General features: G+C 38.1%; 3 protein-coding genes and 1 long non-coding RNA gene across 5 annotated transcripts; 3 read left to right on the top strand and 1 right to left on the bottom strand.

Annotated features, from left to right (window-relative positions):
* Positions 1 to 17,672: 17,672 nt before the first annotated feature.
* On the top strand, positions 17,673 to 22,469 carry LOC110940816 (serine/threonine-protein kinase AtPK2/AtPK19). 2 transcript variants are annotated; one of them, XM_022182389.2, is made up of 7 exons: positions 17,673 to 17,803; positions 20,118 to 20,917; positions 21,139 to 21,221; positions 21,318 to 21,438; positions 21,515 to 21,688; positions 21,820 to 21,927; positions 22,009 to 22,469. In XM_022182389.2, exons 2-7 carry the CDS (start codon positions 20,330 to 20,332, stop codon positions 22,303 to 22,305), a joined length of 1,371 nt encoding a protein of 456 aa, XP_022038081.1. In that variant the 5' UTR covers positions 17,673 to 17,803; positions 20,118 to 20,329; the 3' UTR covers positions 22,306 to 22,469. The 2 variants fall into 2 exon arrangements, with proteins under 2 accessions (XP_022038081.1, XP_022038082.1); XM_022182390.2 differs by lacking the exon at positions 17,673 to 17,803 and adding an exon at positions 19,389 to 19,516.
* Positions 22,470 to 23,015: 546 nt separating this feature from the next.
* On the bottom strand, positions 23,016 to 23,543 carry LOC118492128. The gene has a single exon (XM_035989922.1). The coding sequence runs from the start codon at positions 23,541 to 23,543 to the stop codon at positions 23,016 to 23,018; it is 528 nt and encodes a 175-aa protein (XP_035845815.1).
* Positions 23,544 to 24,396: 853 nt separating this feature from the next.
* LOC110943339 (serine protease/ABC transporter B family protein tagB-like) lies at positions 24,397 to 24,867 on the top strand. The gene has a single exon (XM_022185090.1). It carries the CDS (start codon positions 24,397 to 24,399, stop codon positions 24,865 to 24,867), a length of 471 nt encoding a protein of 156 aa, XP_022040782.1.
* A 2,716-nt stretch (positions 24,868 to 27,583) lies between these two features.
* Positions 27,584 to 28,035, top strand: LOC118492279. The gene is made up of 2 exons (XR_004892944.1): positions 27,584 to 27,893; positions 27,983 to 28,035. It is a non-coding gene; the product is annotated as an uncharacterized LOC118492279 (long non-coding RNA).
* Positions 28,036 to 72,089: the final 44,054 nt, after the last annotated feature.

Raw genomic sequence — 72,089 nt, 5'->3', positions numbered from 1 at the left:
AGTATTTTTCTTAACACCTAACTTTGTCATATTTCTCACCAAATTACAGTATCGATCAATAATTTGTTTGGTGGTTTCATTTTTCAATCCCCGAAACAAATCAAATTCCTTTTTCATAAGAGACATTTTGTTTCTTAACATGTCATCACTTCCCGTAAACTTTGCTTCCAACTCTGTCCAAATAGAATATGCAGTTCCGTTATGTTGAAGCAAGATCAGAATATCTTCTTTTATCGCCTGCTGAAGTAGACTGACCATCAATTTCTCATCTCGATATTTCTTTTTTTGTGCAGTATCCATCTCTCTAAGTGTTAGTGGAGCAGCATTCTCAACATTGTCTTTTGTGGGTTTAGTATATGGTACTTCAGTATGTTCCCACGCGTCAAGATGATAAGCTTCAACCCAATTTCCGAATCGTTCTGACCACACGTTGTAATCATCAATATCCATGAGTTTCGGTGGTTTCTGAGACGTTCCGGTTTCATTTTCAATCAAAGCACTTTGGGTAATCGAGGCCGGAGTAGCAAAAGCATTATAAAATTCCATATCCATCGGTCAAATTGTTCACAAATTCTCAACAATTCCAAATTTTATACAACTGTCCAAAAGAGCGAACTCAGTAAATCTGACCAAATACGCGATCCAACAGTTTACTAGATAAACGGACCAAATAGCTAATCTCTATGAGCGATCCGATCAAGTTACCGAATAAGCGGTTCAAACTAATCCAGATAAACGGTCCAGACAATATCCGTTCGAGCGGTTCAGACAAAGTCCGCTCGAGCGGTTCAGACACAATCCGTTCGAGCGGTTCACAAGATTTGTTCGAGCGGTTCACAATTTGTCTGTATGAGCGATTCAAAGACTAAACTTTCGAGCGATCCCACTTAAAATTGATTTTATGAGCGGTTCAAACATGCAATTTTGAGCGGTTCAAAGGCTTACGTCACCTAATGAGCGATTCTGAAATAACAAATCACCTAAAATCTATGTTTCTACTTCGATTTTAGTTCTGAAAACTTCCAGGATTTGTTAATTCATGTTTCCGAGTGCATTGTGTGATTTTGAGCTTGTTTTACCGTGAAAAATTTTGAAAAAGTGAAGAAAGAGTAGAAAAACAGAAGAATAGCAGCTACAATGGCAAGAACTCCTCCTCCTGTGCTCTGATACCACTTGTAGGATCGTTTTCTGACCTAACGAGTCGTTCAGAGAAGCTCGTATCCGAATTAAGAGGCGGAAACTAATAATTCGGTGCAATTGACGCTGTATTCACTTTAATATTGCTGTTGTATTGATTTCTTCCAAGTTTACCCGATCAGACAGCACTTCGGCAGAGTACCGGAACAATACACCTCATCCCTATGTGTGTGGATCGCCCCTTCTATATATAGAAGTTCTTGACTGCTTATACGACATGTACATAAAAGCGATCCAGCATTGTGTCGTATAAGCGATCCTAACATGTCCTAATAAGCGATCCTCACTATACTTGACACAAAAGCGACCCTAGAACAAGTACAAATAAGCGATCCTATGCAAAATATCTAGATCTAGGATTCCGTGCCGTTTCTAATCATTTCAATCTTCAAGACTTGATAGAAGACGTAGTCAGCAGATGTAAGTGCACTAACAGAAACCGAATATGAAGTTAAAACCTAAAACATTCCAGATTGATAACGGGATGTGTATTCGGTACAAATCTGGTATATATCTGATATAGAATTAGTTTTAAACTTGTTTAGGGATATATTAAAGGGTTTCCACTTTACTAAGTTGAGCTTATTACGTTACTAGTGGGAGACCCGTGTGTTGCGGCGAAGTCAATAACGCGAGACATGAACAAATCACCAACTTACCACTAGCACTTACCATCTACAATACCCTATTTTAAGAAAATAATTACCATCTACAATACCCTATTTTAAGAAAATAAAAGTTATAAAAAACAATAGATTTGTCAATTAAACAAATGCACCACTTAAAACATGATGTACAAGTTAATATAGAGCAAAGTTTGAAAAATATATGTTGAATGGACCCCTTTTTGGTAATAGGTTTAAATTTCCACCTCAACATGTTATTCGTAGTAATGAATATGCACATACCAGGTTTTTTAAGTAACAAATAGTGGGCATCATATGTTTCTATCATAAAACACAAAATGCAAACGAGAATGTAACCGAAATATCATATGTTTCTACCAACACCAGGTGACCCAACAAACCTAATTTTTTCAAATGTAGACACCAATGCTTCTCCTGTCTCAGCAAACCAGCATATTTAAAAGACAAAGTGCAAACCTCCTAATTTAAGATAAAAAATTGCTTCTCCTGTCTCACCTAATAAAAAAAATTGCTTCTCCTGTCTCACCTTACCTCATTATCAGGGGCAGATTTAAGAGGGTTGAGGAGGTGTACGGGCTACCCCTCAACTTTCTTGACGGAGTATAAAATTAGTATCGCTATATAACTTTGTTGCTTTTTTTTGTTATGACCCTCCCAAACTATTGTAGTCAGAGACACAGAGTGTGTGCGAGATGAAAAAAAGAAGAAGAGTAAAACTAAGATAGTTGGCTTTTTCCGGCGGTCGACATGGAGCGGCTGTGAAGTGGTAACAACAAAGGATGAAGAAGATGACCTAAATGTTATCTATCTAGGATGTGATGGGCCCGTTTATAAAAGTATGCAATGGCCCAGTGTTTTCACCATAGCATAAAAGGGAAAAGATCAAATAGGAAGTTAATTTTGGCTAGGAAGGATAGGAAGCCATAGGATTATGACATGTGGCAACATTTAAAATAAAGAAAAAAGGGTATTTTAGTCAATCCAACTCCTTCTTCTTCCTTTTTCAAAACCCAGTAACTTCAAAACCCACCATTTTCAAACCCACCATCTTCAACCATTTCTTCACTTTCTATCACAATAATCACTACATTATAGTGCGATTTTCATCACCAATCAATGATTCAAAACCCGATTAACGTGTTCTTCAGCTTTTTTTTTTGAAGAAAACCCAGTTTAATTTCATAAAAAATCTCGTTTTTTCCGGTGATTTTGGAGATAATCACTCGATTCGTTCGATTCGAGCGTTGATAAGTGTTTCTATCATTCAAATTTCGTCAATTGATTAAGAAATCGGCTTCGATCCATGTAAGAAATTATTTAATTTCATTTTCACGATCTGTGTTTTTTATTTAGTTATTGCGTTTTACGATCTTGGCGGGGGTCCGGGGGCGGCAGCCCCTGGTAGCGGGGTCCCAGGGGCGGCAGCCCCTGGCGGGGTCCAAGGGGCAGAGCCCCTGGCTGGGGTTGGCTGGGGTTGAGCTGGCGGGGTCCAAGGGGCAGAGCCCCTTTACTAAAAATGCATCAGAAAATTAATTTTCCAGAAATTGGCTCATTTCGAAGACAGTAATTCATAGACAATTCAGACAATTCACAGTGACAGACAGTTTTATGTGTCCATTGCGTTTTAGAAGTAAGAGAGTTTTATGTGGTTTCTGGCTATTGCGTTTTAGAAAAAAACACATTTTTAAGTGTTTTTAGTCATTGCGTTTTAGGTAAAAACACATTTTTAGGTGTTTTCAGTCCATTGCGTTTTAGAATGAGTCATTTTTAAGTGTTTTCTGGCCATTGCGTTTTACAAATAAGACATTTCTTTGTGTTTTTGGTGCATTGCGTTTTAGGTAAAACACTTTTTTATGTGTTTTCAGTCCATTGCGTTTTAGAAAACAAACATTTTAAGTGTTTTCTGGCTATTGCGTTTTACAAATAAGACATTTCTTTGTGTTTTTGGTGCATTGCGTTTTAGGTAAAACACCTTTTTATGTGTTTTTGGTGCATTGCGTTTTAGGTAAAAACACATTTTTATGTGTTTTCTGGCCATTGCGTTTTACAAATAAGACATTTCTTTGTGTTTTCTGGCCATTGCGTTTTACAAATAAGTCATTTCTTTGTGTTTTTGGTGCATTGCATTTTAGAAAAATGTCATTTTTTAGGTTTTTTTTTCATTGCGTTTTACGTAACTGGTGGTTTTTCTATTGTGTTTTACGCAACTGGGTTTTAATTTTTTTTTTTAAATATAGCAATAGTATACTCGTTTTAAAGATTAAAAAATGCTCGTTTTTTTGGTGCAATTTTTATAAAAAAAATAATGTCGTATGAAAGAGTTATTAACGTTTAAAAAATGGGGGGGGGGGAATTGGAGGAGAGAGAAACTATTGGCTTGGATTGACTAGAATGCCCTTGAACAAACTCACGCGCCTCTTTTCTTCCTTTCAATTTCCCTGATTGAATCTTAGCTCTTGATTAACTTAATGGATGGTCAAGATCACTTCCTAGCCTTCCTAGCCAAATAAACTTGCTATTGTATCTCCACCCTAGCATAAAATATTATTCAGTAACTTTAAACTAGTTTTTACCATTTATTTCTTTATTAATCTATTTTAACTTAATATAAAAGAAGTTGGCTTTTTTAATTTGTATTGTTTTTTATTAATGTGTATATCGTTTTATATAGTTTCTTTTGGTTTTCTCCAAAATATATAAATAACAATGTTCATTTTTCTAACTTTTTTTTTCAATAAAAACTAAAATAATATTTATCAAATCCTTTAACTATCAATTCAAGTAATGTTAAAAAGAAGTCGACAATAGTTCATGTGTTTATCGTAGATTAATTGTTAAAAACTTTATCCACGACGTATGAATGTGTGTACAAAAACAAATTTCATTCGAACCATCCACTTAAAACTTTCTGGGTTTCGCCACTGATTAAGAAACCCTGAGGTCCAAAAATGTTTTTTGGGATGCCCCTGAATTTTTCTTCTAGTTCCGCCATTGCTCATTATTACTTCAACAAGATTTTCAGGAGCACCCACAACTGCAAGGGCAGTTTGGAGAATTCACACTTCAAAACATCCAAACCAGCTTGCATGTTCAGAAGCCTGCAATACTAATAAAGAGATCCGACCGAATAATAAACTATAATGATTTTAAAATATTTTTTATTCAAGAATAATATACGTTCAAAAATATCCCATTCCCAGAAAATATAGCCGTCAAGACAGTGGCGGACCCATGATTTTTTTCATAGGGGTGCGGAATATTTTAAGGATTCTAGGCCCTTAGGTATATGAAAAAATTTCGGTTCATATCGGGCCGTATCGGGTCGGTTCGGGTCGGGTCATGTAAAACAAAAGAATATCAAGCTAAAATTTATATAATCATCAAAGACATGTCAAACGTCATTACAAACATATTTAAAATGTCGCCCTAGGGTTTTTATTTTTTAAATTCTATACAAACATCATTTAGAGCTACTTCTCTAGGCAAGTTTTTCTCTATATAATATATACAACTAATTTTGAACACTAAACACTTAAACAATAATCACCAGATTTTATAATTTTTAACTTTAAAATCAAGCCCTAGTTTTAATTGTTGATTCCTTGTAACTAACTATTTAAACACACTAAACTTTAACTAAAACAACAAAATCAGCCAACTAAAGTTTCAAAAAATAACAAAAGAACTAAAATTTCAAACATTTTTAACAATTTTATTTCTCCTAAAAATCCAAATAAAACAAGAAAGCAACAAAATAATCAAACCATACCCGGAAAGAGTGATGAAGATGTTGTTTTCATGAGTTTGGTGGTGTCACACCCTAACCGATGGCGGAAACATTGGAGTGAGACGAAATAGATTGCTCATTACACATAACGCTAAAATTGTGACAAGTATTTAATAATACATTTCATTTCATTGCTAAAAGGATCAAATTACATCGCTTGAAATGGAAATATAACAAGTTGAAACAATGAAGTACAATACAACAAGTAATAAAGTTTAAAATGCGTTTCTAGGCATCCTACTAAGTTCCATGCATCATCAACATCATCATAAACCTGCAACATGTTTTAAAGTATAGTTCAATACAAAAGTATTGGCGAGTATACAAGTTTGATGTACTAGCATATAAGTATAAAATGAATAAGAACAATGAACAATCCAAATGGCAAACCTAGTTATCAAGATTAGCATATAATCCGGCATGTGAATAACAAGTCAAACCAAAGTTCACGCAAATAAGCTCTTAACATAACCCAACATTCACAGGCGGTGGAAGTGGCCGCAAGCTTGGTTGGATCTCTTTCCGGTATTATTCACGCTCTCAGTTCCGAATCTTGTTCCTAGTTCCATTGATCGTTTGGTGTGGAAGGATTTGGATGGGAAAATGTGCGAGTTCCAATCGGCTCAGGTTTGGAATACTATTCGGAATAGGGAGAATCAGGTGATGTGGACTAACATGGTTTGGTTCTCTCAATGCATTCCGAGGCATTCGTTTCATTTGTGGCTGGCGTTTCGTAAAAAATTGAAAACTCAGGACCGGTTGACAGTTTGGGAAGCAGGCAGCCTCACAAATTTAAATTTGATGTGCTGTCCGTTATGTTACGCGGATCGTGAGAGTCAGGATCACTTGTTTTTCCGTTGTTCTTTTGCGGATCAAGTGTGGAGTAATGTTAAGACTTTCGTTCAGTTGGAGAGCGTGGATAACTCTTGGGATTCGTTATTACATTGGGTGGATCAACATTCCAGCTCTAAGAAAGCGGATTATGTTGTTTGTAAATTGCTGACTCCTGCGTCGTCTTACTACATTTGGCAAGAGAGGAATAACAGGATTTTTAAAAATCATAAGAGAACGGTAGATCAAGTGGTCGAGGTAATTAAAAACTCGGTTCGTTTGCGTCTGATGGGATTCAGATTTCGGGTGGCTTCAACTAAGAAAAGGATTTTCAAGTTATGGAAGATTGAAGAAAATGAAGATAATGTAGCGAAGCCAGGCTAATTTGTGTCTGTTTGTAAGGGTTTGGTTTGGTTGTTTTTGTGTTTGGTTGTCTTTGAGTGGTTGTTTTTTGGTTGTGTTGCTTGTTTTCCTAGGCTTGGGTTGTCAAGTCTAGTTGGTGTGTCGCTTTGATACACCCTTGTACTTATTTGGTTCATTTATAAAATTCATCGGGGTAACCCTTTACCCAAAAAAAAAAAAAAAAAACATTCACAGGCGGTGCGTTACTCCTATAGCGAAGTTAATGACAAGTTTATCACAAAACGAACTAACCCAGAAAATACGAATCAAGCATAACATAACAATAAGCATGTTTTGGATTATTTGTATGTATGATTGCATAAAAGTATGTTAAGTGTGTTTTTTGTATGAATAAACATGTTACACCCAAAAAGTGTGAAAACGGTAAAATGGGTCAAGTATACTCACAAAATTGCACATGCTTTCCGATTATCCGTGAGTGACGAATTTTTGGTGAATAAGGATTCAATGGTAAGGTTACATGATGTCTAGAAAGTGGTAAGATTCGGGATTTAGAATTTAAAGTATCAAAAGTATGTATATGAAGGTACTCCTGTTTGTATGTAGGACACCCCGTCCCATTGTTACTAGGACCAACCCCGTCGTTAGTGTCTGTAACTCATGCATGTTTCGTAAGTGCTTATGTTTTTTTTTTTTGTAAAAACCGGTATGTTTTGCATAAGTTTTCGTAAACCATTTGAGTTTGTGGAAATTCACAAACCATTTGTGTTAGTTAAGCATGGTTTAAGAATATGTAATTTTTGTTCATCAAAAACCTTATGTGTTTTAGCAAAACGTGAGAAAATATGTAATCTTTTATCACCAAAAACCTTGTTTGTTTTTGCAAAACGTGCATGTCTTTCCACCCCAAAAACATTTAGAAAAATGTAAGACCGTAAAAAGATGGGGTTATGAACTCACCTTGATTTCCTTGTGCAATGCTAGCTAAATAAGACTCCATGATGTCGTTTCCAAGACGCGATTCGCTAGCGTGCGTTCTATAATATCCCTAACACGGAATATCTTATAAGTTTCTAAATAAATGCGGTAACTAAACTACGTGTCACCGAGCTCTACCGAATCGTTAACCGAACGATTCAACGGTAAGTTGTTAACTTAATGGAAACGATTAAGTTATCCTTGTTTTGTTCGTTTATTGTCGCTAATAATTAATAAGTCTTAGGAAGACTTAGTTTTCAAGAGACTTAAAATATATAAATATTTGTATAAAAATATATAAATATATCGTTATAGTCGCGTTAGTCGTCTCGAGGAGTCGTACGTGTATGTAACGAATGTCTATATGAAAATAATATATAACAAACTCGTATCATATATCACATCTTGTATGATAATTATCAAAATATAGGTATATGTCGTTTAGGCGTTTGAAATAAATATAATGAGTTATATTTATTTTATAGAAGAATCATCGAGTTGTTTGATGTTTGAAATAAATGTATAAACTATATTTATTTTTATAAAATAATTAATGATGTTTGATATTTGAAATAAATATATAAACTATATTTATTTTTATAAAAGAATTGTGTTGTTTGACATTTGAAATAAATATGGTAACTATATGTATTTTTATAAATGAATTCAGGTTATCGACGTTTAAAACAATATAAATAATTATATTGATTTTGTAGATGAGTTCGCGTCATCGACGTCTTTGTAGGTTATAAAGTGTTATCGAAAATAATAAACATTTGTATTTATTTCTATAAAAGTCGCTTGATATCGATAGTTGTCGTTTTACAATAAAACACGGTTTGTTTTCGGATTTTCTCAGAAAACGGACAGAGTTTCCTCTGTTTTTGGACGCCCCCGACAACACAAGTTGTCATTGTTTTTCAAAATTCAACAATTTTCCAACAATCTATATGTAACTCAAGTTATATAAACAAGATAATATACGAAACCGCAAAATTTATAAATAACGATTTCATCATTCGGTTCGGTTTAAGCTCGTTTTCATGTGTAATAATAAGAACTAATTAACGTAAATAATAATCGCGTCCTAAATCTTTTACCGAGTCTTCGTGCCGCTTTCGTTGACTAAGTTGACCGGCTGAGTTGACCGAGTCAACCGGGTTGACTCCTGTTGACTGAGTTTGACTGACTCGACTCGGTTTGACCGAGTTGACTCGCTGTTGACCCGAGTTTGACCACCTTGATCTGTTGACCGCGACTGACCTAGACCCGAACCTGCTGTTGACTGCCCTTGACCGAACCAAATCTCAACCGAGTGAAAAGTAACACCCGAATTCCATCCGAGTCCAACCTGAAGCCTGAACCGAGACCAAAATCGTACTATTGTTGACCATTTTTGTCCACTGTTGGCCCGGATCTGAACCGGGTTGAACCGCATCTTGAACCAAATCCAAGTTGAACCTAACTGAACTAACCCGAAGCAAGACACCGATCCCGTACTAAACCGAATATGCTCCCGTACCTTGTAAATCTTAGACAAAGCGAAACCTGAACTGGAGTAAATTAACCCAAACTTGAACTAACCTTCTTCATCGATCAACACCATCTCTGTCGCTGTTGCCACCGGTGGTTCCGTTTCCGACAGCCTTTCAGTTTCCGACACCCACATCACTGCAACGATCAAGAAAAAGAGGAGAAGAGTGGAACGAAACCGTCGACTCTCAGCTGTTAGAGGTGCGTGTGGCTGGTGATCGAGGGCTTTTCAGGTGATTTTTGGGGTGAGAGAGAGGTATAAGGGAGTGGAGACTTAGGAGTGCGTGTGTGTGGTCGATCGGCCGTTAAATCGGTGCCTGAGGAATATACCCCGGTGGCCGGATGATGCGTGTCAGTGTGTATATGTTTTAGGTGTATATTTTAAGCTCGTTTTACACTTTTTAGCCAAGTTTTAAATTTATAAAACACGATATTTACTAACACTAAACACACATATGGGCAAGTGCACCCATCGTGAGCGTAGTATAGTGTTGGTAAGATACCGAGGTCGTCCAAGGACACAAGAGCTTTTAGTACTAGTTTATCCTCAACGTCTAATCAAATCAAAATGTTAGAAAAAGGTTTTTTTAACTAGAAAAATAAAACTAACTAAAATGCTAAAAATAAAATAAAAGTAAAAACAGATAGACAAGATGAATCACATGGATCCGACTCGTGTGTAGTGTAACCTTTGATTATTTTCGCACTTTTGCACTTGTTTAAGAGATTATCTTAGTTATTGTACTAGGCCCCTCTTTTGAAGGTGACGTTACCCTCAACCCAGTAGTTTGAGTCAGCAAGGATATAATCCTAAAGGGTCAGATTATTGAAAGATAATTAATTAAGTTATTAATGCATAATGTGGTAGCCCCCTCTTTTGAAGGTGACGTTACCCTCGGCTAAGTAGTCTGAGTCAGCAGGGATACAGTCCTAACTAGCCGGGTTAAAGTTTTAATAGTAGTTTAACTTATGAGGGGATCAAAGAGTTTGGACCCCGCCATCCAATACCGGTGGGTATTGAAGGAGGTCCTACTAAATTTGACACAGGTCCTTTGCAGGATCTATACACTGAACAATGGCAAGACTCTTACCAAACCGTTCCCTTAACCCCCGACCAGGTAGCCAACATACCTCCATATAGACCGTGGAGATATGAATGGTGAAAATCTTTTATTTTATATAGACAGTAAAATAATGCCAAGACACCACGGACAAACGATAAGGAAGAATCACCTTCAACATAAGAAACTAGTAATTAAAGTCATTAATACATAACCAATTAAAAAGTGCAAAAGATTAAAAATAAAAAGTATTACACTAAACACTTGTCTTCACCAAGTGATGTAAGAGACTTAGGCAAACATGGCCTTTGATTGTCAAGAACTCTTACGATCAATCTTGGATCCCGAGACGACTCGCACACTCTATGATGGACAATGGATGATGGTGGTGGATGATGGTGTTGTGATGGTGGTGGGTGGTGGGTGAAGTGTGAGAGAGGTGGTGTGCCAAGGGATGAGTTGCAAGAGCTCCAAGCACTCGTATTTATAGGCTGAACAGAAGCTCGGGCACGGCCCCGTGTCCATTGGGCACGACCCCGTGTCCATCCTCCTCTCTTTCTTCATTAAATGCAGTTTGTCTGCATTAGTTGACTACGCCCTCATGTCCGCTGAGCACGAACCCGTGTGCAGAAGCATATCTGTACTATCAAGATTTGCCTGGATTCCGCGAATCTTATAGTTGACCACGGCCCCGTGTCCGCTGAGCACATCCCCGTGGTAGGCGATGGAAGCTTCTACAAATTTGTCTTTTCTGCTGACACTTGGGCACGCCCCCGTGCTCACTGAGCACGAGGCATGTTCAGTCTTCTGTCTTCTTGTTTTGCTTAGGAAGATGCTGTCGGGAGGTCGGGCATGCCACGTTTGCTCCTTTTCTTGTATTTATGTTAGATTTAGCTGCCCTTTTGCTTCTTTTGTTTATTTGAGCTCATTTAATCCTGAAAATACAAAAGGAAGACAAAAGCACACTTTTTCCAACATTAGTACTAAAAAGGGTTAGTTTTATGCCATAATTGATGTAATTTATATGTTGCATTTTGTGCACATCACCGGATTTCAGCGAGAGGGAGAGGCATAGAAGAATGATGGTGTCTGTGTTTTTGTTTAGGAGAAGATGGAATGTTTCTCTGTGTTTGTGACTTTGTGGGTATAAGGATAAGGTGAAGGGTTTGGAAAAGATGTGGTAAAATGAAATGGGAGGGAACAAAAGTGGGTGTCGGCTAATGAATGAAGGGGGTAATAGGGTTTGTTTAGTATTTATACTTAGGTTAAATCTTGCTTTAAGTGGGTTTGGGCCCAAGGCCCACAAGCCCAATCCCCGAGTTTTAAGTGGCCCGTCAGCTCCTACGAACCCGTTTTCGCATCCGAACGTCATCTAAGATCGTAAAATGAAATGTTTGGATTAAATGTACGCGAAATAGTGTCGGTAGACGTTTGCGCGTTCGTTCGTTGATTACGGTAAAAATCGCGTAAACTTGCGTCGTTGTCTTTTTTAATCTGTTTTTCGATCTGGTTTCGACTACGAATATAAAAATTTAATTACGAAGCTAAATATATTGTAAAATTTTCATATTTTTCGATGTTGTCAGTATTTTATTCGGTTTCAATTCATTACCGTTTAATATTCCGCAGTTTTCCCGCGGATCGTCATAAGCGTGCTGTATAGTCGAATAGATGTTCATGTACACCCCAAAGGCCTAATTAAGTTAATTTATGTCTAATTACACTACTTTTAATCGTCCTAATGTTTGTTTTGCGTGTATTTAAGAGCCGTAAACTGCCGGTTGTCACATAATTTGAGGGATTGAACAACTCGAATTGCTTCAGTTGACAAAACCCCATCAGTTCGTCGTGTAGTTCTCAAGCATTTTCTCAATCCACATGTTATTGTTGTATATCTCAGTTGGGGTTTATTATTGTGATTGGAGAAGATGAGGGTGGGCATATGGTGGTGGGTTTTAGAGAAAGAGAGGAGGAAAAAAATGAGGGTGGACCACTGACGACTGTCGTCAGAGTCAATTAAAAACCTAATTAAACTACGTAGATAGCGTAAGTAGGGTATCGTATCCACGGGGAATTGGTGGTTAGTGTTTAACTAGGGAATTATTATATATTAAAGAAAAACAACTCCCACCTAGAATCCCGATTGCAAGTTTAACACAAAAACTCGTTTACCGATTCATAACACCACATAGACATGGCATTGGAATTAATGACTTTGATTAATTATTAGGGATAGTTTTTAAGATTCACCATACAACCTAATAACCTGTTTAATTATACCAATTACCCAACAATTTACCAACCCGCTAACAACGCAAGTATGTTGCCAATACGCTTGATAAACGACAAACAATTCAAATATAATAAACGTTTCACAAAATCAACACAAGTGGTCAAGATTTACCAGTTAATAAGAATCAGAAAAACAAGTTTAATGTGAAAATCTAGAAATCAATCATCCAGGGAAAGTCACATAAGATAAAGGTAAAGTCCTCCAAGTTTCAGATTCTAGGTTCACACCAAACTCAGTTTAATCATTAATTGGACACCACATAGACATGGTGCTGAAAAGTCGGTTAATTTAAGTGGTAATAAAAAACAGGTCTTCGTCATTAGATCTTTTATAATTTAATTACCCTATTTACTAATGTGAGTCAACCTACTCTATGTCATCCAACAAGCTACAAGGTCTTGTCATCAACTGAACAAGTTGTAAAGCAAGAACTCAAACACATGCAAATAGTTTAAAATAACTAACTCATTAAATTGTTTATACGACGTTGTCAATGTCAAAACAAATCCAAACATAAATAATCTGAGAAAAGTATTAAACCCTACAAACCGTTTACTTAGAGAAAGCCACCTAGACGGTCATGCCTTGAACCGTGTACAGCCGCCAAAAGGCGGCTGCCTTCCGTGCGTGCCCTCTCTTCTTGCCTTCAGCTAGGGCCGGCTAAGCCCATGTGCAGAATGGCCCTGTGCACAGGGCCCAAGAAAAACGAAAATTCTCTGTTATGTTGAAATAGGCTCCAATACAAGATATCAGTTTCACATGTAATGAATTGATAGGCCCAATACAAAATTCTATGTATATGTTGAAATAGGCCCAGACGGTTGAAAACTTGCAATGAATTGAATTTTGAAATAGGCCCAATTACAAACAATAAGGGCCATAATATGTGATCTGATATGAGGGACAAGGGAAAGTGGGAACTGGGAAACAAAAAGACGCACGCACAACACAGGAGACAAAAGGTCGACTCTCAATTCTCAGTCAGGATTTTAGTTTTTGTTCCTAATATCAAGTGATTCGGATTTCGGAATCAGAGGTATATCAGTCGCAATTATAATCAGACATTCAGACTTTCGGAATCGGTCATCGGAGGTATGTTAATATCAGTCGCTGATTGCCTGATTTCATATGTTTTTTGTCTTTTTGATTTCGTTTTTTATTGAATCAATGAATGTCTTTTTCTTTTTGATTTCATATGAATGTTTTTATTGAATGAATGTCTTTTTGATTGAAATATTGAAGGATGTTATTTGTTAATATTGAATGAATGTATATTTTTTGTTAACTGATGTCCTGTGAATGTGATTGAAATATTGAATGAATGTTTTTTTGTTAATATTTAGAAATTATGCCTCCCGGTCCTAAATACAAATACCCATCCGACCATCAAAAACGTAAGAAGAGGAAGAGAAAAGAAAGGCGGACGACGTAAAACAAAACCGAATAAACAAGTTTTGCGAATAGGACCCAAATTTTTTATTTTGAACAGGGCCAAAAAAAATTTTGTGATTTTCGGAGACGGTCCTGCCTTCAGCCGTCTGCCCCTCTGAATTCAGCTGTCTTGCCAAAAGATTTTCTCCTTTTTTTTTTCAATCTCCACCGACTTTTAGCTAACCATATGGTTCCCTAGTAGCACAGCCCAACAACTCATGAGGCCATAATCTCATTCCTTGGGCCATACGTCATTTCCTTCCAGCCCACGTGAGCTTTGATTATTTTTTGTGATGGCTCATCTTCCACATTTACATAATTGCATTTATCCTCTGAAAACACAAGACACTAAATTGAATGAACATAATAATAATAATAATAATAATAATAATAATAATAATAATAATAATAATAATAATAATAATGCTGTGTATTTAACTTCAATCTAGTTTACTCCATTTGGTGCACGTGGATTATTTTACCAATGAGCTCCTTTTTTTTATTAATTATATCCTTTAAAGCCATTAAAACTAAAACCTATAAAAAGATAGAAAGTGATTAAAGTAATAAGTTTAATCGGATGTCCCCGGTTTCTTTAAATAACTTCAGACCTATTAACCTGGTTGGTGTTTTCTTTAAATAACTTCAGACCCATTAACTTGGTTGGTGTTATGAGTAAAGTGGTCTTCAAGGTGTTAGCTAACAGGATGCAAAAGGTGATCGGTAGTGTTATTTCTGATTCGCAGTCGGCTTTTCAGAAAGGTAAGTTTATATTAGATGGGCCTTTAATAATAAACGAGGTTCTGACCTGGATCAAGAAAAAAAAAAGCAGAAAGCGGCTCTCTTTAAAATCGACTTCGAAAAAGCTTTCGACAACGTTAATTGGAAGTTTGTGGACAATATCCTCCTCCAAATGGGCTTTCCGCCTCGTTGGTGTAACTGGGTTCAAGGTATCCTTCACTCCGCTAAGTCCTCAGTTTTGGTTAATGGTTCGCCAACCTTCCAGTTTAGTTACGAGAAGGGGCTGAGACAGGGTGATCCTCTATCCCTTTTCTTATTCTTAACGGTCATGGAGGTGCTATCGTGTATGTTATCTAAGGCTAATGAAGTTGGTTCTCATAAAGGGATCGCTACTCCCCGTGAAGGTCCGGTGATCACTCACCTTCTTTATGCAGACAACTCTATTATTATTGGCGAGTGGTCGTCTGAGGAGGTAAAAATTATGCTTTGTGTTCTTCGATGTTTTCATATCAGTTCGGGTTTAAAAATCAATATAGAAAAGTCTAATCTCTATGGGATCGGAATCTGTTGGGAAGAGGTCAAAGTGGCCGCGATGGAGGTTGGGTGCAAGCCGGGTGCTCCTCCATTTAAATATCTTGGTGTTTTAGTGGGGGCCAACATGAACCGCATTAGTAACTGGTCCCCGGTTTACGAGGTGTTTCAAAGTCGCCTCTCGGTGTGGAAATCCCGTTTTTTATCTATTGGTGGGCGTGTTACGTTGATAAAATCGGTCCTCGAAAGCCTCCCTTCGTACTACTTTTCTATCTACAAAGCGTCGAAAAAGGTTATTGCCGATCTGGAGAGGATGATGAAAAGCTTCTTGTGGGGTGGTTTGTCAGAAGAAAGCAAGATGCACTGGGTTGCATAGGATCGGGTTACGAAGCACAAAAAATTGGGAGGTCTCGGCCTTAGTAATTTGCATGATATTAATGTGGCCCTTTTGTCGAAATGGGGTTGGAGGTACAAAACGGAACAAAGTAGTCTTTGGCGAAGGATAATCGAGTCCTTCCATTCTAGCAAGGTGGGATGGGAGTGTTTTCAGTTTACAAAAAAATTTCTTAACGGGATCTGGAGTAATATCGTCAAAGTTTTGTCTAAGACGGCGATCGATGGTACTCCGATTCGGCATTGCTTTAAAGGGGTTGTTGGTAAAGGGGATAGTTCTGCGTTCTGGCTCGACCCTTGGATCACTAATGAGCCTCTCAGAAGTAAGTTCACTGACCTATTTAAGATTGAAGCTAACAAAAAATGCAAGGTCTACGATCGGGTTCGTGGTACCGGTCTTGATCAGGCCCTGCAGTGGGAATGGAAGTCCCAAGTCCCAGCCACTCTCACTCACGATCTTATACAACTTAGCGGTTTGATATCGGAGGTGGGCCTCTCAGACGCCGATGATAAGTGGATTTGGATAGGCGGTGAGAGCGGGGATTTCTCGGTTAAAAGTGTTCGCAATTTTATCGGATCCGGGTCCCTCCCGAGTAATAGCTTTGTTTTGGAGTGGTGTAGGTGGGTCCCTCTCAAAGTTAACATTTTTGCTTGGCGCTGCGAGCAGGAAAGGATCCCGACGAGATCTGCCCTCCAATCTAGGAATATCGGCATCAATAATATGCAGTGTCCCTTGTGCTATTTTGGCGACGAATCGGCCGAGCATCTATTTACTAGTTGTTGGGTCGCTGCGTCCATCTGGCAACAGGTTTCTCTCTGGTGCAAGGTTCCTTTTTTCTATGCTTTTTCGTTTCGGGATCTCCTTGAGCTTCACAACGGGAATGGTATATCGGATAGTAGGCGGGACTTTGTTCATGGGCTGATCTTTATCGGTTGCTGGTGCATTTGGAAGGCGAGGAACGCTTTGGTCTTTGACTCGACTCCTCTCAAGATAGAGAATATTTTTCCCGATATAAAGGTGTTAGGTTTTTTATGGTATATGTCTAGATCTAATCAAAAGGATGTTTCTTGGGATAGTTGGTGTAAAGCTGTGAATATGTAAGCCTTGTTGCGTTTTTTTTTGTGCCGGCCCGTTTTAGGTCGGTGTTTATGTTAATGAAGTATACCTTTCAAAAAAAAGTAATAAGTTTTAGATTAATATTAATGCATTATTAATGCATTTATATCTAATTAATATTAAATAAAATATACGTAAAATGCACTGATCAACCATCTTTATTTTTTATTGTTCAAGGGTAATCTACTCATTTCGTATACATTTAACTGAGAAAATTAACATGAGTTAGTGATAAGGATCACCCGAGTGCAAAATTTACAATCACTGGGGCCAACTCTATAATTAGTAAACCACTGGGATCAAGTCTGTAATATTTGGAAACCACAGGAACCAACTAGACATTTAACTCTTATTCCAATCAAAGTGAAGATCAGTTATATATTACTTTTGTTAGTTTTGTTTCTAGATCAGTTAAAAACGCATGTTGTTCACAAAAAGAAAACAATTAAACACATAATATATAACTGAGGACACACACATTGATATACACACTTTTATTAGTTTTGTTATATATACACTATACACATATTGAGGACCTAAAAAGGTTAACAATAATAATGGCCAAAAAAGCTACTTTTTTCCAATAATCAATTATATAAGGACTGATCTTGTAATCCACTCAAATCAAATTGCTTCGCCGTGGCCAAAACGACTTCCTTTCCCACAAGCCACAAAAATAAAATAAAATATAGTTTATTTATCGATGAAGGTCACGCAAGCTGGACGTTATTCTCGTCCCACCAATGAACTCACGCCACGTCATTTATTTTCCAATTTCCAAATTAACTTTTTAAAGTCAGTTGCAAGCGGCAAATCGAAAAGATTTTTTTTTTTTATATATATGTATTCCTCAAAATAGCTTTCTTTTACAGCGAATCCCCTCCTGCGATACACCCTCAGGTATGATCCGATCGTAATTCATCTTCGTTTACCGCTGTTTTATTTTCATTATTAATTGTTTGATATGTGTGATTGCTGTTATATAATCTTTAATTTATGAGGAGGTTTGTTGATGTTAAATCTAGGGTTTTTCGATGGTGTAACCGTTCGTTGACTTAGTTTGTTATTTGAGGATTTTAACGCTTTTTTATGATGAATTGTGAGTGTTTGGCTGTTACGTTTGAAGAATGATGTGGAATTTGATGAATTTTGGTTGGGGAATTTGTGATTTATATGATTTGGGCTCAATTTAGACTCTAAAGATATATATATATGTTATGTTGATTTGAATTAGTGTTGTTAGGCATATGGATATCTCAGCTCTGTTATGATTTGCTCAATTGGCAAATTATATTTATATCTAGGATGAAGTTGTTCATGATACTGCGGCTGAAGAATCTTCGGTTTCCTGTTCTTGATTTTGGTAAAAGAAACACTGAAAGAAGTTTTACCTTTTATCTTTATTTTAGATCCTCTTAGGGAATTTATTCCTGTTTCTGTGGAATTTTTGGAAAGAAAGTCTTGGACCCCTCTTAGATGGATATCCTTAATGATATATGTTTTTTTTCTTTCTAATTTTCGTTTCCTTAAAAGATTCTTAGAGACTTGGATTAGATGATTCCCATCCGAGTCTCTATCTCCATCCATATAGTTAAACTACAAACACGTTTATCTCTAACGTTGTTGTTTTTTAAAAATCTCTCACATCCGATTCTTCATCTCTGTCTAACTCACAAACACTTGTTTTGTTGTTTTGTCTTGGTTTTATACACTCACAAAATTATATAGAGGGTCACTATAGTTTTTATCAAATTTGTCTATATTATAGAGATTCCAATGGACGGATGTTATAGGTGTTTTCTTGTATAATTATGGAGAAAGTGGCTTTTAGAGGCTCTAATGTGAGTGCTCTTAGATTACCTAAATGTTCTTGTTTGTAAATTTACGATTCTGCATCTATAGAAAATGATGACCATTTGGTTGATCTTGAATAGTGACATCAGAAAATTTAATGGAAAAAAACTCGGGCCTATGGGGATTGTTTTGATGCATGAAATTATCTGCATGCTCTATAGTAGCGGCCGTGTTAGCAAGCTTTAACAAATTTCATTACCCCTTAATCTTGGTTTTGGACTTTCATAAACATGAGATGTTAACAACAGTTTCAGAAAATATGATCTTGTATGTTTTTTTATTAATAGTGTTAATGAACCTGCTTTTAATTTAATGATTACATGAATGCATGTCTGCCCTTCTCAGTTATCTGTCCAATTTGTTAATTTCTACTTTATTTATACATGCACTTCTGAATAAAAGGACAAAAGAATGAATAAGCAAGATATGTATTTATATATTTAGCTGTTTTTAGTGTTGATTCATGGTATAATCCAAAGTTAGCTGCTTGGAGGAACACGTTGGATTCGGATGGTCTTAGATTAAGTAGAAAGAAAACAGAAGGATATTTTTCCTTATTTGACATTAGTATTACAGAAGTTGCAAGAGATTGGTGAGGATTTTAGCCTGGGTTTAAAAAAGCGAGCTTTAAGCGTGAAGCGATGAAGCGTTTGGAATAGTGCTTTTTTTGGTCTGAAGCGTCACAACACGTGAAGCGTTTCGAGGCGAGCTTTAAGCGCGAAGCGACCATGGTTTGAGGCGACACTTCAGCCCAATCAGGTCACATTTGGGCCATTTTATTAGGCCCAATAGTCTTTAAATAGGGTTTAATGAGGCCCTACTTCTTTACCCTAATAATCAGCCGCTATCTTTACTTGATTATAATGATTATTGATTTAAGACTATTTTTATGTTTATGTTTTAAGTGTGTTTCGACTTTAATTTATGTTTTAATTATGTTTTTTATGTGTTAAGTGTGTTTTTTAATCATGTTTTTGTGTTTATTATTGATTAATAAGTAGAATATGTCATATTGATGTGTACAATATTTTTTTTTTATTTTTTTTTTTATTTTGAGCGCTTCGTATACGTGAAGCTCTCGCTTCGCGCTTGAAGCTTCGCTTAAAGCTTTTGGAACCAAAACGCTTCGGAGCGCCTCGCGCTTTTTTAAACCAAGATTTTAGCTACACAGGATAGTAGCGAGTTAACTGAAATTCTGAAACTCGAACAAACTTATATGAACTCTAATTCACGTAACTAGCTAATTACAACAAGTGGCTCTTTAGGCTCAAATCTTTATTTTTGCTTATACACAGACACATATACCATCAATCAGTTGTGCTATGATATAATTCTAAAAGACTTCTTTCCTCAATTACAGTTTGACTGCATGGTTTTCATGATTTCAAGTAGCATTGCAACATCCATTGTTTCCTGTAAAGCGGGAAACAAGAACGACTTCCCTTTCTGGATTCTGATTTGCCTGTTCTCAAGATTCCTGGAGACTCCACTTTTATATCCGACTCTTCTGTTTCTTGTGACCCGGCCTTCATCAATTTAGAAATCTCAACCATTAATCTTGAACTTCGAAAAATGGTTGCTTCTCAATGTTTGCAAATGAATGGAAACGCTATTGGGAAGACTGCCCAGAACCAACTGCTTCTTCCAATGGGCCCACCTGACGTTCTTCCTGTGGATCATGTTGACTTGGAGTTTGACTTCTCTGACGTGTTTGGCGTGGCCCCACCTCAAGTACCTTCTACGCTTAATACGAATGACTTAGTGTATGATGAGCCAGAGGTAATTTGCAGCCGGTCCCATTCGTTGGTGGGTCCTACAACTTTTACCAGTCAGTCCATGAAGCTTAGCAAGCTCACTTTACATGAGACTGAATACGATCTTGTTGTTGACGCTGATGATGACACTGCTGGCGATTTACTGAACGACCAAAGTATTAGTGTGGGGCTTGAAGATTTTGAAGTTTTGAAAGTGGTTGGTCAAGGAGCATTTGCAAAAGTTTATCAAGTGAAAAAGCATGGTTCGTCGGAGATCTTTGCAATGAAGGTCATGCGCAAGGATAGGATTTTTGAGAAAGATCATGCTGAATATATGAAAGCAGAAAGAGATATTTTGACTAAAGTCAACCATCCGTTCATCGTGCAACTCAAATACTCCTTCCAGGTAAAATATGACGAGTCCTAAAGGTCCGTTTCATACAAAAGGATATTCAACTAGTATGTAAACATGCGATAAAGCAATAAAAGTATATCTTTCCAATGTCTTTAAATCACATTTTCAAAGCTGAACCACATAAATGCAGCTGTTTTTTCACAAATTTTCAAAATCTTATTTGAGGTTACTATCTGTCTAATGCCTCTTTTATCTGGTTTATATGTTTGCAGACCAAATACAGATTGTTTCTTGTTCTTGATTTTGTAAACGGTGGCCACCTTTTCTTTCAACTCTACCGACAAGGCTTGTTCAGGTACGAAAGACGACCATAAAATTAGGAATAGAAGAAAACGACGATACAAATATACAATTAAATTTATAGTATCTAACATTGTTTTTCCCTCTGTAGGGAGGAGTTGGCACGTTTCTACACTGCAGAGATTGTGTCTGCGGTTTCGCATCTTCATGCTAATGGCATAATGCACAGGGACCTGAAACCTGAAAATATTCTTCTGGATGCAGAGGGACATGTAAGACCATCTTCCTCTTTAATCAGCATTTCAATATAATATTCGTTCTTTGAGTTGCAATATATGTGTATTTCAGGTTATGTTGACTGATTTTGGTGTGGCAAAACAATTTGATGAGAGTACACGGTCAAATTCAATGTGTGGAACATTAGAGTACATGTCGCCTGAAATTGTACAAGGGCGGGGCCATGATAAGGCTGCTGATTGGTGGAGTGTTGGAATTTTAATGTATGAAATGCTTACAGGGAAGGTTGGTTTTCTTTTTCTAAATTAAATTAAATTACATTCTATATTTAGCATCGTTTTATTATTGTACTGTACAGTTAGTCGGTTATGTAATTTCAGCGTATGTTATTGATCTGTTTTTCATTGTGTTTGCAGCCCCCGTTTAGAGGTGGAAACCGGCAGAAAATTCAGCAAAAGATAGTTAAGGATAAGATTAAGCTTCCAGCCTTCTTGTCGAGTGAAGCACACTCTCTTTTGAAAGGGGTAATATACGTTTCTTATATTATAAGTAAAGAGGTTGAAACTTATTGGTTGCTAATTGTATTGTTTTGTGATTTATTTTAGTTGCTTCAGAAGGAATCAAGCAGGCGTCTAGGCAGTGGAGCAGGTGGAAGCAATGAGATAAAAAGCCACGGTTGGTTTAAGTCAATCAACTGGCAAAAGTTAGAGGGTCGAGACATAAAGCCGAGTTTCATTCCACAAGTTGCTGGTAAGCAATGCATTGCAAATTTCGAAGAGTGTTGGACCAGTTTGCCCCCGGTGCTGGATTCCCCGGCTGCCAGCCCAAAATGTAACGAGAACCCGTTCAAGGGGTTCACCTACGTAAGGCCTGCAGCTCCTTTTCTACACATGAATCAATGATTGTCGGGATTTGGTTTAAAACAGTTTGTGATAAGTTGATGTTCTAATAGGAGGATCTTTGGTTGGTATTTATGAATGTTTTTGATGACATTACAAAATCTGATTCAAATGCAATTTGGATGTGAACTAATAAATATGTTATAATAATGGTTAAATGTCTTTAATTAGTGATTTTAACTGCAACCCAGTTTGGTAAGCTTTTCAAACCGGAAATAGGATATTTAAAAAAAAAAATGCTAAATTTAGTTTTGGGTTAAAACGGGTCTCAAAAAATGTAATCGGTGGAAATTAGTAGTCTTAAATTTAGTTCATTGATATTTTTATGATGGCTAGTGGCATCGAAATAAATAGATTAATATTTTTACGATGGCTAGTGGCGACAAATAAATAGATAGGCGAAGGTTGTGAATGAGAAAAATCCTCTTGTGGGAATCGAACCCAGGACCAGTTGGTCCCAAAGCCTTATCCCACCCCAAAGATGCCACTAGGCTACAAAGCCATGGGCTAGTCTTGTGATGTACTTAACTTCTTAACTCATCACATATTGTTTTCATTTATTTGCTATAATAGTAGATAGTGTATCCAAAATGCACTAAAAAGGTACATAGAAATATGCATTAAAGAGGTACAAAGAAATATTAAAATTTTAACGGTTGAGATGACAATCACCAATTGTTTTTTTTTTCTTCTTTTTTCTTTACCAAAATTGATTATGCGTTGGCATAAAATCTGAATATGACATTGGAAAGGTAACACTCTCGTCTCCTACATGAAGTGTGATTTTCCCAAATGATCGTCTTCGCGGTACGCAAGAATGAATGTCCTAGAATGATAGGTACATTGTCGTACGCCTCCATATCTAGAATCAGGAAGTCCACGGCAAAAACGAATTTATCAACTTTCACTAACATGTTTTCTACTATTCCCTGTGGGTACTTTACAGAACGGTCAGCTAGAAATAGCGTCATGCGCGTTGGGGACAATTCTCCTAGGACCAGCTTCTCATAGATAGAATACGACATCAAATTGATGCTAGCACCTCGATCCTCCAACGCGTGGCTACGAACATCACTTCCAAACAGACACGTGATCATAAAGACTCCCGGATCTGACAGTTTCTCCGGGAGCTTATTAATCACCACCGCGGAGCACTTGCCATTAAGAACAATATTCGAGAGCTCCCCCAGCTTATCTTTGCGTTTAAGAATGTTCTTCAAAATCTTTGCATATTTGGGCATATGCTGGAGCCTGGAGAGCCTCGATGAATGGGAAGTTAACTTTCAACTGCTTAAATATATCTAGGAAATGTCCATACTCCTTATCATATTTTTTATGCTTTAATCGAGCGGGGTATGGAACACGTGAATGGTCAATCTCAGGTCTTGGCCAAACCTCTACCGGCTTCCTAAGGCTATAGGGTGTGGGGGTCATGGTTGGGTCATGATTTGCCACATAGGCCCATTATTCATGCCCTATACCACCCCCCTCATTAAATCACGGTGGTTGGCATGAATTAAACCACATCAACCACGTCTCTCTTTTTTTCCATTATTTGCGCAAACCCTAACCCCAACATCAAGAAAAACAATATGTATTTTTAATTCAAATACTTTTTCCTATGATATGTATTTTCCTTTTGATCCTAATCGCAATATTTTAATTCACAGCAGCAACTTTTTATTTTAATTCACAATCACAATCTATTTTATTGTAATCTCTGCAAATGACATGCTTGTTTACTGTGCATACAAAGTGACGATTTGAAAAAAAAAATTAATGAATAGCAGATATTTATGGTTCTTCCATTCAACCTCTAAAGATTATTTTTTTGTTTGGATTGATTGGTTTAAGTTATTGATTGGTTTAAGTTTCTTTGATTATAATCACGAAACTTAATATAAAATCAAAGAACTTCGAATATATTACGATTATATTAAGACCGAATAAATTCAAAAGCCATTAATTTAAAAGGTTATATTTGAAGTCTTTGATAATATTAGACTTTCATCATCATATTGATTGAGGTTCGTTTGTTTATGATTTATGCAATACTCTTTATGTGTGTGTCATTAAGCTATAGTTAATACAACCATGGATCCAAGCAACCCGAACAACACAAACAACCCGAACAACCCGCCACAAACCCCGTGGACGACATCCGCTGATCCGATGTGGGCGACTCCAAAATTTTCTTTTACAAGCTACAATCAAGTTCCTAATGCGTTCAACCAACTCCCTCGAACCCCGACTCCTAACTCATTCACGCAACTCTCTCAAACCCCGAATCCTAACGCGTTCACGCAACTCCCTCAAACCCCGCAACCTACTAGTTTATTTCAACTTCAACAAATCCAATTTCAACAACAATATCAGCAACAACTTAAAACGCTCCAACAAAGCCAAAGTTGGCCTATTCATACGAAAGTCCAATTGCAACCGACACCCAATACCCCTTCGTTAGACGATTTGGATGACATTGACGTTGTACCCGAAACCCAACCTCAAAGTTCTAAGAAAACATCTAAAAAAAGCGTTCAAAGAGGCCGGAACAAGATAATTTAACCACCGGTAGAGGTCAAATTTGGACATCGATCGAAGAGATGGCGTTGGCAAGGGCGTGGACCAATAGGTCTACCTGTCCGATCGTAGGTATGTTATACTTTTTTATTTATACTAAAATAATATTTTATTCAAGATAAAACAACTTTTATTTAGACCTTGATATTTTTTTTCTTAGGTAATAATCAAAAGTCTGGTAGTTTTTGGAAGGAGGTTTGCAAAAAATTTCATGCTTTGATGCAAAAAGAACCGTACCGAGAAGTGAACTCAGTGGGCTCAAAGTATCGAGAGATGAATAAGAAGATATCGGCATTTTGTGGTTATTACAACAATGCTCATTCGAATCGGCCAAGTGGGGCGAGTGATGAAACGGTTTTGGCCATAGCTATGTCAAAATACCATACGAAAGAAGTAGTGCGTTCACATACGTTGGGGCTTGGGAAATCTTTAAAAATAGTCCCAAGTGGACGCCGGTTCCTAACGAGGTGGCAAGAGCAAAGAGGTCTAAAACATTCGAGTCGATAGAACATAGTGCCGGTGATTCGGATGTGCGTTGACATATTAATATTAATGACGAACCCGAGTTTGACGATGAAGTGACGGATATTCCGGAACTGAAGCGCCCAAATGGTAGAGACAAAGCAAAAAAGGAAGTGGCGGCCAAAAAGAAAGAGGCGTCAACAAAAAATGAAACTCCTAGGTGAAACAAAGGTGGATAAGTTGATGAGCAAGCTCATCCAATTTAACGAAATACAAGCGGCGAGACTTAAGTTGAAAGAAAAATAAATGCAAGAAGCGGCCGATCGTGAAGACTTTAAGCTAATGGCGACAAGCATCGACTCACTCCCGGAAAAAGATAAAGAAGTGTTGCAAAAAATGAAGGCGAAAATTGCTAAAAATAGGGTCTTGTGATGTACTTAACTTCTCAACTCATCACATGTTTTCATTTATTTGCTATAATAGTATATAGTGTATCCAAAATGCACTAAAAAGGTACATAGAAATATGCATGAAAAAAGGTACATAGAAATATTAAAATTTTAGTAGTCGAGGTGACAATCACCAATTGTTTTTTCTTTTCCTTCTTTTTTCTTTACCAAAATTGATTATGCGTTGGTATAAAATCCGAATATGACATTGCAAAGGTAAGACTCTCCTCTCCTACATGAAGTGTGATTTTCCCTTCAAATGATCGGCTTCGTGGTACGCAAGAATGGATGTCCTAGAGTGATAGGCACATTGTCGTACGCCTTCATATCTAGAATTAGGAAGTCCACGGCAAAAACGAATTTATCAACTTTCACTAACATGTTTTCCACTATTCCCTGTGGGTACTTTACAGAACAGTCAGCTAGAGATAGCGTCATGCGCGTTGGGGACAATTCTCCTAGGCCCAACTTCGCATAAGATAAAATACGACATCAATTTGATGCTAGCACCTAGATCCTCCAACGCGTGGCTACGGACATCACTTCCAAACAGACACGGGATTGTAAAGACTCCCGAATCTGACAGTTTCTCCGGGAGCTTATTAATCACCACCACAGAGCACTTGCCATTAAGAGCAATATTCGAGAGCTCCCCCCAGCTTATCTTTGCGTTTAAGAATGTTCTTCAAAAACTTCGCATATTTGGGCATATGCTGGAGAGCCTCAATGAATGGAAAGTTAACTTTCAACTGCTTAAATATATCTAGGAAATGTCCATACTCCTTATCATATTTTTTATGCTTTAATGGAGCGGGGTATGGAACACGTGAATGGTCAATCTCAGGTCTCGGCCAAACCTCTATCGGCTTCCTAAGGCTATGTGTCGGGGTCATGGTTGGGTCATTATTTGCCACATATGCCCATTATTAATGCCCTATACCACCCCACTCATTAAATCACGGTGGTTGGCGTAGATTAAACCACGACAACCACGTCCCCCTTTTTTCCATTATTCACGCAAACCCTAACCCCAACATCAAGAAGAACAATATGTATTTTTTATTCACAATCGCAGTCTTTTGATCGTAATCTGTTGGTTTTGCTTTTCTCCACAAGTACTTTTTCCTATGATATGTATTTTCCTTTTGAACCTAATCGCAATATTTTAATTCATAGCAGCAATTTTTTATTTTAATTCACAATCGCAATCTTTTTTATTGTAATCTCAACAAATTACATGCTTGTTTACTCATTAGTCATTACTGTGCATACAAAGTGACGATTTGAAAAAAAAAATTAATGAATAACAAATATTTATGGTTTTTCCATATTATTTTTTGTTTGGATTGATTGGTTTAAGTTTCTTTGATCATAAATACAAAACTTCATATAAAATCAAAGAACTTCAAATATATTGCAATTATATTACGACCGAATAATTCAAAAGCCATTAATTTAAAAGGTTATATTTGAAGTCTTTGATTATATTAGACTTTCATCATATTGATTGAGGTTCGTTTGTTTATGATTTATGCAATCTGTTTATGTGTGTGTCATTAAGCTATAGTTAATACAACCATGGATCCAAGCAACCCGAACAACACAAACAACCCGAACAACCCGCCACAAACCCCGTGGACGACACCCGTTGATCCCATGTGGGCGACTCCACAATTTTCTTTTACAAGCTACAATCAAGTTCCTAACTCATTCACGCAACTCTCTCAAACCCCGAATCCTAACGCGTTCACGCAACTCCCTCAAACCCCGCAACCTACTAGTTTATTTCAATTTCAACAAATCCAATTTCAATAACAATATCAGCAACAACTTAAAACGCTCCAACAAAGCCAAAGTCGGCCTATTCATACGAAAGTCCAATCGCAACCGACACCCGATACCCCTTCGTTAGACGATTTGGATGACACTGACGTTGTACCCGAAACCCAACCTCAAAGTTCTAAGAAAACATCTAAAAAAAGTGTTCAAAGAGGCCGGAACAAGATAATTTAACCACTGGTAGAGGTCAAATTTGGACATCGATCGAAGAGATGGCGTTGGCAAGGGCGTGGACCAATACGTCTACGTGTCCGATCGTAGGTATGTTATACTTTTTTATTTATACTAAAATAATATTTTATTCAAGATAAAAAAAACTTTTATTTAGACCTTGATATTTTTTTTCTTAGGTAATAATCAAAAGTCTGGTAGTTTTTGGAATGAGGTTTGCAACAAATTTCATGTTTTGATGCAAAAAGAACCGTACCGAGAAGTGAACTCAATGGGCTCAAAGCATCGAGAGATGAATAAGAAGATATCGGCATTTTGTGGTTATTACAACAATGCTCACTCGAATCGGCCAAGTGGGGCGAGTGATGAAACAGTTTTGGCCATAGCTATGTCAAAATACCATACGAAAGAACGTAGTGCGTTCCCATACGCTGGGGCTTGGGAAATCTTTAAAAATTGTCCCAAGTGGGCGCCGGTTCCTAACGAGGTGGCAAGAGCAAAGAGGTCTAAAACATTCGAGCCAATAGGGCATAGTGCCGGTGATTCGGATGTGCATTGACATATTAATATTAATGACGAACCTGAGTTTGACAATGAAGTGACGGAGATTCCGGAATTGAAGCGCCCAAATGGTAGAGACAAAGCAAAAAAGGAAGCGGCGGCCAAAAAGAAAGAGGCGTCGACAAAAAATGGAACTCCGGGTGAAACGAAGGTGGATAAGTTGATGAGCAAGCTCATCGACTTTTAACGAAATACAAGCGGCGAGACTTAAGTTGAAAGAAAAAGAAATGCAAGAAGTGGCCAATCGTGAAGACTTTAAGCTAATGGCGATAAATGTGACAACTCGAGTTTCCGAGTTCCACCTTCGCATTTATTGCACGTTCACTGTTTGTTTAGTTGCTTACTTGCATAATTTGTTGCTTTGTAACTATATACGTTTTGGATTTGATAAAGTTTTACGAATGATTTAACAAATACATGAACTTGGTGATGAAACTGTAAATTGTATGTCTTGTGCATGTATTTATGTAAGAGATAATACTTAAGGGTGTTTAGTGTTAATAGTGAAAATAAAACAAAACCCTTAACCCTAATCATTCTCACTAATTTTCATCATACGGCATTTCAATTCATCCTCTCTACAACTATTCCTCTCATCATTCTTGGCTATCAATCTTGACTACACAAGTTCTCTTGCATCAATCTTGACCTTCCAATTCATCTAGAATCAATCTAAGGTAAACGTTTAATGATTATTGGTTGTTAATCCTTGATTATGTGATTCATGCAAAACCCTAGTTCTACATGTAATGGTTCTGTGTTTATTGATCAATTCTGATTATTGTGAAATGGTTATGATTAGTTGTGTAATCATTTGCCTGATGTTAAGATGCATGATATGTTAGAATTCTTTGATTTTGATTTGATTACAGTATTGCCAAAGTATGAAAATTAGGGTTTTGATCGTAGTCTGTAAATGTAACTGTTCCATTGATTCTGTAAACTGGTTTTGGAAATCACGTATGTTATAACTCGGAGTTAAGTGTCTGAGTTTTGTGAATGAGATGCATAGTCTGAGTTTTGATTAAACACTATATGGTCCGAATTATATAAATGAACATGGCCCGACTTCTGAGTGCATATAATGTCCGAATTTTATTGTATATGTGTAGTCCGAGTTTTAAGCTTTGTTGACTAGTCCGACTTTTGAATAATATACTAGATTGTTCCGAATTTCCTATGTTATGAATGGTCCGACTTTTGTGTTGTTTATGCATAGTCCGACTTTTGTATATAGAAGATAGGTCCGACCTTTGTAGGAGAAAACATGGGCCGAGCTTATTGTGCATGAAGGGGGTCCGAACTTTTGAGTTAAACATGAAGGGGTCCGAACTTTTGATGTAAACATGAAGGGTCCGAACTTTTGAGTTAAACATGAAGGGGTCCGAACTTTTGATTTAAACATGAAGGGTCCGAGTTTTATGAGGAAGATTGATCCGAGTTTTATGAATATGAGTGGTCCGAGTTTCACTAGGGGTTGTTTGTCTGAGTTTTATGCTTGATGCCCTTGTCCGAATTTCATGATGCTTGTATAGTCTGAGTTTTATGTGTGAAGCATGATCCGGGTTTATTGAGGCTATATGGTCCGAATTTCATGTATGAATCAGTGTCTGGGTTTATTGCAAACACCAGTGTTAGAGCCTACTGTATTACTGTATGTTTCTGTATATTACTGCATGTCATTGTACGTTACGGGATGATACTGTATGTATGAACAATCTATCTTATATCATTCTGTACACAATTATCACACGGATCACAGTTGTTTGGACATCAAGGAATTGTAAACCCTAATTGAACGTAAACACTTACATCGAGTTTATGTGCAATGTACCTTAGGTCGTGTGTAACGGACCTAACCATTTATAAACACTAGAAGCAATAACAAACCGAGCAAACCAAGGTGAGTTCACACTCTTTACCAAGGCATGGGATTCCCAGGGATTGGGAATGGGTTGAATGATGGGATTGAACAATTTCTCGTACTTATACGGTTACTAGACTATCTACCATGGTCCTCGGGTTAAGCAGGACACTTACGTAAAACCTACATAAACAAGTACATACTACTGTCTTCCGGAGTCAGGAAGGACACTTATGTAAAACCTACGTAAACTCACACATGCTACTGTCTTCCGGAGTTAGGAAGGATACTTACGTAAAACCTACGTAAACCCCACGCGTACCACTGTCCTCGGGTAAAGAAGGACACTTACGTAAAACCTACGTAAAGCCTGTACGTACTACTGTTCTCGGGTTAAGAAGAACACTTATGGTTACAAATAGTCTAGTGTATATACAAACATGGGAAGCCCCCACTAATAGAATATACTATCGGCCTAGTAGAGCCACATGTGACGAAGGGAACTTACTATTACAAACTTACTTACTGTGAACTCGCTCAACTAGTTGTTGACTCTCTGTTACATGCCTTGCAGGTCGTTAGGTATACATGGAGCTTGCATGGGGAGGCGCGGTCGTTGTGGACAAGGATCGTGAATGCTTTGATTAAACATTTGACATTTCATACTTTACTTATGATTGGGCTTTTACTCACTTGCTTCCGCTAAACGTTGAATTTATACTTATGTTTTGAACACCTTTCATATGGATTGGTTTGGTTTAATGACATTTACTTTTACTATTTACGTTGTTCTATATGGTTGGTGGCTTGATCCTGGTCAGTCACGCTCCCAAGCGGTGATACTCCGCGTGTGGATTTTGGGGGTGTGACAATAAGCATCGACTCGCTCCCGGAAAAAGATAAAGAAGTGTTGCAAAAAATGAAGGCGAAAATTTCTCAAAAATATGGTCTTTAAATTATGTCATTATCATTTTTTTTATATTTTCTAATTTTCTTCTTTAATTTATGTCGCTATCTTTTTTTATATTTTCTAGTTGTAACGAAATTGATTCAGTTTTATATTTTTGGATTAAATTACTTATTTTTCAATTTTTGGACAACTCTGTTATAGATCTCTCATGTAATGTAATTTGGGCTAAGTCAGTTATATTATTTCTACCTACAGTAGCAAAGAAAAAGAAGAAACAAGTTATCCCACCACCATGGCATCACCAACTTCTTCCGACGAGATCAACAAATTTTTTTGAACGTGGTGATGGAAACGACACAAATAATTATAGAGGAGAAAGAAACCTCGTCCAAACGGAGAAAACGATAACAATGTTTAAATAGGGATCGTGAAGGTATTTTTTCGTGCATTATATTTTTGAAGTGCCGTTTATATCTTAGTGTAATTTATATTTTTGTAAAATTTGTAGGTGCCCGCGATAGGTTGATGGCCGATTACTTTGTCGAAAACCCGGTATACACGGATGAAATGTTTAGGCGTCGTTTCCGAATAAGCCGTCGTCTTTTCTTACGTATAGCCAACGATTTGGCTAATTATGACCCATTTTTCACACTAAGATGGGATGCTATAGGTAAAAGGGGATTTACCACTTTACAAAAGTGTACGTCGGCAATTGGCTTTCGGTACAAGTAGCGACATGTGGGATGAATATTTGAAGATGTCTGATAGAACTTCACGAGAGAGTTTGCATCAATTTTGCAAAGGGATGGTCAAGCTATATAGCACGAAGTACTTACAAAGGCCAACAAAGAATGACATCATAAAGTTGTACCAGGCACACGAAAGTAAACATGCTTTTCCTGGAATGCTTGGTAGCATAGATTGTATGCATTGGCCTTGGCGTAATTGCCCTAATGCATGGCGAGGTCAATTTACTCGAGGGGATCATGGTCATCCCACATTAATTCTAGAAGCCGTGGCATCAAATGATCATTAGGTTTGGCATGCTTTCTTTGGTGTTCCTGGTTCGAATAACGATGTTAGTGTTCTTGGTCACTCAGATGTTTCAATGATATCATTAATGGTATGGGGCCTGATTCTAGGTTTTCGGTTTCAGGAGTAGAATACAAGCACGGGCATTATCTAGCTGATGGAATATACCCAACATACACAACGATTGTTAAAACTATACCGTATCTAGAAGATGAAAAAAGAAAGAAATTTGCAAAATGTTAAGAATCTGCTAGGAAAGATGTTGAACGTCTATTTGGGGTTCTACAACAAAAATAGCACATAGTTGCAAACCCAGCACAGGCACTTGAACTCAAAACATTGAGATATTATATGTATGCTTGTATCTTGCTGCATAACATGATTATTGAAGATGAAGGTAACGCCATATGTGAATATGATCCTAACGACATTCATGAGAATGTTGTACCAGTTGATGAAGGGCAACAAGAATCTAACATGTGGGCATTATACAACGAGACTACGCATAACCATATTCGTTCGGATTTGATTGAACATGTTTGGCAATTTGGTCGGGTTAACAACAACGAGTAGTTTGTTTATCTTAATTTATAATATGTAGTTTAAATTTGGATGTTATTTTTTTATTAATTTGAATGTTATGTAGTTTTAGTACTAAAATTAATTTAATTTTATTTGTTGTTTATTCAAAATAAATAAAATATAGTTTAAACAAAAAAAGGGGTGGATGGTGGTTTGGGTCATGACCACACCCTTAGGATAGTGATTTTGGATGGTGAATTAGAGGGTGATGACATGGCGCTGACGTGGAGGATCATGGTGGTCATAAGGGGTATGACCACACCCTATAGCCTAACTACACTCTCTACCAGAGGAGTTACCAACTCTATCTCTTCGTCAACCAGTTCCTCATCTTCTTCTTGATAAGTTTCACATTTTCCGCAGTCATAAGTTTCACATTTGTCACATTATACATTGTGTCACAATATGCTACTCACAAACTCACGGATTGTTGCATTTAACCTTGTAGATGTCGACTAGACGTCAACGTATTGGGAAACGTCTGGGAACTTTAGCCGACGCATGGCGGCCCATATCGCCGAAGAGATGGTCGCTGTTATCCCCAACATCATAGTACAAGTTCAACAAGCTCTCAATAACCCAAAGACCCACGATAGGGCTAATCCCTCGAGGTGTTCCTTCAAACACTTCAAATCATGTGACCCCCCTACGTATGAAGGCACCACCGGTGCAACCGTTCTCTTCCGCTGGTTTGAGGAGATGGAGAGTACGTTCCTCAATTGCAAATGCCCTGACAATCGCAAGGTTCATTATGCAACGGGCCGCTTGTTGGGAAACGCACTCACTTGGTGGAATGATGAAAAGAATACGCGTGGTGCTGAAGTCGTAGTCATGGGATCGATTGAAGAAACTTATGACCAAAAATTTTTGCCCTCAACAGGAAATTAAGAAAACTAAGGACGAGTTCTAGGCGTTGGAGCAAGACAGTAGTAACAACGTAGCGTACCACAAGCGCTTCCATGAGCTGAATAAGATATGCCCATACTATTCACCCCTCTCACTCGACTTATAGAGCAATATATCGGTGGCTTGCCTACTGTTATCAAAGATACGGTGGAAGGTAGTATTCCAGAAACTCTAGAAGCAACTATGCGGCTAGCTGGTCAACCGCATAAAGTCGAAGCATCTGGATCGTGAAGGGAGCAAGGGGTCAGTTGGCAAGGCTCCTGTTGAAGAATCAAAAGAGGTAAAAGAAACGAAGGCCAAATCTTCATCTTACTCTGGTACAAATAAGAAATGTAAGGGTAATGAGAGGAACTATGCAGTTATTACTAACCCGCCTATACCAGCCACCCCACTAAACCAAGTCGCACCTACTGGTCGCCCGAACAAGAAACTCTATACTGGTCCTCACCCATTGTGTAACCGTTGTAAATTCCATCACCAATCCCATACCCCATGCCAACAGTGCACCAATTGTGGACGCCTTGGTCACTTGGCTCATGTTTGTCGCTATGCTCCGCAAAAAGCACCTAACCAAGTCACACCATGTTATTTACAACATCGTCCGGTGGGCCTGGATGGGGAGTATCGTGACGAGATTGATTACAAGATACACAAACACAGATAGCACAGTGGAAGTCTTGGATTTAAAATAATATTACAAACATAAATGTCCGAGTATTCAAAATAATAATACAGACTGCTTGTAAAAGATCCACAGGCAGATCGAAAATGTACAAAAATGAGATAACAGACTACTAGGCTTTATGCAAAGGAGTTACAAATTCCTCTTCTAGCATTACCAGGCAACTTCCAGCCTATTTACGTATCCTTGCAACCTGTAACTTAGTCTTTTGAAAATACATCAGTTTACACTGGTAAATACAAATAACCGACTTATTTTGAAAACATTTCAAAATGTTTTAAGTGCACAAAGAACATATATTTTCTTAAATAACTTGGGACAATTCAAAATGATCTTGTATATAGTTTTACATGCTTGTCAATACATATGGGGTCTGGTGCAGAAACCTAATAACATGATTAATCGACATGCCACTTTAACCCATAAAAGGGTATTCCCAGTATGGGCAAGAAAAACATTTTATAATAGCATTAGCATCTATCAGGTGTATGCCTACACCCCGTACTTAATCGTGGCCATTAGTAACTTAAATGAGCCGAGGATATCCAGGACACGGGTTATGAAGATTTTGTAGTCACAATCCGACATATGATCCCATACCCGACCAAGCAGTAATAATTTCTCGTATCCCAAGCCCATATAGGGAAAATAGGTTAAGAGTATTTACCTGCCTAAACTCGTCTTATAATGCAAGAACTATAAATATCACAGCCGTAATCAATTAACTAAGGTTGGTTGCAATATACCAGAAGGCCCTAGTCTGGAATGAATGGTATAATAATCAATTAGAATGTTAACGGGTCCTATTTAAGTCGTAGACTTGGACCGGTTAACTTAAATTAACGAAGACGGCACGATATGCTTGATTAAGAGATGGCTGGAATAGAATGTAGTTTAAACCCAAAAGTACTAAGACTTGTATAATATGGGTAAACAATATACATTCTAGAATTTGAAATAAAAATGATAAGAATTGACCCGTTTCAGTAAACTTACGTAAACTAGTTACATAAGCTCAACTGTACGCGTATAAGCGATATCGGGTAACCTGATGAGTCATAAACAAGTTCTATATGACAATAAACTTTAAATATGTTGTAACATCAGTAGGTTATCAACTCATATGACCATGGAGGTTTTAAATCAAAATATGCACCATAAGGGCATTTTAGTCATTATGTGACATAGTCTGAGAACTTGCATAAAATCTGAGTTATGATCAAGTACCTTCTGTGAAAACACTTTAATTATGTTATAATATCAGTAGATAATAATTTTTGGATGATAGTTATGGTTAAAAACCATACTATGCGCCAAAAGGGCGTTTTGGTCATATTATAATATAATTTACGATCTTATATCAAAACTCATGTTATGCACAAATTTATGAACCAAAATATGTTAATTATAATAACATATCAGTAGGTAATTCGTTTTGCAAGTTCATCATTGATTAAAACCAAGTTTTATGCAAAAGGGCATTTTGGTCATAATTAGGCATAATACAAGAACTTGTGTAAAAACTCAGAATCTGATTATGATCAAGTAGTATAACCTCAGGGGATTATCCTACATAATAAGGTGATCATAATACAACTAAAATTCAGTAGCTAACTTAGCTAAATTGGGTCAGAATCGAAAGTCAAAGAAGAAGTCAAACTGCTCGACTTTCGGTTGCGAATCGACCGTTAAACTGGAAATGACGGGCTGAACATGTTTACACATGTTCTAATATTAATTACCAACTGATTAAGTGTCAAAAACATGGGTTATAATATTTATAAGATCAATTTATAAAGTTTACAAAAAACTGCCCTTTAACTTTTTAATTAATATAACTTTGACCAGTCATTTGACCAAGTTAACGTGATTTTCAGGAGATGCCCTTTTGAGGATTAACACCTACCTAAATACGATCACGTAGCCATGTTCGATTCGAACAATGGCTGCACCATAACGGTCTAAACCGAAAGTCAAAGCAAAAATCGGTTTTGCTTGACTTTCGGCTATAAAAGCCTATAAAACGAAAAAGCACTGGAAAGGAACACTTACAAGTGATCCTAGGAATGATTAGAACTGAGTTGGATGCTTCTTTCAGCTAGAACTTCCAGAGAGAAGAGAGAAGTGATAAAATGAGAAGGTGCAACTTGTGAAGTGTGAATTGAAGTCCTGTTTATACTTAAGGGACTTGAAGGGGATCATCACAGGTGTTATGAGCTTGTTTAGGATCAGTACAAGTGTCCTAAAACGTGTCAAGTGCAACCATGAAGCTAATAGTTTTGAATAGGTGGTATTCATGCAGGTGTGCTTGGGCTCCAAACATTTTTGTCTCTGGTGTTCCCTTACGGACCGTAGAGGATATACCTTTGCGGTCCGTAAGGACCTTGGGCGCACACAGGAATCAGCTTCTTTACGAACCGTAAGGCATAAGCCTTTACGGTCCGTAACCGTCACTCAGCAACAAAAATAAAAACGGCTTGCATTCTGTAAACCCTAAGGCTTACGATCCATAAAGGGTCACTCAGAGGCAAAGTTTCAGCATGTTGACATCTTTAGTCCCTCCACGTTCATACTTTCAATAATTGTCATAATTAGTCCCTCTCGGCCAACATTTGGCACATATGAGAGTATGGAAATGTGTCAGTACATTACTAGACACGAATTTACAAGGTGTTAGATCTTCACCCCCTTAAAAGAAATCTCGACCTCGAGATTTTAATCAAAAGATGGGGGTACTTTTGTCGCATGGTAGACTCGATCTCCCACGTATATTCGGGACCCCGACGGGCGTCCCATTTAACCTTTACAATAGGTATAAACTTCCTTCAGAGCTTCTTAACCTGTCGATCCTCAATGGAAATTGGTTTCTCAACAAACCTCAGGTTTTCATCAATCTGCACATCGTGATGTGACATTGCTAGCGACTCATCGGCTAGACATTTCTTTAAATTACATATGTGGAACACATTGTGAATTCCACTAAGCTCCTCCGGCAGGTTTAGCTTATAAGCTACCGATCCGACGCATTCGATTATCTCGAATGGTCCGATATATCTTGGGCTCAACTTGCCCTTTTTTCCAAAGCGCATCACACCTTTCCAGGGTGATACCTTCAGCAAAACTTTGTCCCCTACTTGGAACTTAAGAGGTTTACGCCTCTTGTCAGCATAGCTTTTCTGCCTGTCACTGGCAGCTTTGAGACGATCACGGATTTGCACAATCTTCTCCGTGGTCTCTAGGACAATCTCTGGTCCAGATAGTTGGGCTTCCCCAACTTCAGCCCAACAGACGGGCGTTCGACACTTTCTCACATACAAGGCCTCAAAAGGAGCAGCCTTGATGCTCGTATGATATGGTCATCCCAACTACCACCCAAGTCGATAACACATGCCCGAAGCATGTCTTCCAAAGTTTGGATAGTACGCTCACTCTATCCATCTGTCTGAGGATGGTAAGCTATACTGAAGTTTAATCTTGTGCCTAATGAATGCTGGAAACTTTTCCAGAAATGAGAAGTATATCTAGTATCTCTATCAGATACAATAGATACTGGCACACCATGCAGGGACACTATCTCGTCCACATATAACTTAGCCAACTTGTCGGAGCTATACGTCTCCTTTATGGGTAAGAAATGAGCTGACTTAGTCAGTCTATCCACAATAACCCAAATTGTGTCATTGCTACGTTTGGTCTTAGGTAACTTGGTAATCAAATCCATAGTTACCATTTTCTACTTCCATGTGGGAATTTCAAGCTGTTGTAGCAGTCCTGATGGTTTTTGGTGTTTAGCCTTAACCTGTGAACACGTCAGACATTTAGCTACATAGGTGGCTATGGATTTCTTCATACCCATCCACCAATAATTTTTCTTTAAATCTTGATACTTTTTGTCACCTCCAAGGTGAACAGAATATTTGGAATTATGCGCTTCCTGGAGGATTAGATCTCTAAGTCCTCCAAAGATTGGAACCTAGATTCAACCATTGAATCTAAGAATTCCATCTTTCCCAGGTGACAACTGATCAACAGTTCCACCCAATCCTTCACTAGGAAAGTTAGACTCTAACAAGGCTTGCTTTTGCGCATCCAATAACTTCTCATTTAAGTTTTTCCTGAGCTCAATGCTCTTGGCGTTAATCCGAATCGGCTTAACTCTTTCCTTGCAACTCAACGCATCTGCAACCATATTTGCTTTGTCGGGATGATAGTGAATTTTGCAATCATAATTGTTCAGCGTTTCCATCCAGCGTCGTTATCTCATATTCAAATCCTTTTGGCTGAATAGATGTTGGAGACTTTTATGGTCAGTGTATATAATACACTTTGGGCCATACAAGTAGTGTCTTCATAATTTAAGTGCAAATACAACGACACCCAACTCCAAGTCGTGGGTGGTGTAATTCTTTTCGTGTTCCTTTAATTGTCATGATGCATAAGCAATCACCTTGCCTGTCTGCATCAGTACACAGCCCATGCCGGTGTGCGAGGCATCGCAATACACGACAAATCCTCAATACCCTCAGGTAGAGGTAGCACTAGAGCATTGCTCAACTTGTGCTTTAGAATCTCAAAAGATTCTTGCTGTTTGGGACCCCAATCAAACTTGACATTCTTTCGGGTCAGGGTAATCAAAGGAGTGGCTATCCTCGAAAAGTTCTCAATGAACCTCCTATAATAACCGACCAATCCTAAGACGCTACGTATCTCAGAAGGTGCCTTTGGTTCTTCCTAGTTCATTATGGCTTCTATCTTAGCGGGATCCACCTGGATACCCCGCTTGCTTACCACGTGTCCAAGGAACTGGACTTCTCTAAGCCAGAATTCGCACTTGGAGAACTTAGCATAAAGCTTCTCCTGCTTTAATAGCTCTAGGATGCACCGTAGATGTTTCTCGTGATCAGCTTGATTACGAGAATAGATAAGTATGTCGTCTATGAAGACAATGACAAACTTATCTAGATACGGTTTGAAGACTCTATTCATGAGATCTATGAATGTTGCAGGTGCATTTGTGAGCCCAAAAGGCATCACTAGGAACTCGTAGTGACCGTATTTCTGAAGGCAGTCTTAGGAACGTCTTCACTCCTGACCTTCAGTTGATGATAACCCAACCTCAAGTCGATCTTAGAGAAATAGCTAGCCCCTTGAAGTTGATCAAGTAAGTCGTCGATCCTGGGCAACGGATAACGATACTTGATCGTTATCTTGTTCAGCCTGCGGTAGTCAATGCACATTCGCATTGACTCGTCCTTTTTCTTGACAAACAAGATAGGAGCTCCCCAAGGTGATGAGCTAGGCTGAATAAGGCCTTTCTCCAAAAGCTCATCAAGCTGGGTCTTCAACTCCATCATCTCTGTCGGCGCCAGCCGATATGGAGCCCTTGCAATAGGTGCAGCTCCTGGTAAGATGTCAATCCTAAACTCCAGTTGTCTCTCCGGTGGTAGACCGGGTAGCTCTTCTGGAAAAACATCAGGATACTCAGAGACGACCGAAATGTCTTCAATCCTGGGCTTTGGCTCATCTACCGTCACTTGTGCCATGTAAATGACACATCCGCTCTTTAGACACTTGGATGCCTTGAATTAAGACACCTTCTCGGGCAATCCATAGTGTAGATCTCATTGGATGGTGAGCATTTCACCAGATGGGGTTTTAACCTCGATGATTTTCTTATCACAGGCAATTCGGGCTTGGAAAAACTAAAAGAAAATTCATTTTTTCTATTAACATTTGTTAGTACTTTTGTATTACATTTATATAATCTTAAAATAAAAGGTCGGTGGCTACAGTGCCACCGACACACATTACAATTCTACCTTTTGTCTAAAATTACAGAACTACCCTTCATTCTTCTAGAGTAAGACCATACATCTTCAAATCAATACAGTTGCGATGGAATGGTAGAAGTCGTCCATGTACAAGCGACCGTTACAGCTTTCACTCTCGCTTCTCTCCTACTGTCGTCTGAGCACCCAAGACCACCGCTAACATCATCACCTTCTCTGTGCATCTTCATTGTGACCACCACCTTAACCACATGCCGGAAGCCGGCTCACCGGAAATGCGCGCCGAGTTTAACCTTAACTATTTCCGATCTACACGAGTCTATAACATGCATGATGAAGGATTGCTTGGTTGTGTCTCACCGGAAATTTGATCGAAGCTCTAAAACTTCACCCATTAACAGATCGGTTGTAGATCTTGACATCCCAAGTTCGATGACACAACACCGCCGCTTCCAGAGATAATCGGGTGTGGTGGTGATGTCTTCAATCGGCGATAAAGGAGGATATGGTGAGCACTGATGACACTAGATATGGCTCATTGTTGAATGGGGGTTTCAAATAAAGAGAGTTTAGATCTAGGGTTGAGTGATTCGACCTGAGGTTTAAAGGGGTGTAGAGAAATAGATGGGTTAGGTTTGCAGGTTTTGTGTCTGAAAAGTTATAATAAGTTACTTATACAATATATCTAAACATGTTGTACGTATTTTAAACCAATTTTTAATTATTATAAGATTTTGCTCATGACTAGCCTTTAACGCCATACACAGAATTGAAGTTTATTGTGAGATTATAAAATAGTGTGACTTCCTTTATTAATTTACCATTTTAATTTCTTCACTTCTAAAATGTAACAAGTACATAAAAATTGTATAATGTATAATTTAATTTGCTTGCACTTATAGTTAAATTATATTTTATACATGTAGCATTAGAGTTACTTTAACAAAGTTTTAATTGTTTACTTTATTAAGCAGTTGTGTGTCTAGGAAAATAGAATCTATAATGTTAATATTTTTTTTAAAATAAACATTTCCGTTGTCGAGCAGGAAACTGCCAGTTCATTGTGTTACTATGGCCCCTCTAGGTCGACCTTTGTAGAATAGGATTGTTGTGTACGTTTTCCAACATATAAAGGGAGATATGATATAGTGTGCTCAACGGGCGAGGGTGATGTACGTTGTGCTAGGGCATCCAAATTCTAACACCGACATACATATATATATACAAGAACGATTATAAGACTTCCAACACATAAAAACATTTGTTCGGAAATGAGTCGGGTCAAATATTAGACGGTATAAATTCAAGTTACTTTAATTTTTTACGCCGCCGCAACGCTCGGCGGGTCAAGAACTAGTTTATATCTAAAATCAAATATATGAACACAGCAAAATAAAACCATTTTTCTATTCACACTTTACAACAAATATTTTAATATAAAACAATTTTCAAGAAACTATTAAAGTCTCTAGTCTTTATGTCATTTTTTTCTTTACATGTTCCTAGAAAAAATAATAATGTTTTTGTAAAATAATACCCCATCCGTCCCGTTAAAAGTGTCATATTTTGAATTTTCAAAATCTTTATTTATAAACTTTGACTTTAATTTGGGTTATATAAAACTTGATGAAAATTAACCCGATAAAAACACTTGTAAAACACACTCAAATCATATAACTTTCATCAAGTATTATCTAATACAAACAAAATTATTTAAGATCAAAGTTTATAAATAAAGACTTTAAAAATTCAAAATAGGACACTTTTAATGGGACGGTGGGACGGAGGAAGTATTTATTTTCATTCTAACTAGAGAAGCATTCATTATGAATATTACTTTGTCTCAAAATTGAGATAAGTTGGAGCTTGCAAATATATTTTCATTCTAACTAGAGAAGCATTCATTATGAATATTACTTTATCTCAAAATTGAGATAAGTTGGAGCTTGCAAATATTTTAAATGCAATATATTCTTTTTTCTTATTGGATGACAAAAATTATCTCCAAATGGTAGCATACATCAATATACAGAATTAAAAATATACATTTAAAAAATAATCAATCTTAATTTGAAAATACAATACTATGCATATTCCTTTCAATTTGACATATTTTTCATTTCAAAATGCAAAAAACTATCATATTTAATTACCTTCTTGTAGTAAATCAAAAAAAAATTACTCATCAAATAACCAAAAGAATACATCATAGAATGTTTATTATTTTATATTTTATCAAAATAAAGCTAGAGATATGCATGTAATGCCATAAATTCAACAAAAACTAATTCACATAAATTCTAAAAAAACCACAAAGTCACAATATCAAAATACAAAGAGTACAAGTGCATATACATACAAATATTGAGTGTATATATAAATATAAGATAAACCCTTTAAAAGAAGCTTTACTTTCAACTTGTACCATTTTTATTCATATTTTTCAAGTTAAATAAAAAATAGAAGGTAGACGGGCAATAAGTTGCGCCGTCACCCCTTTCTGAATTGCAAACCCTAATCTAACAAAGATAAAACCCCGTCCCCCTGAGGCTGAGCAATTGTTGTGGATGACCCGTTGGTCCCTGGTCAGGAATTGGATAGCCTCTGGCGCTAGGGAGCCAAATGTGTCAAAAGCAAAAGGGACAAAAACATGCTGGTTCTCTGCACAAGCTTTAGCGTGCTTATCAACTTTCTTTGATTCTATCTTTCTTGCTGCTTGTACAGCTACAAACCCGTTTTCCCTTAAACCAGCCAGAGGGGAAACCCCCGTGAGGTCCACACAAGCATGTTTCCCCCTAGCCCAACCAAAGACGAGCAGATCCCCTGGTCGGAGAGTAGATCTCCCTTCCACAGGGTCCGTAAGGAAATTCACAGGAAACACAATATGCAAGTAAAACAAAGAAAGCATGATGTACAAGCAACATTGCATAGAAATGTTGTAAATTATAGTATTATATAATATATAATATATAATATATAATATATAATATATAATATATAATATATAATATATAATATATAATATATAACATATAATATAATTATATAATTAGGTTGTGCATAGAGCAACGCCTCGCTCAAGTAAGTAAGGCTTTTGTCTTGCGTCTCTGTTTTCAGGACCTAAACGCGTTGGAGCGCATTGCGCTTTTTAAAACTAAGCTTATTTTCTAACGGATATTATAATTTTTTATCATCATATGTTTGAAATTTGAGCAACAATATGGTCAAATTTTTACTGTTTTTGACTAACCTTCGTTACCTTTTCTTTGTTATGATTGATAGGTGGTAGAAAATGAGACCCCTATTGAAAGAAAGACATGATTTTCTGACAATGAATCATTATTTAAACTTCTTAGGGTGAGAGGGGCACTCCTCTCTTAGGGGAGTCCCCTCTCTTACGCACATCCAATTAGGTTATGCAACGTCAACTCCCCTCACACCCTAATTTGATGGCGGCACTCCTCTCTTAAAGGACTTGCTTTTTTATTTTTTGTTGTTTTTTTTATTTGTTGTAATTATGCATGTTTATAAATTAAAAAAATATTAATAAAAAATAAATAATATTTAACAAAAGACATTTCAAAATAGAAAATAAAAATAAAAATTACGTTCAAACTAGAAAATTAAAATTACATTCAAAGTAGAAAATAAAAATTACATTCAAACTAGAAAATAAAAATTACATTAAAACTAGAAAATAAAAATTTTAGAAATTGCACGGCCACCCGTACTTGTTAGCGATGTCGCGCTTTCGGGCGAGGATGAACGGCAACATTTCCGGCGGAGCATCGTCGTGCGGCTTGAGGAATGTTTTCATATCTCGATCGTACGCGTAGTTTCTCATCGTCTCGCGTTGTTCCGTTATGAGCTCGCGAGCCTCCGACTCTCTTTTCTTCCTCAATTCAATCGCCTCCAATTCCATCGCGTGCTTCGCTTCTTTCATGACGGTGTACTCTTTGAATTGTGCTGCCAACTCGGCCGAGCCCTCGGACGATGTCACTTGACGCTTGTCTCGCCGTTGTGTTCTTTGTGGCGAGGGGTCTTCGTTCATATCGGGTATGGAAGGGTCCACGTCAACGGGTTTTCTTTTTTGTGCCGAACCTTCCCTTCCTCACCCAACAATGGGACTTGGGCCCATTTGCCGTGTTTTCGAACGACCTCCCATGCCTCGACATGTTGAAAACCGTTCGGATATTTATCTTTAAATTCCTTTAAAGCGACTTTCATCACGTTGAGATCGCTACACCCGCTTCCTCGTGTGCGATCCTACATATTATAAAATAATAAGTGTTAAAAAATATGAACTTAGTAAACAAAATTAAAAAATATACAACGTTAAAAAATATAATTTTTACCGCTTGTTGGTATAGGCCATTGAAAAAGTTTATTTTCGTCATCATCGGGCCCCATTTAGACCGTACTTGATGCACGGTCCGGTTACTTCCACCAACGGTGGCGTTATAATGATCTAAAATCTTACGCCAAAAACTATCGCGGTTTTGTTGATTGCCCTTTTTTTTTTGTTGGTAGAGCAATGTACCCACGCCTTCGCCAACGCCTCTTCTTGGACCTTTGTCCATTTTTGGCTCTCCATTTTTCCCTTTTTATCCCGAGCGTCATCTTCTTCGTTGCCGGCGTCTTCATCCACATTATATTCATCGTCGCCGGTGTCATCTTCATAGTCGCCCAAAGTTTGAGTTTCGGGCACTACTTCCTCGTCCTCGTCGTCGTAAATAGGTAGACGACGTTCAACATTTTCTCGTGGAGATGGAACTTGTGGGGAACGAAAACCATACGGGTCGAAGGCGGAGGTTTGAGGATCCATTGATAACAAATTTTGAAAATAGCCGAAAGGGGGTTGTGGTTGGGTGTTGTAAAGCGGGGGGGGGGGGGTGTGAAGGTTGCTGGTAAAAAAAAAGGGGTTGTGAAGTATATCCGAAAGGGGGTTGTGGTTGCGCACTTGCACCCCTCGAACCACCACGAGACGGTTGCGAGCCGCGTCCCTTAGATTTGTTCTTGGCTTCGCGGGGTTGGTTCTCCATTGCTCGGTTTGGCTTTGTGTTGTATTTGATAGATTTTTAGAGTATAAGTTTGAGAATGGGTGTGGTAAAAAATTAGATTGAAGTTGGTTATTTATATTGGTTAAAATTGAAATTTTTTTTTAATTATGACCGTTGCCAACGTTTAAAAATTCGACCGTTCCTCGATTCTTGTGCAATTTCAACGCGGTGAACGAACACCGATTCCCCTCTCCGATTTGGGTCCCCGCGGTAATGGCGGCGGTGTTCCCGCTGGGGGACTGGGGTCACCGCTAGCCTCCCCGCATGGTGCCCCGTATAGCCTTAGTTTTGAAAATGCATCTCCTTATTTAAAGGTATGTTCATCTCTACTACTACATTCCTTTTGCTTTCTTATTTAATTTGTGCATTGTAGGGTGCTTTATGCAATTCAATATTAATTTTTGTTGATGTTTTCTCAAACTTGAAAGACACCAATTGAGGATTTCTTAAGCAGTACACTTTACTGGTAGTTAAGTTGGGCAAATGATTGGCACCCAGGTTCTACTAATTAGGTATAATTAGGTGGATACTATGCAAAAAATGTTGTTTTTATATTATGTTTAGGTAGTTATAGATATTCTTTTTATTTTACATTTGTTATATACACAATTTAAATGGTCCAACCCTATGAGAGTATTCATGGGGATAACCGTGGGGATAACCTAGTTTATTACACAAATATAAAAGTATGAAATATTTATATATCTATTATGAAATAATCTCAAAATAAACACACTGATATAACATCATTTTGGATCTTCTCGTTTTAGTCGTCGTTTTGGATCTTTTTTTAGAAAGGTATCATTTTGGATGTTCTTTATTTTAAAGGTATCATTTTGGATCTTTTCATTATTTATATGCTTTAGTCGTCATTTTGGATATTCTCATTGTTTAAAAGTTTTAGTGGTCACTCCACCCAAGAAGCCGATTATGTCAAGTTGTTAACTGAAGTCGACGTATTTAAAAAATATATTACATTCTTTATAAAAACATTTACATTAAACTCCATGTTTGTTTAAAACTAGTAGAATTCCTTTGCACCTGACGGTGAGAATTCGGTCACCATCGATTCGATTCGTTATGATCTCGGTAATAACAACATTTGGTTTGACAAACGAAAGAGAAACCCCAAAAAACCAAAGTACTGATATGCCAGAAGGATACCGACACGTATTTTACGTCGATTGAAAACCTAAGAACCGAATACCGATACTAGATATGATAATACCAATACGCATACCAATGTTATTCGGTTTGTCACGACATTGTTTTTCAGTTCATAAAATAGTTTTTTATATTATAATTCTTTTGTGATTTAACTAAATAATTCTAGAAATGCTAAATTTTGACGTTTCTTAACGATTATTTTTGGAGCAATGGAATTACCTTTTTTTACCACTTGTTATCTTTCTAGTTATTATTATTATTATTACTATTTTTTTAAGGAAAACTTCATTAAAACATAATACCAAACTCAAAATATGGTGGCAAAACTACAATACAACTATATAATTACAAAATTACACAAATTTTCCGAAGTCAAATATTTGAACTTCGATATATTTTTAACCCAAAGATACCCAAGAGAATGGACTTCACTAAAGATGTCGACGATTCTAGCTTGTCTTCCCTCAAAGATCAAACAGTCTCTACCATTCCAATACTCCAGCAAATTATTATAAGGATACCATGAAGAACCTCTTTGCTCGCTCTCCTTAACCCGCAAGTCTCATGCACTTTAAGGATGTCTCTAACGGAAACCACAAGGAAATTGGGAATCTTGCACTAAGCACTCACATTTTGCCAAAGAACCGAGGCCACCTCACACCCCGTAAAGAGATTATTAATTGAATACTCTCCAAAATTGTACAACTTAAACACCTCATCCGTAACCGCAATATTCCTTCTCCTAAGGGCAACCATGGTCGGGATTCTATACATCTGTGCCCTCCAAGTGAAGATATTTCATTTTAACGGAACCCAACGACACCAATCCATCATGAACCGGTTACTAAAATCCACTTCCAATTTGATGTGATGCTTGATGGCCGCCACACTATACCCATCAGAATTGTTACCCTGCTAGCTCCATTGACGTGTGCGTGTATATACATGTTTTTACAATGAATTTTACACACGATTCGGTTTTAAATTTATAAAAATAATTTATACTTAAACATTAAAACACACACGAAAGGGCAAGTATACCCCGTTATATATGTAGTAAAGTAACGGTAAGAACCAAGTGTCGATCCAAGGATGTGGGCGGAAGCAATATTACTAAACATTTGTCATTAAATTACCGGTAGAAAAATAAGTGGGTAATTTGTTTAAACTAAAAATAAAACTAAACATAAACTTTTAAAAACATAATAGACTCCAAAAATGAAAATAGATAAATAGCCTTGCTTTATAAACAACCGGAGTATGTTAACCAAGTCAGTTTTGCCACTAAAAACACTTGATCAATTTTCTATTTTTCAAAGACAATTAGTATCCCTTTCGGGAATCCTAACATGACAACTCTTTGGAAAGTTAAAACGACAAAACACACTTTAACCACCTAAAATTGTTCTTTAACGTCCAATTTATAAATGTCTATGAAAATCCCCTAAAGATAAGTTAGTCATCCGTTATGAGTTTTCTAACTTCACTTAATCAAGGAAAGTGACACCGATAAACACAATGTAACCACCGAGGCAGGCATAAACTAGATTAAATCACAACCGAATTCATTTTATAAATCTTGAACATAAATTCACTAAGAAAGCAATTTTGGCCTAAACTACTAACAAAGTTAACAACTTATGTCAAGAATTTATAACAACACCATCTAACCCGCTAAGGTCCTTCCGCGAGGGAAAGCCTTCTTGATTAACAATAATTACCCCTTATTAAACCACTAACCATTTCTAGTATCATGGGGTAAACATTTTAAACAAGTTAAAAGTTTACTAATACATGATTAGTTAAGCTACTTTTTGCAAATATCTCAACTAACCACATACTAATCATCCAAGATAATTAACTATAATCAAGAATTCAACATCAATAAACAAGGTTGCAAACTAATCATCAAGGATTAACATAGAAAATGCTTCAAGTGTCATTACAAACATAATTAACATACTAATGATTGTTTGTTAAACAAGGATTACTAGTGTTTTTGCCCTTAGGCTACAATAATACATAAATCATCAACCAAAATGCTTGAATTATAACAAAACAATGGAAAGATTCAAGAATCAAACCATAAACAAGCACAAGATTGAGAATCCGGATGATAACGGAGCTTCTAGGCACAAAGGTGACTTGATTCCGGGCAAAAGATAAACCTCCGGAGCCTGTAAAATCGCCTGATGAGCTCCCAAAAATCCAGAGTTGTGAACTTCTTACTCCCTGATGTTTTTATAACTTTTTCAGATCGCATGGTCGTTCCAATAAAGTGCACGGTCGTGCACTGTTCACCATATCTTGTGACATCAGCAGATCTTGGACCGATCTTCAGATCGGTACGGTCATGCCATCCGACGCACGGTTGTGCATCTTCGAGAAGTGGCCGGCACGGCCAACCACACTGGCAGTGCTTCCGAGAACAATGGGTCGGCATGATCGTTCCGCTAATCACACGATCGTGCGTTTTCGAGGTTTCCGGCACGGCAGATCGCACTAGCAGTGCATCTCCGGGTTTGGTCTTGATCATCGGATCGGCACGGGAGTGCCGATGTTCGCACGGTCGTGCTGATGCTGTCAGACAGCTTCACAGAATCTTCGTAATTCAGCCGTTTTGCTCGGAAAATCCTCGTTTTCTTCATCTTCTTATTTGGCACGCTGTTTGAGGCTTGTAAACAAAAGTATACACAATTAAGTATCCAATCCTCGGTTTTGATTAATTTGTTAGTTATATTTAATTAGTATGTTTATCCTAGTTATAAAACATTAAAGATATTAAAGTGGCGCAAAAGGCCTAGTCACAAAGACAATTTTTAAATTCATAAGCCATGATTTCGGAGAATCGAGGCATTCAGGTTTGAACATATTTCATTACCTTTTCTTGACAGAGATTCAAAGACTACAACTGTCTTTTGTCCCTTAGGACAATAAGTATAACCCGTAGGCATTCCATCATTTTAGGGATGATTATATAAATAAGAGAAATTGAAATATCCCAATTTAAAAATGACCTGTGTGATTTTATCATATCACAGTTTATCAAAAATGTTAACATGCTTTCAGATGTTAACAAAAATTGGAATCTTTTGTGTAGGTTTTACCATCTTGGCCATGTCTGTAATGACATATAGGCTAGGTTTTACCTTTAAGATTCTTTTAACATCTAATGCAGAACAATCCTAAGTTGAGATGTTATCAAGGATCCGAATCTAATTGTGGAACTACCATCTTGGCCCTGTTCTTAAAATGACACATGGGCTAGGTCCTGTCCATTTTTAGATTTTGCCATTTTATAATAATCATAGATCTTGTAATAGAAACGTTATTTTAAATCTAACCGTTCCATTTAAAATTTAAACAGGTACATGGTTGCCCTAAACGGGACTTCTAACTGCACTGACTCGCCCATGCAGGGGCTAATCAGAAAATAACAAAAGAACAAATCAAAGATAAACTAAAACGAATTAGGATTAGTCCTAAGTTCTTTGTCTAGACACGAGAATAAAAGAATGTGCAATTGTGTAACTGAGATTAAACACAAAAAGGCTAGTGTTTAATTCACTCAGTGTTGGCTCTGATACCAACCTGTCACACCCCTATTTTTCCACGTGTCACCGGTGGGCCCGGTGGGGAGTATCGTGACGTAGTTGATATCATTATAGTCAAACAACACAATTTAAATGCACAGCGGAAGCAAAAGATAAATATATTACAATCCGATATGAAGTAATATCCAAGTATTACAATTGGAATGTAAAGGACCACATGCGGATCTTAAGACAGAAAGATAACATTGTTCAACAAACTTTAGGCATCTAGAACTTGTGAGATTCCCTATTGACGCCCTGAGCTCCCAGCCAATTACGTATAGTACCTGTCACTTAATCTTTTTGGAAAAATACGTCAGTTTACACTGGTAAATACAACTTAACTGACTCATTTTGAAAATATTTATGAAAATTTATTTAAGTGCACATGGCACAAAACTTTTATAACTTGGGACAATTATATAAAAATAATCTTGTATACAGATTTACATGTTCGTTATACATTTAGGGCCCGATGTAGAAACCGAGTCAAGATTAACAGACACGCCACAAGTATAGGCCCACAAGAGAGTGAGATACCGTTTCCCTTATGCAACTGTCAGGTGTACGCCTACACCCCGTGCATAAGACGTGGCCATTTTATAATACAATGATGCCAAGGATATCCGGGACATGGTCATTAACCCCCAAAGGCTTTTATTTCAAACAATACAGATTAAAGCGGGTTACCTCAATAATTTAATCACAATACGATCAAACATTCAATACCCGACCAAGCGGTATTATTATAATACCGTATCCCAAGCCTGTATAGGGAAAATAAGTTAAGAGTATTTACCTGAGCTTAAAATGCAATTTATACTCAGCCGTATATCCTATTCAGCAAGCACAAGTATTTTTACTGGGGCTCTTAATCTGGAACGGAGGTTTTTAATAACCTATTAGATTCCTAACGGGTCTCGTTTAAGCCTAAGCTTAGACCGGTTAGTTTTAAGGAAAGGTTTACGGTTCAAAATGCAAGATTAAGCATAGACCGAATTAGAATGTGATTTAGACCCGACAAGTTTGGAGACTTGTATAATATGGGTAAACTAAACACATTCTGGATTTGAGGTGAAAATGATAAGGTTTGACCCGCTTTGGTTACTTTATGCAAATTAGATACATAAACCGATCCAAACGCGAAACGTGCGTAACGGGTAACCATAAGGTTTGACCCGCTTCGGTTACTTTATGCAAACCTGGTCCTTTCCCTTGTCTGCTGGTTATTCTTTTTAAACCCGGAACTCTTCTTATGATCAGAGTTCCCCTTTTTCTTCTTATCGGAGCGATGAGAATCCTCATCCTCCCTCTTTCGTTTTCCATCTTCCGAAGCTTTGGCAGCCTTGCTTCTGACCACATCAAGTGTGAGAGATAGTGATAGATCTGCTGCTGACCTGAACGTAGTAGGTCTTGATGCTTTCACACTTGTCTTTATTTCAGGGGCTAGACCCCCAATAAAGCGGGCTATACGCTTTGGTTCCGGTGTAATCAAGTAAGGAACCAATCGAGACATGGTATTGAAACTTGTAAGATATGCCTGGCAATCTAAGTCCTTCATGACCAATGCACAGAAATCAGTTTCAATTTTCTCAACTTCATGTTGAGGACAGTAATTTTCCTTGATATGGGCAACAAACTGTTCCCATGTTAGATTATACAACGGGATTTTCCCAGTGGCCTGGATTAGCGACCTCCACCAAGCTAGAGCTTCTCCTTTAAAAGATTGTGAAACAAACTTCACAATGTCCTGCTCTGCACATCCGCTAATATCAACAAAAGTGTCCATCTCTTCGAGCCATGTCATGCAGTCGATGGCTCCTTTTTCTCCTGTGAAGTCTCTAGGCTTGCAGGAGACAAAATATTTATATGAACAGATTTTAACATGTGGCTCTTGGTTAAGCACAACCTGTCTAGGCGGATCACTCCTCTGATTTGATGAGTGATGAGCATCGTCCTCCTTTGACTCATGCGTTTTAGAAGGGGGGGTTACTACGAGCCACAGATGGAGTCTTAAAGTGTGTACCACTTGACTCATTATACTGTCTGTCAAGAGCTCGAGTAACAGCATTATCTATTAATGCCTACAGTTCCGCACCAGTTATGTTAACTCTAGTAGTATCATTGTTCTCCTTCGGGTGGCTGTTAACCTCATCTGATCCAGCCATGTAGCTTGATTGCTACATAAATATTAACAATGATTTATTTAGAGTTTATTATGGAATCATCATTTTTTGATGATTCATCAACCATGGTAATATAAACCATATTGATTAATTTGTTAGTTATATTTAATTAGTATGTTTATCCTAGTTATAAAACATTAAGGATATTAAAGTGGCGCAAAAGGCCTAGTCACAAAGACAGTTTTTAAATTCATAAGCCATGATTTCGGAGAATCGAGGCATTCAGGTTTGAACATATTTCATTACCTTTTCTTGACAGAGAGTACTACAACTGTCTTTTGTCCCTTAGGACAATAAGTATGGCCCGTAGGAATTCCATCATTTTAGGGATGATTATATAAATAAGAGAAATTGAAATATCCCAATTTAAAGATGACCTGTGTGATTTTATCATATCACAGTTTGTCAAAAATGTTAACATGCTTTCAGATGTTAACAAAAATTGGAATCTTTTGTGTAGGTTTTACCATCTTGGCCATGTCTGTAATGACATATAGGCTAGGTTTTACCTTTAAGATTCTTTTAACATCTAATGTAGAACAATCCTAAGTTGAGATGTTATCAAGGATCTGAATCTAATTGTGGAACTACCATCTTGGCCCTGTTCTTAAAATGACACATGGGCTAGGTCCTGTCCTTTTTTAGATTTTGCCATTTTATAATAATGGTAGATCTTGTAATAGAATCGTTATTTTAAATCTAACCGTTCCATTTAAAATTTAAACAGGTACATGGTTTCCCTAAACGGGACTTCTAACTGCACTGACTCGCCCATGCAGGGGCTAATCAGAAAATAACAAAAGAACAAATCAAAGACAAACTAAAACGAATTAGGATTAGTCCTAAGTTCTTTGTCTAGACACGAGAATAAAAGAATGTGCAATTGTGTAACTGAGATTAAACACAAAAAGGCTAGTGTTTAATTCACTCAGTGTTGGCTCTGATACCAACCTGTCACACCCCTATTTTTCCACGTGTCACCGGTGGGCCCGGTCGGGAGTATCGTGACGTAGTTGATATCATCATAGTCAAACAACACAATTTAAATGCACAGCGGAAGCAAAAGATAAATATATTACAATCCGATATGAAGTAATATCCAAGTATTACAATTGGAATGTAAAGGATCCACAGGCGGATCTTAAGACAGAAAGATAACATTGTTCAACAGACTTTAGGCATCTAGAACTTGCGAGATTCCCTATTGACGTCCTGAGCTCCCAGCCAATTACGTATAGTACCTGTCACTTAATCTTTTTGGGAAAATACGTCAGTTTACACTGGTAAATACAACTTAACTGACTCATTTTGAAAATATTTATGAAAATTGATTTAAGTGCACATGGCACAAAACTTTTATAACTTGGGACAATTATATAAAAATAATCTTGTATACAAATTTACATGTTCGTTATACATTTAGGGCCTGATGTAGAAACCGAGTCAAGATTAACAGACATGCCACAAGTATAGGCCCACAAGAGAGTGAGATACCGTTTCCCTTATGCAACTGTCAGGTGTACGCCTACACCCCGTGCATAAGACGTGGCCATTTTATAATACAATGATGCCAAGGATATCCGGGACATGGTCATTAACCCCCAAAGGCTTTTATTTTAAACAATACAGATTAAAGCGGGTTACCTCAATAATTTAATCACAACACGATCAAACATTCAATACCCGACCAAGCGGTATTAATATAATACCGTATCCCAAGCCTGTATAGGGAAAATAACTTAAGAGTATTTACCTGAGCTTAAAATGCAATTTATACTCAGCCGTATATCCTAATCAGCAAGCACAAGTATCTTTACTGGGGCTCTTAATCTGGAATAGAGGTTTTTAATAACCTATTAGATTCCTAACAAGTCTCGTTTAAGGAAAGGTTTACGGTTCAAAACGCAAGATTAAGCGTAGACCGGATTAGAATGTGATTTAGACTCGACAAGTTTGGAGACTTGTATAATATGAGTAAACTAAACACATTCTGGATTTGAGGTGAAAATGATAATGTTTGACCCGCTTCGGTTACTTTATGCAAATTAGATACATAAACCGATCCAAACGCGAAACGTGCATAACGGGTAACCATAAGAGTCATATACAGGTTTCCTAAGTTAATATGCCTTAAATATGATGTGATATCAGTAAGATACCTTCCGTTATGCCCAAAATGAATTTAAAACCAATCTATGCCCCGAAGGGGTATTTTAGTCATTTAAAAGGTTATAAAAGAAATCAAATATAAATCCGAGGTTCAGGTCTGATTTGATTAGTAAAAATACTTAGTTTACTAAGTTATATCAGTAGGGTATTACCTATATGTGAAATTTATCATTTATAACCATATTATGCACCGTAGGGGCATTTTGGTAATTTCACATAGGCTTAAAAGGTCAAAACTGGAAACCTGAGTTTAAAACTTTTCCTTACTGTTAAAATATAAAAATTTACTGAATATATCAGTAGGCATCAACCCTTATATGTTTAAAATGGTTTTGATACATACTATGCGTTAAAAACGTTTAAAAAGGCGATTTGGAGCCATTTCCGGGTTTTCAAAGGAAAGCTGATGTTTTTATTATTCTAGAAGGCTCAAAATATTTTATTTAACATTTTAGATCAGTAGAAAAAGGTTTGGGGTCAAAAGGATTTATAAAACTCATTTTATAGCCCAAAAGGGCAAAACCGACAATTACCGAATTAATGCTACAACCCTAAGTTATGCTCAGCCTAAAAATAAATAAAAATCTTCAAAAATCTCAAAATATTATTTTATATCAGTGGGTAAAAAGTTTGGTATTAAAAATTGGGTTTAGATAGGCTATACGCTAATTATGTCGTTTAATTAGTAAAAAGCTTTTCATTTACGCTAATGAGCATAACTCCTAATCTAGACCTCAAACTGATGTCAAATTTTAGGGAAAAGTTTATAATTCAGTAGTGAAGGTTTCTATCCTCTCATATTTTCAAAAATTTCGTTTTAAGGTCAAAAGGGCATAACGGTCAACATTTAGGCATTTAACGGAAACATGCATGAACTAGGATTTCTATGGAACCAAGTTGTATAACTTTAGAGAGTTATACTAACCTATAATATGGTCCTAAAGGAATCCTAAGGCATATCTAAACTAAGCTAAATCGGGTCAGAACTGAAAGTCAAAGCAAAAGTCAACTTTTGCGACTTTCGGTTCCGAACCGAGCCTATACTTAGAATTGTCGGGTTGAATCATGCTTAGCCATGTTCAACTAATATTTACCAAGTTATTAAAGTGTTAAAACTGATTTTATGGCTTTTATATTAATAGTTATGTATTTTATTTAAAACTAACCCGTTTGACTTTTATTTGACCCGACAATTTAACTAAGTAAACGTGGTAATTAGGAGGTGCCCTTTTGAGGGTTAAACACCTACCTAATTATGGTCACGTAGCCATGTTTGTTGCGAACCATGGCTCAACCGTTTAAAAGTCAAAGTGTTTATCACAACGCTTGACTTTTCGGCTAAAAACGTTAAATAATTGAACTAAACACGAAAGGACACTTACAAAGGGTCCAAGCAAGGAGGTATGATCTATAAATTCTCAGGTATGAAGCTTTGAGCTTCAACTTAGAGAATATTCAGATCATGTGTGAGTTGCAATTGAAAAATCATGGGGTTTATATAGTTTTCGGGCCATCGTTAGGATCGTTCATCGAAAAACGAGCTTCGATCTGAGCCTTACATGTGTGCCCATGGTTTTAGAATACCATGGGTGCCCCAAAATAGCCCATAGACTTGTTAAAAACCATTTGCAAACCCAAAAACCCAGCTGCTGGTTTGAAATCAGGTGTTTTGCAGGTCTGATGGGCTCTCGTGCCCGGTGTAAGAAATGGGCCAAGTCTTACGCTCCACTCCTAAGCCAATTTTGACAGAAATGTCAGTTTTGGTTCATGCAGTTGATAATTGTCATTTCCGACACATCTAAGGCCCGTTAAACCATTTTTAAGGCTCTACAATGATGCCTAAACATGGGGAACATGAAACATGCTCAAAAACAGTCGGATGTCGGTTCGTTTGGTCGTACGGTCACGTTGTTCGGTTAATTACGACGAAACACGGACGGACGCGAAAAACGAACCAAATTACGCGACGAATGGGATTTTATCATGCCACACACTAAAATAAAATATTTTAGTGCTTACATAAATTTTTGGGTGTCCGGGGATATTCAGAATGCGAGATATGCGTGAAAGTGCAAACTTGTGCACTTTTTGACACTTTTAGTCCCTGCATGACATAAAAGTTTATTTTTGCGCACCAAACACCTCTAAGCCTATATCTAAGCTATAAAAAGGATAAATAGGGTATGTTTAACTCATGGACATATTCCAGAAGGTCCGTTATTAAACGATTCGACCTACTTTTGCAGTTTGACGCAATTAGTCCCTTAATTGCGCAAAGTAGCGTGAAATGCCGTTTAATGATATCCAAGCCTTCCATAGCCCATAATGGGCATTCCCAAGAATATACCTAAATATTACTATGCTCCCGTTTGCTTAAATGGTCACCGAAAGACGTAGATTCAAAAGTTGACGCTTTAGGCCCCTCTATTGAGCAAACTTGCGCATCTCATCATTTATTAGCATTGAAGCCTCATCTAAACCATATTAGGTATTCTTGTAAGTATTATTAAACATCACGATGCTTCGGGTTTGCTAAAAGGTCATTCAGGAGTATAATTAAACATATTGACACTTTTAGTCCCTCTAACTTGCAAAGTTGCGCGTAACTTTACTTATAGGCATAAAAACCTTAGACGACCATTATTTGGCATTCCCGAGAGTATAATTAAATATTATGAAGCTCCCGGGTTGTTAAAAGCTCACTCAGAGGTAAGAATTAACATGTTGATACTTTTAACCCTTTATTGCGCAAACTTTCAATTAATTACGCAAACGGCTACACTTATTCATCAAGTGGCACATTTGTGAATATAAACATCGTAAGAGGTTATTTAGAAACTTATTTTAGGTATGCTAACACTTCCAGTCCTTTCATGATCAAAGTTTTTGATTTTTTGAAAAGTTAATCCCTAAATTTCAATGTTTGACTTCATTAGGGTTCATTACACGTGTCAAAACTTCATTGGACGTGATTTTACGAGGTGTTACAGCAACTGACCACCATAGCCAAATCTTCCACCCTCACACCTTCCACCCCATCCCCATATAAGTTAGATTTAAAGAGATTGATTCTGAAACCCGAACACACATGGAAGCACCGTAATAGACTAACAACATTAGTAATGTTATCCCTCGACCACTTACCGATGACAATAGCATCATCGGCATAAAAAAGATGTGAGATCAATGGAAAATTATTCGGAAGCCGAATACTAACAAAATCCCCATCGCCCACCGCTTTGTCGAACATGCACGACAAAGCTTCCATCACAACTAGGAATAGAAAAGGAGGTAGGGCCGCCTTGTCTCATCACTTTATGGCATTGGAAATCGAAGGTCGTAGCCACGTTAACCAACACAGAAGCCCTAGACGACTCCAAAATGCTATAAATCCATTTACACCAAGGTTCAGGGAGACCCATTTGAGCTAAAATGGACACCAAGAAGTTCAAGATGACATTGTCGTATGCCTTTTGAAAATCAATCTTGAGGATAAAAGCTTCCTTCTTGTATTTCTTAATCTAAGAGCACACCTCGTTTACAATAACGAGACCATCCAAAATGTATTTTCCTTTAAGAACAGTCAACTGGGAATCCGAAATAACTGAGCCAAGAACCCTCTTGAGGCGATTTGCAAGGATCTTGGAATTACCTTGTTAACCACCCCAACAAGCTTATAGGCCTATAATTGTTAAGAGACAACAGATGCTTAATCTTCGGTATGAGCGTGATAAATGAAGTGGCACTTCCTTGTTGATAACCCCTGTGTCATGGCAAGCAATCAATATATTAGTAATATCTTCCTAAAAATGCCAAAAATGTTTAAAAGATCTGAAGTTAAATCTGTCTGGCCATGGAGCCCGGTCATCTCCACATTCAAACACTGCCTGTTCCATATCCACTTTGTTGAACTAGGCGGCAACGTCAACCACTTCAGAATCCGATAACTTCTTGATGCTGTTACACATCAACGAAGGCCTAATCGCCATGTCTACTTTGAATTTCTCCCTAAAAACACAAAAACACTTTTTTTTAAATCGTAAATGGTTTCGTGGTCCATGACCCATCCATATGCAATCCCTGAATAGAGTTGCTAACCTTTCTATAATTAATCATCGAGTGAAAGAATTTATAATTCTCATCACCGTCCTTAGCCCACTTGACCCGTGATCTTTGTTTCAAATCTTTGGTTGTATTTTCCTCTAGATTTCTTAAAGTTTTTTTTTATTTCCGCTAGTATCCACTCTTCCTCCTTAGATAAGTCCCTAGCTTCCATGGCGAGCTCCAAGTCTTCCAACTCGTGGCTGATCCGATCGTTGTCTTCTCCTTCTCGTTTGATTAGCTCATCTCTCCGTGTCTAATGTAACCAAATTTATTAGGAGGATGTTGGGAGGTCCCTGACCCTCAAAATAAGCAACCGTGGCGCCCACAACTTCTTCAAAACAAGGCCGACCCAGCCAAGAGTTAAAAACTATAAAGGGCCTAGGCCCAAAATTTGAGGATCAGTAAGCAGAATGAGTGGACTATGGTCAGAAAGATGTTTTAGAAGTGCCCTTAGACAAGCTTCTGGCCACCTGTCGAAAAATCTAGAAAACACGAGCACTTTATCAATTTTACTGAGTTTTTTTTCCATTCAATGCTCAGCACGTGAATTGTCTATCTTTCATGCAATACTCTCGAAGCCCTACATAGAAAATAAAATCATTTAAATATCTCGCACACGTTGCTTTAAACACCGAGTTTCTTCTTTCTTCGAGAAATCGAACGGTGTTGAAATCTCCCATTAACACCCACAACCCTTGAGAACCCTCCATAATTCCAGAGATAACCAATCCATGCGTAAGACCACATCGAACCCCGCCAATCTCACTGGCAGAAGAGAGATAGGAATAGAATGATTCTTAATGGATATAGAACAGCCATCAAGAATAGAAGATGTGGTTTCTATGGTACCATCGGGGAGTTCTACCTCGTAAGCTATTTCTAGAGTTCTTATAGGTAAGTTTAATAGTTTACTAAACTTATGGTCTACGAAAGACTTATCGGCACCCGAATCGAAAAGAACCCTACCAAAGATATCATTGATAAGGAACGTACCTGTTATGACATTAGTGTCATTGACTGCCTCCCTTGCATTCATTTGGAAGGCTCGGGCGTTTCCTTTTTTCGCCTCTCCAGGCTTAGCTATACTTCCCTTGGCAGCTTTAGGGCAGTTCGTCTTAGGGGGTGTTTGGGGTTGAGTTTTGAAAATAGATTATGCGTTTTGAATAATCAGAATCAGATAATTAGCTGTAACAAAACGTGCTGCAGAAAGATAGTGTTTGGATTTGATTATGTTGTTTGATATCACAATAATCAGATAATCAACATTGTTTGGATTTGATTATGTTGTTTGATATCGCAATAATCAGATAATCAACTATTTGAGTGTTTGGCAAGTATATATATTTCAAAAAAAATAAATAAGTGAAAACGTAAAAAATCAGTTTTTGGATTATCACGTTTTCCTGCAGCAAGGGGTGACCTACTTATGGATTATCACGTTTTGAACTCTACAAAACGTAAAAAATCACTTTTTATTAATTTTTTTACCAAACACTCAAAATAGATTTTTTGCGATTTCAAAACACAATAATCAAATAATCAGGTTGAAAACGCAATCCCAAACACCCCCTTAATATTTCCTTTCTCGCAACAGCCATAACAGACGACATCTTTAAGATCCTTACAATATGAAGTCTTGTGCCCCATCTTCTTGCATATGCCGCAAGGCTTTACCTGTTGATCCGAACGACACTATCCCCAGTGCCTTCTGTTGCAGATTTTGCAGACTGATCTCTCATCAGACCTCTGCTGGTTCTTATTTAACCCAGATTTACCATTTTTCTTGGACTTTTGGGAGTTATCCTCCTCCCTTTTCCTCTTTCCATTGGTCTTAGTTTTGACCAATTTCTGTCTCACCGCATCCAGGGTGAGAGACAATGATAGGTCCACAGCTGACATATAAGAGGTAGGCTTCGAAGCCTTAACCATTCCCTTGATCTCCGGTGCTAGACCACCGATAAATCGCGCAATGCGCTTAGATTCCGGAGTGATCAAGTAAGGCACTAACCTCGATAAAGAGTTAAAGTCGATCACATACTTTCGACAGTCCAAGTTTTTCATTGTGAGAGTCAGAAAATCTGACTCCACCTTCTCCACCTCATGCGGTGGACAGTACATTTGTTTAATAAGGTCCATAAACTTGGACCATTCTAAGTTGTACAGGGGTATCTTCCCTGTCGATTGTATCATCGCTTTCCACCAAGTTAGGGCATCACCCTTGAAGGATTGAGAAACGTACTTCACAATATCTTTATCAGCGCACCCGCTGATGTCTACCACTGTCTCTATCTCGTCCAGCCATCTCATGGCATCTATTTCCCTTTTCTCACATTTGAAGTCCCAGGGCTTGTACAAGACGAAGTACTTGTATGTACAACCGTCCTTAGAAGAACGGGACTTATCTTGAAACACTTGTTTCTTGGGTTCACTCTTCGCAGTTGAAGAGTGAATTGAGCTCTCCTTACGAAATGATGAATGCAGAATTGATTGGGACTTAGAATGAGTAGCACTCGATTCCTTTAGTTAGCTATGAAAACATTCATAGCCTTGCCGACCTCAGCGGTAATCACGGCTTGGAGATTAACTCCTTTGTCATCGCGGTTAACGTTTGCATTATTATCATTGTTGAGTATGCTATTGGCTTCATCTGAATTTGCCATGTTTGTATGCTTGGTACTAAACACCAAAAGTAAGTAATTGCTCAGTTGCAATATAATAATTAGTCATCAAATCTGATGACTTTGAAATTTTATTGGCCATGGTATTATAAAGTCACGGTCTCGAAGGACCACATAGGACATTGAAGTTCGGACATAGTCCATCACTTATTGGACAGTGGATCATAAAGTCACACCTGTCATTGTTGCATTGACAATTAAATGGATAAAAGTATATGCATATATATGCTGCGATTTCATGTGATCAAGTGGCTTTAAGGCTTTGAACGTAGTTCACCATCTTTGGACTCATATCCCACAAACTTTTCTTCACCGGAACCCCTTGTGGAGAGTAAACATTAACCACGTTTACTACCGAGTTACAACTCATCAATCTACCTGTTAAAAGTAGGGCTGAGCATTATACGGTTCTGAACCACCAGAACCGGGGAACCGAACCAGAACCACTAGATCTAAACCGTATTTTTGTATATAGGGTCCGGTTTCGGTTCAATTTGGGTAAAAACGGTTCCCGGTTCGGTTCGGTTAAAACCAACGGTTCCGGTTAAAGAACCGCTAGAACCGATTGGGATTATAAATATCTAAAACCCTATTTAATTAATGGGCTTTTCAACATCATACGACCATCCGAATTCTTATTCCCTCCTGTTATATTCATTCCACGATCTCATCTTTCATCTTCTAATTCGATTATTTTTTTAAATTGCTAAAAATATTATTTTTTTTTTTGTTAATTTTATTTGTTAATTTTTTTAATTGCTAAACCTTGGTTTCATTTAGATATTTATTAGAAGATTGAGAGGATGAAATTCGAATGAAGTTTGAACATTTTTTTTAATTGTTAACACGATGGTTGCAATAGTTTTATTTAGAGTTTGTTTTATGGCTTGAAATTTTTTATTGTTGCTTTGCTACTTTTATTTTGGTTGGTTTCATGGTTTGAACTTTGAATGTTGCAACTCTTAGTTAATGTTTTAAATGGTTTGATTCGTTTTTATTGAATTGTTAATTTTAGGATTTAATTGTCAACCGGTTCCCGTGAGAACCGTTTACACGAGAACCGTGTAACCTGGTTCTGAACCGAACTAGAACCATTATAATATGGTTCGGTTCTGTTTCTTAAATTTAGCAATTAACGGTTCCGGTTTGGTTTCGGTTCGGTCCGGTTCTAAGCCTTTGCACAGCCCTAGTTAAAAGCAAGAAGTTTATGTGCTTGACCAAGTTATCGAGCTCAAAAACTCCCTCATCCCACAAACACGCTAGAACACCCGTTACCCAGTCGACCTGACATACTCTAACCCACAATCCCGACTAACTCAATACTTTGAAAAATCTACCCCATCAAGGTTTTCATGTCTTATTTCCTGAAAAGCGAGAAAATTAATATTGTTCTTTACCTTAATTTTCCGCACCCACCCTAGTTTATCATCACCCCCATACATTTCACATTCAAAGATAAGAAATTCATGGATGCACCACATTGATGCCTTCTCCTGTGATGGAATCCTTAATCATAACGTTCTGGTTATGCAAATCAACGCCCAATCTGAGAAGCTTTGTTAATCTCCTTGTCGACTTCCCCCGTCCTTGCCCTTGAGACAGAATTAACCATAACTTTGAAATCGATCTACCCCCTCACTATCCTCTGTTCTTTTTGTTGGTTGTTGGCCTGATGACTGTCGTAAGGGTCATGCAAAAACCTAAATAAGCTACGTAGATAGCGTAAGTAGGGTATCGTATCCACGGGGAATTTGTGGTCAGTGTCGCGTTTTTAACTAAGAACTAAATCAACTAGATTGGGAGTTTTGTGAATTGGATTATAAAAACTAGAAAGCTAATTAATAAAGTTGTAATCAATACGAGAAAGAATAACCTCTACCCGGAATCCCAATTACCCGTTTAACATCAAAACCTGTTTACCGATTCAAAACACCACATAGACATGGTCTCGGAATTAATGAATCTGATTAGTTATCAAGGATAGTTTTTAAGATTCACTATGCCACCTAATAACCCGTTCAGTTGTATCAACTACCCGCCAATTTACCAAACCGCTAACAACGCAAGGAAGTTGCCAATACGCTTAATAAATGACAAATAATTCAAACACAATAAACGTTTACCAAGAATCCAACACGAGTGGTCAAACTGTACCAGTTACACGAATCCGCAAACAAGAATTAATGCCAAACAATGTAAAAGTTCATCCGAGTAGAAGTTATAAGAAGTTTAGCCGCTCATTGTTGTCATACTAGCTTCGGTAATGATTCGGGAATTGCAAAACATCAAGTAGGGTTTTGAATGATTGCGTATGATGAAAGATGATGCTCTTCGATCGTCTAAAACCTGATTGCAGGCTGCTTCTCTAGAAAATAGCGGACCAACCCTAAAAATCAAATCTTGGCGATTAAAAACTCTTTCTTCTCGGCACCTTGGCCCGCGAGTCGCGACAGGAAACACATAACACCCCGCGTATCGCGGGGATGAGTATCTGGACCGACTTCATTTAATGTCCTCAGGCGAGTCGCGGAGATAACCAGCTCATGTGCCGCATATCGCGGGGATGTCCCTGTTGACTTTTTCCAGTTCAGCTCCATATGTTGACTTGTCAGCTCCTTAAACCTTCATTATTCCCTGTTTTAAGCCCTGCTAAACACAAACATTAATATTCTATAAGTAACCTAACTCCTACCACTTAACGTATGTAACGAACTAACAATCGACACTTAACACAATAAACTATGCTTATTTTAACTTAACATCACATCCCCACACTTATCTTTTTTCGTCCCCGAAAAATTATTCGCAATGGAATCACAATCAAAACAAATGGCTTTCGATATATTCAATTATATTATTAGACAAATCTAACCACACGTTAACCAAGATTGTGAATATACGATCCACTTAAACCCAACCGCCGGTTTCCAAGCCCTTATTTTCGATCCATTAAGTTCAAGTAGTGTATAGTTGTCTATGGATCCCACACTCAAAAGACTACGATTCCACCTATTCCCATTTCAAGCTTATGAGATTAAAAGATATTAAATCCACCGTCTTATACAAAAAACTCTTATGTTAGTCCGATTAAACTTTATGATGGAAGAATGGATGATATTGCGAGCTTACATGCTTTGTATACGATCAGTTTAGCGGACATACGCCACACAAGTCACCATCCCCATGGTTAATGCCATAAACCTCACGTTTTTTTTTTCTTTTTACATGTGCTCAGATGAATGGATGAAATTTTTTTTTTCAAGGCGCCACACTGTTTCGGATTTGTTTTCACAAAAAGAAACAGGTGTGCCAGTTTAATCGGAGAAACTTATAAGTTTTTTACTTATGACGTACCCCTTATACCTTCCACAGTTTCAGCTTTACCATAGCTCCTAAGGCGGGAACCCACAAGACTCCTATTTTTAAGTTATTTTATATCAAGCCTAAGGAACTTTTAACCGGCTGGGCCTATCCACATATCCTAAATTAGACGTGTGACCGATTATTTATTATCTCATATATATAGTAATCGAAAAGCCACTGATTCAATTACACCTATCATTTTCCATTTTGTGCAAAAACCTTCACGGGACATTTTCTATTTTTCTAATTTTTTTTTAACGACTGAACTAACTATGACACGACAACCTAAACTAGACACTAGTTTCCCCCTCCCCACACTTATTTCCTTCATTGTCCTCAATGAAGAAGGAAACTATGACTCAAACAAACTGAAAATAAAAATAAAAATAAAAATACAACAACAACAAATGGAACAGACTCCCCTGATTTCCTTGCCACTCTGCATCTGTCTAGTTCCACGCCTTCCAAAACGCCTCGCACTCCAATCATAGTTCCCCAGCCACATACGACCCATTACTAATTCTAGCAACATCACCAAACATAATCATAGCATAATAAATATATATATATCAGCCCAACCGGTTAACCCTTACAATTTTCCCCAAAGATGTCGAATATCAAGTTAAGTACAGACCATCATCAGTTAAAACAAAATAAAGGGAAAAAATACAAAAGATAACCAAAATCACCGGCGCTGATACTGCTAGAACCATCTACTCGTCATCACCATCCCTCTGCACCGGCTGATGTGGCGGAAACCAATCTGGGATGGGAACCTGCTGCTGCTCCAACATATACCTCATCATGTTCGACTGCATCCTAAACATATCCATCACACTATCATAAACCGTCTCCAGTGTCAACGGATCAGGCCGCGGAGGCCTCAATGGATGCTGTGGTCTCGGCCTCTCAAGTCGAGGAACAATAACTTGACGCCTCGTGGAATGCCCAGCCTGCATGGCCTCAGACGCCGGTGTTCCCCCCGGTGGTAATACTTGCGGTGACATCTTCACCGGCTTCCATCTAATCGGATCATCTAACTCAACCACCCCTGTCAACTTCAAATCCTCTACATCGAACGGCCCAGTAGCCGGCCCCTCCGTCAAATGCACCTCGGGGTATCGTGCAAACACATCGGTTGCCATCGCAATCCGAGTAACGTAAGTTCCTAACTCCAACTCTGCACCTTGCCTTCGTCCTTTCGCAAACTGTGATAGCAAAATTGTACCCAGATTCGCCTCCTTCTTCAACACCAAACAGTACAAACAGAAAAGATCCATAGTGTTCACTTTATCCTGCCCACTCTTCCTTGCCAGCAACGTGCACGCCAAAATCCGATGAACATATCTCAGAAATGGATCCCTTATCGACGACTCTACTGCCTCCCCTGACCAAACACTATCAGCAATAGTGTTCCAGAACAATGCCAACTCAGACTCCAGCACATACTCTGTCCGATAATCCTTCTTCTTCTTGCACGGCCCACGTAATGCATTCTGAAATAATTCTCCCTCAGCATAAAAACCAACCGCGCGTGCAAACTGCTCCACACTCCATACATAATGATGTCTACCTAAGCTGAACGACAACGTGTAGGGCTCAAAATATCGATCCATATCATATTTAAACGTGGAATGAAACTCCGTTGTCAGCTCAGCGTACTGCGGATCATTGCATCTTAGCGCGTCTAACCATCTCGGGCCCATGAATTCCTCCATTCTTTGCCTTTCCCCTGTGGCTTCTAACATTTCCCAGTTGAATGTTCTATGCTTATACAACTGCATTGTACAAAACTTATCCCTTCGCGCTAATTCATCTGTGCCCAGTTCAAAATCCAAAAGCGTATGATTCCGTAACACCCTTTGATCTACCGGAAGGATTGGTGTTTCCGGCATAGGAGGATTTTCCGGCCCACTGTATCGAATCGGTCCCCGTATTCTCTTCCTTTTCTTTGACCCGGTGCGATTAGATCCCTCATCCGACATCCTGTCAACAAGAAACAACATCACACAATTAATACCGTAACATAGAACTTGTAACCGTATAGCATTCCCTTCATGGTTACAAGTTTCAATCGAATGCCGAATTGTGTTGAAAAATCAATTAAGTCGGTCAACCCGTTCGAATGGAGATTGAGTACGAACGGACCGACCGACAATTAAAATTCATTTTCTAACTCGATTTCAGCTCTTAAGAATCAGAATCGGCATTCGAAACGAGGTAGAAAGCTTTTTATAATTTTTCAGAATTTTTAATTTTTTTTTTCACCAAGATATATACATATATACAAACCGCGCCCCGACTACCAACCGGCCTGACTTTTCGCTCAACTTACTTGCCTCGACACAATCATCCGCTCCTCGACATTATCGCCTTATAAACATGCACCGAATAGAACATCGATGTCATCGACCCTTTTCCACACTTTACTTCCCAAATCAATGCCTAAATGCCCACTATCGTTTCATATTCCTTAAACACTCATCAAACACTTACTATCTGCATCACATTCTCAACTTGCTTCCTTAACCACAATACACCTTGCGCCTATATCCGACATAACGCAACTAAATGATTATACCTCAATAACTACCCCCATTAAGCAACCTTCATGACAAACATACCACACGTGTCAATTAACCAAAAATCAAAACTTCATAACTCGCCATAATCGTCTAGACATGTACTTCGACTTTATCATGCGTTCTACCAATCCACTGTGCTAATTACCCAACTCGCACCTAAATCCCTGTTTTGCAATATGTCTCAACTCAAAACCAATTTCCACACAATTTACATTCACTACCCCGCTCAACAAACTCACATCAACTCCAATTTTATCATAGTTTGAACCTAAATCCAACCTATCTCGATATGTCTACTGCACTTTCTCTATATTCACACACAAATTACCATTAATTACCTTCAATATCCCCCCTTTAACACCACCAAATAACATTCAAATTTGCAACAATAATGAAGAGACAACCTTAATAACAAGTAAAAATGCAAGCTTCATACCTGGACCGAGATTTAGTTTGGAATTAGAAGAACTATGCAAGCTTTGTTTGTTAACCGGAATCGGAATCGTCTACAGTCTGCCGCCGGCCGTCGGTTTTAACGGTGGTGGTGATGCTCGGTGTTTTCCGATGAATAATCGGAGATGGTAGCCGGCGGTGGTGGTTGAAGAGGGTTGGTAGAGGACGGTGGGTACAGCGGAGAAGAGGGAAGGAAGTGGAGAGCAATTTCTAGGTTAAAAAAAACTGCGCTGAGAGCCCGAAAGGGTTTTATTGTTGTGGTTTGGGCCGCGATACGCGGAAGAACAAGAGCCCCCCCCCCCCCCCCCCCCCGCGACACGCTAAGTTAATTTTAAAAAAAAACATTGACTTTTGACCGGAATGCTAGGCGACACGCGTACACGACTGTGGATCCGTCCGCGACACGCCTGTGAAGCAATTTTCCAGGAGTTTGCTTGAATTTTTAGTCTCCATGCCTTAGAAAAATTTTGGTTTTTCACTTGTTTTCACCTCCTTCACCCCCCAAACGAGTTTTTATGATCATTTAGCAATAAAAACATACCTGGGGCTCCTCTTCTGACAGTTTTCTTTCTCCAAATCATCTCATATCCCTGAAATACTCCGAAAACATACCGAAAACAACCGAAAATTGTGCAAAAATGCTCCAAAAACTGATTTTCCGGCCGTAATTTTTATGTGATCATAAAATCTCTTTGAAAATCACCTTGTCCTACCCCCCAAACGAGTGTGCGTTGCCCTCAACTGCACTAAAGCTTAACCAAACCACCCGAGCTTACCCACACTTGATTAACGGCACGGTTATACTCGAAAACTCACTAAAAACAATCTGACTAACTACGAAAGCAAAAAGAATAGTTACAAATGAACCTTAGGCTGCCTCCTAAGAGCGCTAAGTTTTAGATCTTCAGCCAGATCGTACCTGTGCGATTACTCAACATACTCGCGGACTGTGCTCACGTATAGCACCTCCACGTTCTTCTCAGGACCGTTAATTTCTCGAGCATTGAAGTACAGCTTCAGTCTGTGGCCGTTCACCATCAGGCGGATATGATCATCAAAGTCCTCAATCTCAAAATCACCGTGTTTTCCGACCTTTGTCACACGATAAGGCCCTGTCCATTTACTCTTCAGCTTTCCAGGGAACAGTTTCAACCTGGAATTGTATAACCAAACAAGCTGGCCAACTTCAAACACTTTCGGCTTGATCTTCGCGTCGTGCACTTTCTTCATCTTATCCTTGTATGCAGCAGCACAGTCGTACGCTTCATTCCTTATCTCTTCCAGTTCACCCAATGTCAATTGTCTCTCCTTACCTGCAGTATCATAATCAATGTTAATCTGTTTAACTGCCCAAAATGCACGATGTGCAATTTCTACCGGTAAGTGACATCCTTTTCCATAGACCAATCGATACGGTGTTGTTCCAATCGGTGTTTTGTACGCTGTACGATACGCCCACAAAGCATCGTCCAATTTATTGGACCAATCCTTGCGGTCCGCTCGCACAGTTTTTTGTAAAATTTCTTTAATTTGTCGATTAGAAACTTCGACTTGCCCACTCGTTTGAGGATGATACGGAGTGGCAATTCGATGATCAACACCATATCTCTTAAGGAGTTTGCCAAAGTTGAAATTCTTGAAATGAGACCCCCCATCACTTATGATCACACGAGGGACACCAAATCTCGAAAAAATGTTCGATTGAACGAACTTGCAAACAACCTTATGGTCATTAGTCTTGGTGGCAATGGCCTCAACCCATTTGGACACATAATCCACTGCCACCAAGATGTAAAGATTTCCAAACGAATTCGGGAATGGGCCCATAAAGTCAATTCCCCATACGTCGAAGATATCGACAACGAGGATTGGCTGCATGGGCATCTCATCCCGTTTCGAAATGCTACCCATCTGTTGACATCGTAAACAATTCTTAGCGTATTCAAACGAATCCCTAAACACCGTAGGCCAATATAGCCCACACGATAGCACTTTTCGTGCCGTTTTCTGTCCACTGAAATGTCCACCACATGCGGACTCGTGCACCAATGACAAAACTGATGGAATTTCTTCATCCTCAACACACTTCTGGATAATCTGATCAGCTCCAACTTTAAACAGATCCGGTTCATCCCATATATACTGCTTTGCTTGTGAAAGAAAGTGCGCCTTCCTAGATCTCGACCAATGGTCCGGAATGATACCCGAATGAGCATAATTAACAAAGTTAGCAAACCATGGTTGAGTATCAATAGTAAGTAAATGCTCATCTGGAAAAGTTTCCAGAATGTCATGTTCAGGTCCTTCAATCTCATTCACCACTCGTGACAGATGGTCTGCCACCACGTTTTCGCTTCCCTTCTTATCTCGTATCTCCAAATCGAATTCTTGCAATAAAAGGATCCATCTGATAAGCCTTGGCTTTGCGTCCTTTTTCTCCATAAGATACCTAATTGCAGAGTGATTAGAAAACACAATTACTTTACTACCACAAATATAAGGTCTAAACTTGTCTAAAGCATAGACAACAGCAAGCAGCTCCTTTTCCGTGGTTGTGTAATTCAACTGAGCATCCGCGAGAGTCTTGCTCGCATAATAGATTGCCACCGGTTTCTTGTCAACTCTCTGTCCCAAAACCGCACCTACTGCATAGTCACTAGCATCGCACATTATTTCAAAAGGAAGCGACCAATTAGGGGATTGTAGGATGGGTGCTTCAACTAACTTTTGTTTTAGTGTCTCAAAAGATCTTTTACAATGCTTGTCAAAAACAAATGGGACATCTTTTAACAAAAGATTACACAACGGTTTAGTGATAACTGAAAAGTTTTTAATGAACCGTCTGTAAAAACCGGCGTGTCCAAGAAAGGAACGGACGCATTTGACACTTGTGGGTGGTGGTAAGGTCGAAATTACTTGAATTTTTGCGTGGTCCACTTCAATCCCCTTACTCGAGACAACGTGTCCCAACACGATGCCTTCCTGAACCATAAAATGGCTCTTTTCGCAACTTAATACCAGGTTTATTTCAACACATCTTTTTAGCACTCGTGACAATTGGTCCAAACAGGCCTCAAAAGATGTGCCAAAGATTGAAAAATCATCCATAAAAATCTCCAAAGACTCCCCGACCATATCTGAAAAGATACTCATCATACACCTTTGGAAGGTGGCCGGGGCATTACACAGCCCAAACGGCATTCGCCTAAACGCAAAAGTACCGTAAGGACAGGTAAACGTAGTCTTTTGTTGATCATCAGGATGAATAGCAATCTGATTATAACCTGAATAACCATCAAGAAAACAGTAAAATTTCTGACCTGCGAGCTTTTCCACAATCTGATCAATAAAAGGAAGTGGGAAGTGATCCTTTGAAGTTGCAGCATTCAACTTTCTATAATCTATGCAAATTCTCCACCCGGTTACCGGCCGGGTGGCCACTTCCTTACCGTCTTCACCTGTAACAATCTGGATGCCCGTCTTTTTAGGCACCGTATGTGTCGGACTCACCCAAGTACTGTCCGATATGGGATAGATGATCCCTGCATCCAGCCACTTTAAAACTTCCTTTTTCACAATTTCCCGCATGTTTGGGTTCAATCTTCGTTGAGCATCCCGAGCCGGTTTTGCTCCCTCTTCAGTGATGATCTTGTGCATAACAATGGATGGACTAATCCCCTTGAGATCAGCGATTGTCCACCCAATTGCAGCCCGGTTGGCCATCAACACTTCCATCAAAGCTTTTTCCTGTTCAAGTGACAAATTGGAAGCAATAATTACCGGTAGGGTGTTGTTGTCACCCACAAAAGCATACTTCAAATGCTTTGGCAATGTCTTCAACTCGACTTGTGGAGGTGACTCAAGTGATGGCTTCAATTGAGTGTCAATATGATCCGGTAAATTCTCGACTTGATGTGTCCAAGTCGGCTTCAATTCCTTAGCAGCCATCACCTCCAACTCTTCTTCCGCATATTCCAATTCCACCTCTATTTCTGCCAAATCCCTGTCACAAACAAAGCACGTCTCTATAGTGCATTCCCCACTTTCGTGAGGATAACACCCGTCAATAATGTCCGCCATGAAGCATTCATCATTGACTAGAGAATCAGATGCACGGGCAAAAGCATTTAATCGGACCTTACGATTTCCAAACGTGATGTCAACCGTACCATTTCTATAATCGATTAGTGCATTAGCGGTTGCTAAAAATGGTCTACCAAGTATGACATTAGGTTGTTTAGTATTTTCAATTTGCACGTAGTCTAAAACCAAAAAGTCAACCGGGTAATAAAACTCGTCAACTTTGACAATGACATCACGCAAGATCCCCCGGGGTAGTTTTAACGTCAAGTCGGCCAACACCACGGTGGTGTCGGCTCGTTTCAATGGTCCGAAGTCGTATTGATCGTATAAACTTCCCGGTAAGATGCTGACACTTGCTCCCAAATCCAGCAAGGCTCGACTCATCTTAAATTCACCCACTTGAATGGGGATTAGAGGAGCACCTGGATCTCGGAGCTTTGGTGGAAGATCACCCGACAGAACGGCACTAACTTTTTCGGTTAAAGCTATCTTTTTCGGAAATTTGTTGTGCCGTTTTTG

This window comes from Helianthus annuus, chromosome 5, assembly GCF_002127325.2.
Source record: "Helianthus annuus cultivar XRQ/B chromosome 5, HanXRQr2.0-SUNRISE, whole genome shotgun sequence".
NCBI lineage: Eukaryota > Viridiplantae > Streptophyta > Magnoliopsida > Asterales > Asteraceae > Helianthus > Helianthus annuus.
Note: the sequence above shows the minus strand (reverse complement) of the source record. Positions and strands in the feature narration are given on the sequence as shown.

Excerpts from the sequence above, each read along its gene's own strand:
- LOC110940816 (XM_022182389.2), top strand. The coding sequence starts at position 20,330 with ATGGTTGCTTCTCAATGTTTGCAAATGAATGGAAACGCTATTGGGAAG. Across the intron at positions 21,222-21,317 it reads TACCGACAAGGCTTGTTCAG|GGAGGAGTTGGCACGTTTCT; the intron begins GTACGAAAGACG and ends TTCCCTCTGTAG. Across the intron at positions 21,928-22,008 it reads CACACTCTCTTTTGAAAGGG|TTGCTTCAGAAGGAATCAAG; the intron begins GTAATATACGTT and ends GATTTATTTTAG.
- LOC118492128 (XM_035989922.1), bottom strand. The coding sequence starts at position 23,543 with ATGCCCAAATATGCAAAGATTTTGAAGAACATTCTTAAACGCAAAGAT.
- LOC110943339 (XM_022185090.1), top strand. The coding sequence starts at position 24,397 with ATGGATCCAAGCAACCCGAACAACACAAACAACCCGAACAACCCGCCA.